The sequence below is a fragment of the Neopelma chrysocephalum genome, unplaced genomic scaffold, assembly GCF_003984885.1.
Source record: "Neopelma chrysocephalum unplaced genomic scaffold, ASM398488v2 Primary Assembly neopelma1_24, whole genome shotgun sequence".
Taxonomy (NCBI): domain Eukaryota; kingdom Metazoa; phylum Chordata; class Aves; order Passeriformes; family Pipridae; genus Neopelma; species Neopelma chrysocephalum.
This window is the reverse complement of record NW_020897693.1, coordinates 11,647,417-11,708,231: the sequence shown is the minus strand read 5'-3', so window position 1 is coordinate 11,708,231 and position 60,815 is coordinate 11,647,417. Positions and strand designations below refer to the sequence as shown.

General features: G+C 38.9%; 1 protein-coding gene across 11 annotated transcripts; it reads left to right on the top strand.

Annotated features, from left to right (window-relative positions):
- Positions 1-17,982: 17,982 nt before the first annotated feature.
- On the top strand, positions 17,983-56,425 carry CPT1A (carnitine palmitoyltransferase 1A). 11 transcript variants are annotated; one of them, XM_027703735.1, is made up of 21 exons: positions 18,012-18,067; positions 18,312-18,700; positions 29,930-30,017; positions 30,151-30,305; positions 31,267-31,406; positions 31,812-31,983; positions 35,118-35,219; positions 35,898-36,035; positions 36,500-36,577; positions 37,225-37,332; positions 38,372-38,459; positions 41,678-41,873; positions 42,881-43,069; positions 44,107-44,212; positions 45,373-45,489; positions 46,283-46,447; positions 47,112-47,246; positions 47,915-48,067; positions 49,624-49,728; positions 51,769-51,861; positions 53,338-53,589. In XM_027703735.1, the coding sequence occupies exons 4-21, from the start codon at positions 30,165-30,167 to the stop codon at positions 53,422-53,424; spliced, it is 2,313 nt and encodes a 770-aa protein (XP_027559536.1). In that variant the 5' UTR covers positions 18,012-18,067; positions 18,312-18,700; positions 29,930-30,017; positions 30,151-30,164; the 3' UTR covers positions 53,425-53,589. The 11 variants fall into 11 exon arrangements, with proteins under 11 accessions (XP_027559575.1, XP_027559565.1, XP_027559536.1 ...); XM_027703782.1 differs by lacking the exon at positions 18,012-18,067 and adding an exon at positions 29,392-29,483 and having other exon boundaries at positions 18,215-18,700; positions 29,930-30,008; XM_027703788.1 differs by lacking the exon at positions 18,012-18,067 and adding an exon at positions 29,392-29,483 and having other exon boundaries at positions 18,215-18,700.
- Positions 56,426-60,815: the final 4,390 nt, after the last annotated feature.

Here is a 60,815-nt window from a genome sequence, read left to right as displayed (position 1 = left end):
CCACTGGTTAAGATACCTATGCAAAGAAGACAAAACCGATGAGAAAGATAACAGATAATTTCTCAGCATATCATCACCTTTCACATGCATTTGATCACCTTTAGTCACCACAGTATTAATGCGATACCGTCTGCCATAGAGAATTTCAAAGGGGTTTATTCCCCCTCCAGCATGTGGGGTAATCTGGATTCTTATTAAAGCAATAGATAAATTTTTGCAATTTGTCTTTTGATAGTCTGATTCAACTTTTTCACTAGATTGTGGTTTCCAAAACGTGTGCAAATCCCATTAAACTGAAGGAATTTAGACACTCCCTGAACCACCTCTTTGATGAAATGTGGCCTACTGTCTGAAGATAAGCCCTCTGGAATTCCAAATCTTGTAATTATTTTTTTTAGTAACATTTTTAACAACCTCACTGGCTCAACTGCTGTGTCAAGGGAAAGCCTCTGGTCATCCTGAAAAAGTATCAGCTAGAACTAGCAGATCCTTACTACATCCACATTAAGATAACTAAGGTAAATCTATTTGCCATTATTCCCCTGGAGTTATTCCCCTTTTCAGCACTCCTACAGGGGTTTTCTTAGGGTTTTAGGATTATTTACACAGCAGATTGGCATTTTAGTGGTTGTGAGAATTTGTTGATCCAAAGTGTGTGATTCAAAGCTCACAGGCAGGCAGACATAATAACCATAAACCCACGCTCAAAACACAAAGAGTAAATCTATTTCCATTATCTTGCCAACTGGGTTATCCCCAGAGCAGTGCCTGGCCAGAGGCACACAGGCAGAGACTCAAGCACTGTTAAACTTGGTCCATGCTAGAGAATCACTGGCCTGCTGTTCACTCTAGTTTATCAAGGGTTATTCCCAGCTGCAAGGTCACTTGAGCTATTGACAATCTGCCTCACCAGTCTTCCACTTTTAACCCATTCCTCCAAACAATGTTATCCACCAACCCTCAGAACTTGTTTTCCTTTTTGAACATCTCAGTATTTCTGCCAATCAATCTTCTTTCATTCATGTATTGACACAGACTCATGTTGTTATTGTTATCTAACCACTGTTCCAGTTCTGTTGCAAATACATCACCAAACAGAGTCAAGCTGATTCATGATCCCTATGGTTGTAACACCCAGCATAGCTGCATCTTTCTTCCCATTGTTGGACCTCTGCTCATCCACCAGATTGCAAAAGAAAGCATCTTTTAGATCCAAAAGAGTCAAATAAGTGTTTGCCCATTATTTGTTTGGGGTTTATTTGGTTTATTGCTGTACCACCCTCTTTTCTTGAGAACGAGGCTTATTACTGGTAATATAGAAGTATTAAATTCAGGTTGATGCTCTCTAAACAGCATTCAATACCATATCCAGGATGTCATTCTCAAGTTCCTCGATGGTCTGGTTAATTCATTAACAGATTGGAGCCTTCCATGCCTTTTTTTTGTGAGATTTGTAACTGTACAGAGTTTTCTGAAAAAGTTATTTGAGCATTTAACTTGGATAATAAATCACATCCTCACAATGGAGTGTGTTGTTCTGGCAGATATAGAAACTCATGAGTCAGTTTAGTATCTCCAATTTTATACTCCATGTGTTGCAAGAATGACCACAAAGCTCTTTTTCCCATTGCCCCAACAATCAGTATTGTAACTTAGTGGGCCATTACAGCTCTTACTTACTGAATGTGTGGCTCTACTGTTATCAAAAATCTGTTATTTCATTCCCTAGTTTTACTGGAACTACGGAATCTGCTGAGGATGCCCTGATGTTTTCTCACAGTTCCGTTCACTCATTGTCAAAAATCCTCCAGCACCGTAACATTTACATTGTCTAATTTACTCTTCCTGCCTACACACACGCATTGATTCAGGCCGAAAAAGTGTATGTGGGGGATGTGCCTTTCAGAGCCCAACTCCCTGCCCATTCCTCTGTTTGTCTTAAAGGTTCCTGTATCATTGCCAAGTATGTCCTTGTCACTTCCCATATGCTCTTCATTTATATCTGTATCCTCTCTATCTATCCCTGCCCCGATGTTATATAGGGTGGAAAGGAGGGAACTAACATTTGCCTTCCCTTGCCTTCCCTTCTGGCTCATCCCTTCTGCAATGTACAGTCCTTTGCCTTTTTTCATTCCTTCTCCTCAGTATGTGGCATCAGCATAACTCCTCCCAGTTTGCACCCAGTGGCCTGCTTCCCCCCTGTCATCTACTCAGCCACCAATGACATCATCAAAAGCTGCAGAACCCTCTTTCTGCTCCCACATAATCACAACAGAGAAACCAGTGACACTGCAAACACCTGCCAAATCCAGGACTTGCATTTATACACAAGCAATTGTTATGTCAGCTAGGACATCACAGGATAGAAAAGCACATAGCTCCAGCGTCTGAAGTGCAGTTTATAGGCTGTTTGGAGAAAGAAAAGGCAAGTAACAGCTTTCTGTCCTGGTACTTTTTTTGGTAGCAGATGCTGGATGTTTTCAGGTTTTGTACTGGAATCTGCCAAAAGTAGATAATGTCATGGTATGCTGAGATGGAAAAGAAAGCACAAAGTGTTGGATGTGTAGTTTATAGCCTGCAATGGGAAATTGAAGGCCTGCAACTGCTTTCTTTCCAGGCACCTTTTGTGCGTGAACAGTCACCAGACGTTTTCAATTTTGGAGCTGCAATTAGGTTAGAGAGATCCATGGTACACCGCATTAGGCAGTTCCTTATCCCCACTGATTTGTGTGGATGGGTGACAGGGGCAAGGTGGAACTCAGCAGCAGCTTTCTGTCCTGGCACCTTTTTTGTGGGAGCAGTCCTTGGATGTTTGCACTTTTTAGCTGGGCTCCTCTGAGTATGAAAGCATATGATGGTTCTTGTAAGTGGAATGCAATTGCATAGCCCCAGTGTTGGTGGTGTAGTATAAAAGCTGTAAGGGGAAGGTGACAAGGAAACCTTTCTGTCCTAGTACCTTTCCTATGAGAGCAGTGCTGGAGATTCCCAATTTTTAGCTTTGAGTACTCAGTACAAAACATACCATAACATTTTTTCACACTCAGCAGATTACTGCTCAAAAATCGAAAGTATCCAGCTACAGCTCCCAGAGAAAAACTACCAGTACAGAAAGCTGTTGCTCACCTTCTCTTTCCCTATGCAGCCTATGTACTGGACCTCAACACTGGTTCTAGGTGCTTTTCTTCCCAACCTAAATGTACAATCACTTTTTCACTTTTTCACTCTCGCCAACAAATTTCAAAACATTCAGTCACTGCTCCCACACAAAAGGTGGTAGGACAGAAAGCTGTTGCTGACCTTCACCTTCTGCTGGCAGCCTTTCAACATCACCTCCAATACTGGGGCCATGTACTTGCCTTGACAACTAAAGGTATGATCACATTCTTTCAATCTCACCTGAGCCCAGCTCCAAAACCAAAAATGTACAAGACCTCTCCCACACAAATGATGCTCTCAGAGGTGCCTGTTGCAAAACACAAAAATTCACTCAGCAAGAAGAAAGAAGGGCAACCAGAGACCCTGAGAACAGACTGAAAAGGTCTACCCACATAAGCAATGAGAGCCAAGGATCTGCACAGAAAGACACCTGGAGGCCCTTAGGCAGCACAGAAGTGCACACAGAAGCACATGTGCTATACAGAAAGGCATCCCAAGGCTCCCTGGGTTGAACAAAATGCACTCAGGGACTTCTGCATTGCCTTCTTGTGTTGACCTGGAGCATTTGAGTTTCTTCTGAACAACTCTGGGCCCTCCAAGAGCCTTCTTGTTCATGCCAGGGATCTCTGAGTACCTTTCTGTGTGTTCAAGGGGAGACAGCCTGCAGCCCAGGTGCCTCCAAGTACCTTTCTATCCAGCTGCTGGCCACCAGGCTGCCTTCTTGTGTGACCCTGGGTTCTCTAGGTGCCTTTCAGGATGAACCAAGCGCTTCTGTGTGCCTTTCTTTGCTCCGCAGTGGCAATGATATGTTGTGTGCACTCCAAGAGTCTTCAAATGCCTTTATGCATATCTGAGGCCTCAGAGGCCCACAGTTCTTCAAGAGCCTTTCTGGCCACCTCTGCTCCTCAGTAGCACCTTCTGTGCAGGCCTAGGGACCTCCTGATGACGAGGGCCCATGTAGGCTTTTTTGTGCACCCCAGGAACCTTTGAGTGTGTTTTAATGCATCTCTGAGGCTTCCAAGTAGTTTTCTTTGTGGCCCCAGGAGCTCCAAAAGCCTTTCAGATAGACCCATGGCCTTTCTGTGTGTTCCAAGGGTCACTGTGCACATCTCAGAGAGACTTTTGGGCCTCTGAGTGCCTTCTGGTGAGATTCCCAGTCCGATTCATTGCTTCCTAGCAGCTCCCAAGTGATTTTCTGTGCATCCCAGGGCCTCTGAGTGCCTTTCTGTGTGGTCCAGGATCCTCACTGAGCAGTTCCTAGGACAACGTTGTTGAATAGAAAGGACCAAGAGATAGGAATGCCTGGGAAGACGCACTAGGCATGCAGCAAGTAAAGTACAACAGCCTGAGACTGCCACAGAGCTGGCTCCAGCAGTTTGCGGCACATGCCAGTCTTGCCCTTCCCATTTTTAAAGTTTGATAGGTTTTGTCTTTAACATGTGATATTTTCTGTGCTATAGTCAGCTTTGTTCAGTTAAAGTGAATCAAATGTTCCTGTGAACACTTAAGTACTTCCAGGGAAGTAGATAACTAACCAATTCCCATAGTCCGTAAACACACCTCAGTTTAATAAGTCATCAGTTAAAGGAAATTCTTGCACAATTTTTTGCCTTTGGTGCTGAGTCTGCATGTCTCACAGCAACTTTTTCAGTACCTCACACTGTTTTGATTCTTATCCCTGTAACTTAAATATATATATTTTTTGGAGAAAATTATTTCTGAAAATTAACTGGTGGTAGCATCTGGCAGAGAAGAGTATTTCAAATACCAGACATACACTCTCTAACCATAGAGAGTGGGACCTGTGCTTCGACTTACAAGACCACCAACCCAACTAACCAGAGTGACAAATGAGACAAAAAGTGAAAGAATGTGTATTTTTGGTGCATGTCTGGTATTTGAAGTACTCTTCTGTCCTTAATAAGAATCCATCATTAAAAATGGCAAGGGCCTGTCCCAAAAGTCACACAGGACTATGCTTATTTAAATGTAACCAGGATGCAGGTACAGTAAACACAACTAAGAATTTTACTGAAATGCTGTGGATACTTTAGGCTGTGTGTCCATTATGGGCTGTAGCCTAGAAGAGCATGGATGGGTTTAAATCTTCTACTTGGCATAGTCAAGGCAATCAGCTGTCAGAGCCAGGATGTCAGTAGGCTAAATTAGCAGTCTTGTAGTGAGAGTGTAAATCTTTCTATAGTTTCTTCACCCAGCAAACCCACACATTTCATAGAGTGTCATATGAAAAGTTCACCTTGGGCTCCCAGGCCTTGCCACACTGTGTCTGTAGCTAAGAGAAATAAGTGAACTGAGTTGGATTTCGAAGGAAACTCCATCAAATTGCAGATATTTCCTGTCATTTTAATGAAGATAAAATGAGTCACTGCAACTTTAATTAGGTTAAATATTTTGTTTAAAGATTCATATCACTTCTTTTCCTAATTGACTGTTTCATTGTTTCATTTGCTGTGTAGATAGAGTGCAGATTAAAGTCAGAGGACCAGCTCTAACTCCCACAGCCTAACATTTCACTCACATTGGAAGAAATGGACCTAACTGTCCTGCAGTCATCAGTGGGAACAGTGGGAACAGGCAGGCAGTATTTAGACATAATTAAACATCACTGGAGCAACTTATTTGTGGAGGAATCCATCTCATTTAATTTTAGGTGTCTAAGAATTACTTAAGAAAGTGTAAGACAGGTGTTGGCTCCTTTCTTAGATCTGCAGAGTCATTGTAATGCCTCTGGGCCATGTTCCAGCTGACTTGAAGAGGATATGCTGCCACTACCCACAGGGGGACCTGGGATCAGATTTCCTGAATTAAGTATCAGAGAGGCACCATGAGGTAAGACAAACTGTCATGACAGCAGATTGTGGCAACTGCCTGGATGATGGAAGATTTTCATTAAACTGAGCTGCTTGGCCTGAAAAACAACACCTTGGCTTTACATATCCTACCTTTCTAAAGTGGGACATTTCCCACTTTAGCCTTCTGAATAATCTGTGCTTTCTCTTTCTGTGGCAGAAATCATAAACTCCCCATGTACAAGAAAGCACCAGAACCCTGTTGAACCAGTGCAGGCTAGGGTCTAGGGCCTGGAAAAACCTAGAGAAAAATCCCTGCCACCCGGGACAGGCCCCAAGAGCTGTGGCACCAGCAATGATGCTTTCTCTAGTAATTTTACCAACCAAGCATGTTACTTCATTTCCCTTTTCCTTTAATTTGTGTGAACAACTTGAGCAGTTGTTAAACCGCTCCCACCACGACTGGTTGGTATTTGGTGGGATTTTGCTGAACAAGATGTGATTGAGCCACACTTGTCCACCTTGTCTGTCAGCAGGCTGAAATGTAAACATCAGCGTAGGTGATAGTGTCCTAGTATCAGTATTTACAGAGAGAGAAATAAATAAGTTGCTAAACCTCCAACCATGTATCTTGTCCAGTTCAAGAGTCCATTTTGGGCAAGGATGCCAAATGTTTTTTGTGTCTGTGGCCTTCTTTTGAAATGATAGTCTGCTTGAGAAAGACTCCCTCTATTTGTCCTCAACATTTGTTTTTAAAGACTAACTCAAAGGTCTCCGCTGTGTCTTGACCGCTGCAAGAATGTGTGTGAACGAGGGGCAGGAGTGGATAACATGTCTACATTTTCCCAGTAAAGTCAGGTCTCCTTTCTGATATGTACCCTACAGGTACACTGCCATATGCATAGCGCAGGCACACTCACACGTGCCATAATATCCATGCCTGGTTCAGGTAAGGAGCGTGGCCAACTGACAGCATCCCACACATGAAACTCCAGGAAAGGACATCTTTGGTAGGTAATGGCCCTTTATGCAAAGCTGGAATCCCATTACATTAGAGGGTGACATTTTCACCAGAAGGCTTCAGGTACAATGTGAGAGGTCAATCACAAGCTCACAGGGCTAGTGATGTTATCAATAGAATCACTACATATTAGAGGAGCATTATGAAGGCATGCACCCTGTGGAAAAAACAGATTTTGCAAGCTCTTCTCTGTTGCATTATTATTATAGCTTCTGAAAAGTAGAGATGGATACAGTTAGAAGCCCCTCTACAGAAAGCTATAGATGAAAGGGGGTGAGGGACGTTAGCTAATTTCCAAACAGTCCAATCATATTTGCATCAATATTCATGCCATTTGCACACTATCACAAGAAGTCCAGCAAAACTGCACACTTTTATCTCTGGAAGTCATGTCCAGCACAAATCCCATGGTAGGGGTGAGAACTGCAGATATCTGTGAGAAGCCTGCATTACATGGGACTTTTTACAAAGATAAACATGAACAAACAAGCAAACCCCTTCAGCTTTCAAAGGGGCTTTATAGAAGTACCTTCTGAAAAAGTATGAGAGCAGAGTGACTCTGCATTTAGCTAATTTCTCAAATGCAGAAATCAAAAATTTTTAAACACGTCTCATACTGGGTTTTTAAGAGGAATGTTTACCTCCATGCAGGTATTCCTATGCTTTTATGACAATGATGACATAATAAAGGATCAGTTACAAAAATTATAGAATGAAAAAATTAATCCATAATTTCCTTCCTGTTTCCAAACAGATGAGCTAAAATACCTCCTCAAATGTAGGAAAGCCCAGAAAAAGGAAAAGGTCAGGCAACATAAGATGCACTGTTCACCTAGTCAAGTCCTGCTTGAAAGCAATAGCTTCAAAGGTAAGAAGAAAAAATTTTACAATGACAAAAATGTGCAATCTATGTTTTGTGAATGTCTGTTCTGGGTAGTTTCCTTTGATTAAACCCTGAAGTGTACATTTTCCAAGGTATTTATTTATTTATTTATCTTAGCAACAGTCACATGATGGCAGTAAGACCTATTTTCTACTGAACATTTTGCACAAAGTGCTTGTTCAATAACAAATGCAGTTGATATTTGCACACTAAGGACTGACACAGTTCAGTACCTTGCCAAGTTTTCAAAGTGAGGATCACGTTGAAATCCTGAATCAAATTCAGGACTCATGAATATAAGTACATTTAGGGACCTAGTATTATGGCCTTTTTAAAATTGCTTCATTCAAGGGTATGTAATTTCCCCCATGTATTATTTCTTCAAAGTCATTTTCACGTAACTGTTTCTAAAACCAAAATTTGCCTGTATCAAATTCCTTATTCAAATCATATTAGCTTCCTAGAAGCCATGCAAAATTAGTCACTGGCAGAATCATTCTCATTTTGCTACAAATATTAGGCCTGCATAAGATATGCTGAGAAGTACCACACCACTTTTTTTATAAGCTGTGCTAGAAAGCACTCTTTCCTTGCATTCTGTAATTGATTTTTTTCACTATTCTTCATTTTAAATCATTCAGAAAAGTATAGTCTTTAAAGGAGAGGTGCAATTGCAGTCCCTTCTCTGACCAATACAATTTCTTCTATATTATCATACAGAATATGACAAACTTCTCAGCCCTATATGCTTTTAATAATTCCACTACTCATGGCTTTCTTATCTTAGCCATTTCCCCCTTGATCCTGAACTGCAGGTGATATTCTAGTCATCCAGCAGGCCATCTGTATGATTTTTAAATTCATTAGTTTCCCAGGCACAAATGCAAACTAGACTTGTTCGTACAGATAATGAGACTGTGAAGCTCCAGCAGGGAGAACATGGGGCTTTTCAGTAGTCATTCTCTGGCTGACAGTATTTTGACCAGTACCCTGGCAGATATGGCTTATCTAGGAAGCTGACCTGCCCACATGTTAGTAAATTGCCCACAGAGTCGCGTATATTATAATTCTTTAGGTCACAGAAATCTTGTTTATGAAACATGCTGATGATCTGTGCTTCCAGTTACTTTTCCTTATCTGTTCTCAGCTCTTTATGTGGCTATAATACCTGTTTTAGATACACATGGGAAGCATTTGTGCTTTGTGTATGACCACAAAACTGGGCAGAAGTACACTGACTAGAGCTACGCAGTCACAATTATGAACAAAGTCCACTGGATGCTTACGTCGCTTCAAAGACACCGGCCAAACAGCAGTAAAGGACTTGTGCACTTGGCTTGCTGTCTGCTGTCCATCCTGATATGAGCTGAACTTAATGTTGGTAAATGGGTTAGTCAAACATTTTGCTTTCTGTAACAATTTTTATTACTCATTAGGATGGTTTGATAAACACAAGGTCATTAAACGAGACTAAATATTTCCTTTTCTCCAGAAACTGAAAAATAATGCAGTGCTTTTCTTAGCTGTTTACCACCAGAGCCAGTCTTTCACTTGCTTATATTTAGGTGAAGAGTACCACAAAATTCACTGCCTTCTGCATGAAGCATAAACCACTTCTTCCAGACTTCCTTTGCTTTTATGCATGTAGATACATCAATGTGATCAGGAAATATTAAATTATATAAACATAAAGACAACACATTTTGCCAATTAAGTAGGGAAGAAAAACAAACATGACAAATCGTTTGCTCTTGGAAAGGCTTGCTCATGCAGGAAGAATAAATACAAACAGCAGAACAGAAGACCATAGAACAAAACAACTCCCAAAGTAACTTTTGAACCTGGCATTTCTTCAGCCTTTAAACAATTTTCCTCTTTAATAAGGCCTTAGTGATAAAACTAGCCATTGACTTTGCTGATGTTGGTGTCAGTTTCTGATGGAGGGGGGGGAAAGGCAAAAACCCCATATCTTACTTGATGTTAGAGATTCCATGGCAGATGTATGGAATATTTAGGTTTCCAATTTAAGCATTTATGAGCATTAACTAAGATACTGTTTCGGCAGCTACCTATGTTTCCTCTCTTCCCAATAAGGATCAAGAAGATTCAAAATGTCATCAGGGACATCAAAGGCATCAGGGCATGAAAGAAGCCAAAGGGGAGGAAAGTGAATGTCAGAATCCTCCAACAGCATTCATATAGGCAGAGCAAGGAACTAAAATATCTTCATGCATTAGCACCATGAATCCACAACACAGCTGTGATATTTGCTGCTGCAACAAGCACACAGGCACACTAGAGTGTCTCATGGTGAAGAAAACCAGGTACTGAGGGTGTGGAGGGTGATGAGGCCCAACAGCCATGGTAAGAACAACACACAGAGCATCATGCCACCAGCATGCCCCCAGCAGCAGCCTGCACACCACTGCTGCAGGTGAGGGGTGGCACTAGTAACCTGGATGTGAAGTATAACTACGCAGGGAGATTTTAAACTGCTTTCCTGCCCATACCCAAGCTGCCCCACACTTGCTTTCTGATGTCTTGATCCAATTTCTGATGAACTTTTCCCCCTTCTTACCCACTCAGCACTCTGCTCTGCTTGAGTTGTTGGTACTGTAGAAGTTAAAGGAAAAACATCACAAAAAAATTATGCTTTATTGTGGCTGCAAATATAAAAAGATTAGGAAATTCAATAGAAAAGGTACAAAGGTGGATTTTAATCATATGTGTACACGCAGCTTTGACTGAAGATGAGACTTGCATGCACTGCAAATCTATGGGGCTTTAGAAACTCTTGGTTATGCATTATACATCTGAAACAAAGTCTAAGGATTTGAGCTCATACTGCAGCCTGTTTATGGAAATCTACTGGTGTGATTTGAGAGAAACTACAGCACAGAGACTTTTTACTTTAGAATAAACATTATAATGAAAATGAGCCCTCTTTCAGGACTTTGAAGGTTAGAATATCTTTATCTTTCCTGAAACAGTGGTCGGGGAACAGTCTTTATAAAGAATAGCACTGTGGATCTTAGTTTGATTGCTGTGACTATGGTGTTCAACGTTGAAGACTTTATCTGGCTTAGTTTGGAAATAGCTCTGGCACTGAAATCAGATAATAAGAGAAGCTTGATGGGGGCAGGGTTGGTCTGATCCAAATTTCCTGTATTTTCTGGGAAGTATTCTGAAATGTAGAGCAAAAAAATCACAATGTGCTAGGCAGAATGGAAGAATATGTCCTCACACAGCTGTACTCCTTACTAAAGAAGGCATATCTGAGTGAGCATGACAAGTAATAAGGAAAATGCCATAGTGATGTGTGGATGTGCTTCAGTCACCTAGGGATGAACTGCTGACGATTGAAGGAAAAAGGCTACACTGACACAGCAATGCCATGTAACCAACAGTAATCCTAGTGAGTGTTGCAAGGCTTTGAGGTTTTGTTTTATTTTATTTGTTCAAAACCTATGAAAAAAGTGGAAGGATCTTTTAATCCACTGCAAATATTTTAATCCACTTAGCTGGAAGCACATGGTCTTATCCTGTGCATTCTTCATTCTGTCTAAAATGGCAAAATCAGGTGAAAAAAAGGGAAGTTTTTCCTCCTTACTCCTCACTTGCACAGATCAAGTTTTGCACGGCCTTCCCATGTGCTCTGCTTATTTTGAACTACGAATACCAATGAGGAACTCAGCTGATATGCTTTGACTGGAAATTAGAGTAGCAAGAAATTGAACTCACTTCCTTCATTTTAGACTTAATCCCTAAACAGCAGTTGAATTTCCTTCAATATCTGGGACCAGTTTGAGAATTACTGTAAGGCACATAATCGATATAACAGAAATCAAACAAATAGATACAAATACTAAATACCAGAGTCCTTGCAGACTTCGGTGGGTAGCAAACAGTTCTGCTTCTTTCCAGCAGATTGCAGTAGGAAGTAGCACTTACAGCATCCGTGGCCCAAAATTCTGCAGTACGAACCGCTTCAGTTATGGCTGACATTTGAAACTGTTAAGGAAAACTATGCTATCAGTTTGAGATCAACTGTTATTCTGTGTAATAGATTTTCTATGGACAGTAGATTATTTTAAATATTTTGCAAATGGACATAACAGTATCTTTTCAAAAGTATCTGCCAGATCCTCCAATCTGAACAAATAAACACCTAAATAACTTTCCAAATAATCTTTAAATAGACCTCTAGTCTTTGCCAGAAATGATGGTGCATATTTTCAGGCCAGAGTGCTTTCTTTCTCAAAGTTTTGCAGCGTTAAGGGAGTGCCATAAACACAACCACTATTAGGTTGCAACATTCACTATGGCTTTTTCTAACATACAGTGATCTATAGTATTGTATTTTTTACTTATCCCCTTACCTTAAAAAACTTCCAAATACATACTTTCCTTTCAAAACTTGGCCAGGCTCCATGTTGCTACTGTTAACATAACCTTAGGCACATGTTGTGAGGCTTGTACGTAATGTCCTTTATACCTAGGATGTCATCCGTCCTCTCACCTTCAGGATGGTATCAAGAGATCCATATTCCTCACTCAATGTGACTGTGAAGGACAAAGTCAAGAGCCATAAATATGCAAAGTAAGAGATAAGAAGTGAAACATCAGAAGGAGAGAAATAAAAACCATGAGATCTAAAAACCTGCATATGGTGCAATCTGTCACTTGCTGTGGATGTTCCCACCAAATAGCCTCTTGGCCCATTTTTCTGGGCGGACGATCCCCTACAAACTTGCCCAGAAGGGCTATCTCTTCTGCATGTCACGGTAGTACTTTCCTTTTGGTCTTGCTGGTCAAGATGTATTAAAAATAACTTGGAGAGATAGTGAATCGCCTGGAACACAGAGTATGCAGTTGTCACTTAATTTCTTTTGCACTCTTCTGCTAAAGATGCTCAGGCATTTTAGGAAATCTCAGTGGGGTGTATTCATGGTTACTGAATTAAAAATTTAACCTTTCCAAAAAAACTCAGGTACCTGCTAAGTTGATGGATATTTTGGTCTGTAGCATATTAGACCTATACTTAGCAGCTTCAAAAAGATATTCATTAGTGCTTGTGTTCTCTTGGTCCCCTGGTCATCTCTTTGGAGGCAATGTTACAGTAGATAAGACTATCTCAGTTGTTCAAAATAGTAACAGCAGACATTGGGAACATAACTGTGGCCATGGAGAATTATTAGAGCTGATTTCATTTCTAAAGCAGTAATGTATTACTTACTGGTTAAATGGCACCTGCAAGTGTTCACTTTCCAGGCAGACTGCAAAGCCTAGTTAGTTTGGCAGAGCACTGGAAAGGTACACTTGTTTTATTTGGATTTATAAACTCCAATCAAAACTTGTGACATGTTCTGAGTTATCATTTTGCCATACCTTAAAAACAAAATGCTTGTCTCACTTAGGAAAAATGAAAAAACTATAAGTGTTCTAAAAAGGATATTGTTTAGGAGAAGAAGGGCATATTTACTTTCCCAAAACATCTTTCTGCTGTTGCAATGACAGACACACACCATATGTTCTGTGCTAGGTCTGACTGCCACAGGGTAGGCTGACAGCCCTGTTGACAACTCAGTCAGGTTAGTAGAATACATTTTATCTGGTTACAAAAAGCAGTGCAAGGAATAGCAAGACACTGTTCTGCTTAAATATCTGTTGAATTGCTCCTGTATCTTCATGAGAAAGTATTTAAGAATGCCAGCTAAAGCATTCTTAAAAAAGCCTGCTCAAAGTATGAGATATTACTATGCTGACAGAGCTTGGTGTTACTCAAAATAATAACACTGGATGAGATGGTTGACTCATATCAATAAGGATGTGGGAGACAGGAGTGGTCTGCAACATGTAAGAAAAGGAGGATGCGGCAAGGCACAGGCAATATGGTACATGGAATCACTCAGTGACTTTCACTGGTCAGTTATGTGCACTACACAATTTTGCAACACTGCTGACTCATATTCAACTTGCCATTGACCAGGACCCCCAAGTCCCTTTCTGCAAGGCTGCTCTCCAGCCTCTCTTTCCCTAGTCTATAAACACAACCATGATTGCCCTGTCCCAGGTACAGAATACAGTACTTACCCTTGTTAACCTTCATATGGTTGATGATTGCCCAGTCCTCTAATTTTTCAAGGTCTCTCTGCAGGGCCTCTCGGCTCTTGAGGGAGTTGATCACTGCCCCCAATTTGCACAGTTTTTTGGAGAACAAATAAAATAACACTTTTCCTGCCTCATCTCTCTAAAGGTAAATGTGGCCATTTTGTGAGTCTGCACAAATGTGTGTACACTGTCAGCACCCTGAGGATAGTCTCCCTCCACCCTTCCTGGGCTTTTGGCTGCCAGACCTCTGGGCCTCCTTAGACACAGGGTGCAGGTGTCTGGTCTTGAAATGAGCTGTTAGGAGAAGCTGCTCTGCAAGGTCCCAGTGGGACTCCCTGCTTAGCTTGGGAGTAGCTTTTAAGCAAAGGGCCTCATTCTTGGTGCACTCCTGCAGTTGACTTGCATCTGGTTGCTTTCCACCTTCACAACTTTGGACTTGCCTCATCGCTGAAGACTTGTCTAATGATGTGGTTGACTCCGTTTGCTGTCACAGGACCTGTCCTGCTCATCTTGCTCAGATGCCATGGGAAGGTGCCCTTGTCAGGGAGGGTCCTACCTGGCCTGCTTTGCTGTGACCCGTGGGTTCCTGGCATACAAACATCCATACACTTACCTATCTAAACAAAGTTATACTTTTGAGCTGTTCTTCATTTTACTTTCTACCAGTTTGTTTTGCCACTCAGGCTATCAGTGGCTGTGGGACATTGACTTACCTGGCCTTACATCCTAATTATGGAAACCTTTTTTAGATACCATAGGAGAAAACATGAAGGGGAAAAAAAACCCAACAAGTGGTTTTGGTCCTGTATAAAATGAAACTGCAGTGATGTTTTCACTAGCAAGCAAATTGGGAAAATATCTCATCAAGCAAATAAGACTGCACCCATTAAATTTGTGCTCTGAAGGTCTTGAATAATTTAATTCCAGTAAGTAGAATAATTCTGTTTCAAAATAGTGAAGAGAATTGCTTATCTATATTAAAACTGCTTGATATAAGCAACTTGAAAAACCGAAGTAATGAAAAAAAAACAATACGCCAAAACAGAGAAACACAAAATTGCACTGGAGATAACCAGGTTTCCAGACCAGATCCAGATTTAGGGTATAGTACTTTGCCATGTCTTAAAAAATAGACAAAAGTAAAAACAATGAAAGATATATACACTGAATAAGAAAAGCTGCTACAAAGATGTCATGCTGCATGTACAGAAACCAGGAAGTCTTGAAGGGATGGGATAAGATAACCAAATATATTTAGTTCAAGAATTACATATCCATTGTAGTAAACTGATATTATTTGTCTTACAAGCCACAGATAAATGTGACCTGTCATTGATTATTTTGATTTCTTTGGATTTCAAGGATCAGAATTAATTACTAGAAGTCTTACAGCACCAAGCACATGTGGTCTGCGCTGATGATACTCGTAATTTTTTTAGAACTTATAAATAGGTCAATTTTAGGGGTGAGCAGTGCAAGATTACTACAGAAGCACAGGCTTCTGATGCAGGCATGCAAATGACTGCACTTACAGCCATGAGAGGCAGTATCATTTTATGCCCTTAGCTGAAGAAACATAGTTAGCAGAGGAGACAGAGCATTTCAGCAGTGCATGCTCTCATAATAAAAGGTGTGTTCTGATTTGGTTGTTCTTACAGAAGCACCAGACTTTCTTTTTGTGGGTTAATGGGTGAATAGAGCCTGACCTAGATGTCAGTGTCAGGATCACTGGGAACTACTCAATAGGATTATCTGTGAGGTTTACACTTGCCAGCTAAATAGAGCCAAGTCAGGTTTAGCTAAGTTGCAATCATCACAGCCTTATGTAATACAATACCTTTCATGTCTTTACTAAGGTTATCTGCAGGGTACTTAATCATGTTAAAGTAAGCGCTCTGTCTTGATGCTTCATAAACCATGACAGCTTGCACAATTATATGGAGAACAAAATAACTAACACCGACAAATGTTCTTAGCTGACTGGTCCAGTCCTGATTTCATATGCAGTTGAAAATGTTGACTGGAGACCAAGATATATAAAAAACTACTCGTAAAATGAGCAAAAGCAGACTTTTTGTTATTTATATATACATATATTTCAATAGTAAAAGGCATCTGCAAGATTAAATAAATATATAAATGCCTAACAAGACATTTTAGACTGCCTTCGTGTATAACGAAAAACACAGAGATGATTTTTCCTAAGTAATTAATTATCTTCTTGAAACTGTCTAAATTACATTCCTATCCACTATAGCTAAAAATATGTAGATATGAATGCTTTTATTGGGTGTAGATGGTGTCTTATTCTTTGGGTTTTTTCTCCCCCTGCTAATATTAATAGATCTAAATCCCTCTTCTTTTCTGATTTTCCTCTTGATTTTTTCTAGGCTTCATATTTTCTTCTAAAAAAATAAAACCTTAAAATTGCATCATTAGGCATACAACATTAGAAGGGAAAATTCTAACCAGAAGCGGGTTTTACTTTTCATTGACACTACATCTTCTTAAGGGTAATGGAAAGATTTAGCCTGTAGTGTCGGCGCTTCTGGATTCGGTCATGTTTGTTTGTTTAGAAGCCTTCTGCCACATCCTGGAAATTGCAACAGGCAGGAGTGCATGGCTGGGTGGGTTTGCACACAAGCGAAAAATGTAGGAATCCCGGCTCTTACTAGTTCAAAGGAGAGACTTCATACTGACACCACTACAGCCTGACAGGCCAGGACCTCCTTTTGGGACACAGTGGTCTTCTAGCTGTTACAATACTGAAATCAAACAGATCATCTGATATTCCAGCTCTGTGCTCTTGAAAGGGATTAATCCATTACAAATTCAAAAAGCAGTAATTTTCAAATTGAGTGCTATTTTCCTTGGCAGTCCCTTCACAGCACTGCAAATACTGGCGCTTTGCAGCTGCTCTTCTATCTCCCTAATCTGAGCATTGGTTCAAAAGAGAGAACGTCCAGCTAGGGCTTCTGAACGGAAGGAACCAGGAGCAAGAGCTGTTGTGTCCCATGCCTTCCCTTGGAAACTCCACACCTCTACCTGCACTTGCCCTAAGACCTAACCCTCAGCCTTTCCAGTGCCCAGGAACCCACGGGAAAGCCATTGCCTTAGGCTCACAGAAGGGGCTTAGGTTTTCCAAATCTGTTTTCCTTGGCAGCCCATTCATAGAATCATAAAATCATAGAATCATAAAATCATTAAAAACCTCCAGGGCCGGAGAATCCACCACTTCCCTGGGCAGCCCATTCCAATGCCTGATTACCCTTTCTGTAAAGAATTACTTCCTAATATCCAACCTAAACCTCCCCCGGCAGAGCTTAAGACCATGCCCTCTTGTCTTACTGATAGTTGCCTGGGAGAAGAGACCGATGCCCATGTAGCTACAACCTCCTTTCAGGTAGTTGTAGAGAATGATGTCTCCCCTGAGCCTCCTCTTCTCCAGGCTAAACAACCTCAGCTCCCTCAGCCTCTCCTCACAGGACTTGTGCTCGAGTCTTTTCACCAGCCTCGTTGCTCTTCTCTGGACCTGCTCCAGGACCTCGACATCCTTCTTGAACTGAGGGGCCCAGAACTGGACACAATACTCGAGGTGTGGCCTCACTAGCGCTGAGTACAGGGGAAGAATCACTTCCCTAGACCTGTTGGCCACAATCATCACCAAACAGGTCCCCCAAGCGCAATCCTCCCCCAAGGTGCACATTTCGCTCCCGCTTATACGCCCCCGGATCCTCTCATCGCAATCCCTGGAGCTTCCTTTCCGCGGACGGTTGAGAAACCACAGAGACCGTGGGACCCTGTCCCCGCTGTAACCCCAAAACCACCTCCCGCGCCCGGACTTTCCCCCAGGTCTGGGAGTGCTTCCCAGTATCCCTGCCCCCGGCTTCCCGCCGACCGCTCAGCACAGCCCAGGCAAGCCCGGCGCTCCCCTCCCGCGGCACCTCCCCGCCCGCCCTCGCTCCGCCTCCGCGGGGCGTGCAGGGGCGCGGCCGCCGTCCCATCGCTGCCTCCCGAGCGGTCGCTCGCCGCTCCTGGCCCGCCCGCCCAACGCCGCTCAGCGCCCGTCCCCGCCGGGCTCTGCAGGTGAGCGGGACGGGGCCCGGCCGCCGCGCCGGGGCTGCGGGCACCGGGCTCGGGCGGTGTCAGGGAGCGGGGAGGGGGCGCGGCGGGCCCCGTCCCTCCCGTGTCGGGCTGATTCACCGCGGGCGGCCGCTCCCCTCCCCCTTCAGCCGGGGCGCGCCTTCCTTGGGGCTGAGGAAGGGCCACATTGGGGCCAGGCGGACGGGCTCGGTTGGTCCGGTTTCAGCCTAATTATTGTTTCTATTAGGTCGAGCACGAAGTTGTGTGGTGCATGCGCCAGTGTGCCGGGCGCTGCTGTTAAGCGGGGCTTGTCCTTGCTGGAGAAAAAGGTGGAAACGCAGAGAGGGTGGTGGGCGCGGTGCCGGGGCGGGCGCTGGAGAGCCGTGGAAAGGCGCGGTGTCCTTGGCATCCTGCTCGCGATTTGCCCGTGGTTTGAGGGCTAGTGCCTTAGTGCCGCAGATGAGGGAGGGGATTGGGACAGGGGAGCGGCATGACACAGGTACACGGGGAGAGTCGCTAAATCTGCGCCGCCGTGTCAACAAAGGTGACACGGGTGACCCGCAGCTTCGTGGTTGTGGCCCGTAACCGGGAGGAGTTTCACGTCTGTAGAAGTGTGCACGCGGCGCAGCATCACTGGTGGGTTTTCAAGTGTGCGGAAGCGAAGTAATTGTGTGTGTGTGTGTGTCTGTATGAGAGACTAGTCCATATTGCCCGTGTGATTCCAGCCTGTGAAACCTGTAAAAACCGCAGTCAGTGCAAACTGCGTTTGAGATTCACATCGAAAATGTAATACTTTGTTCAAGGCATGACAGGTTTACTGTAGGAAAACGCTAATTAGACTTCTTGTAAAAGGTAGGTCAAGATTTTTGCATCATTTCGGAATTCCCTTTTCTTGCTTCATCTTTGCACAGCTTCGGTCTTTTGGTTTAAAATAGAAAACTGTTCTCTGGTTTAAAATAGAAAACTCAACCTAAAATACTACTTCAGCTATAATCCACTTGTAACAGAGCTGTAGTAGTGTTAATGAAAGTGTAACAGGAAGCACCTTTTTTGGAAAGAGAAAAGTGCAAAGTAGGATCAAGACAAACATCTCATTCTTCCTCTTAACCTGGCAGATTGTCAGCACTTAGAGGGCAGTCTGCAGTCTAGAGGATGTTACAGTACAAAACGCTACTCGTTTCCTTTTCACGTGTGTAGGAGTGTAGCACTGAAAATGGTGATCTAATGCCTTCGTTCTTCTTTCATTATGTTTTCCTGAGTGTCTGACGTGTTCAAACCTCCTTTATGCGTTTTCTGACCATTGCGAATTGATTTTAAACAATTCTTGTGGGCGTTAGAGGTAATTAGCAGGTTCTTTTTGTTGTTAGCATATCGATATAAACTAATAATTACCATTTTAAAATAGCACAGGTAGTATTGTAGGCAAGTATTGTGTGGATCTCTGTTAGTCTAGGAAATGTATATTTACATGATTACACAGGTATTGTCATAGCTGTGACTTAGCTTGAAAGTTGATCTGAGGGCTCTTTGAAATTCAGAGGTATTACAGCCCTGAATAAAGAGCTTTTCCCAGGAAGGAATCATTATTCCTGGCTAAACAAAACTGTAACATCGAACAACTGAGGCTTTATAGTGCTGAGAACCGGAATGGAAATTGTTCCGTTGCACAAGCTGAGTAACACCCTTTTTTGTTTCCCCTCCTAGCTGTGAGATGTACTCTGCTTCTTTCATGGCTTGCGGTGCTTTTCCCTGGGAACTTTTGTTTGGCGCTGGCAGCGCCTTCCCGGCGCGCGTGGAAAGGCCTGGAGCGGCCGGGGGCGCGCGGGCAGCCCGGGGCGGGGCTGCGGCGGCGCGACCTTTCACCCACTTCTCGGCAGCGGTCACGTGGGCGCGCCCGGGGCGGGGCGGCGGGGGCGCGCCAGGGGCGGGAGCGCGCCCTGCGGAGCTGGGGAAGGACCCCGGATCCCTGCGTTGGGAATCCAGGGGGCCGGAGACGGAGCAGCGCACGATCCCGAGCAGCTAAACCCAAACGCCGACTCTGGAGCGATCGGCGGCTCGGTGCGCACTGGACAGGGAGGGTGTTTCTGCGATAGGCAGGATGTTGAATCCCGAGCCTCCTGTTGAAAATCTTGGGTAAAAATCGACTTGGGTAAATGCTGGTATTAAAAAGACAAGCAAGCAACCCTTCCTCCCCCCAAAACCCCAACCAAACAACCAAATTCCAAAACTGTGTATTTTTAATATTCCAAACCCATTGTCTTTGTCGTGCAGCATGCTGTATCGTAGTCCCAAACTCCACATTTTCAGAAAAACAAGATCCAGATGACTGAAGAGCATCCCTCTTTCTTCAAGTCTGGGTTAAGTTTAATATGAATTTAATTAATTTAAATATTTTTGCGAAAGGTTTGGAACTGGTTCTTCAGTCTTTCAAACTTATACAGGGTGAAAGACCTTATTCAAGTCTTTCAGCCTGGTACAGTAAAATGTCATTGAACTGCTGTGAGAGCAATTAATTCAGTTTGCTTTTGGTCACCACACATTGTTGTCCATCTTCCAGGATCTCCTAAGTCCTAAAACGTGCCATCTTGTATGTCTCGTAAAAGTCTTGCCATTCCAGAAATATTTGTTGTCATAGAGAATAATTCTCGTTTACTGCATAGAAGCTCATTAAGTTCAAAGAGAGAGAGAAGGGATAAAACTTGTATAATCTAAATGCCTAGGTATGTCTTTTATAGCAGTTAAAAAGAAATACCCAGATCTAGAGCCTAGTGTTTGTGGGGTGGGAGAGGTTTCTACATGGTATGATAACTGTGCAGTGTTTTAGCAGAGTATGCTTCTCTGTTACTCAGTAAGATTATTCTGGATTTCTAGAAGGTCAGAGGATGTAGCTTGCTGGGGTGTGTACAATATAACATGTATTGCAGTAGATACTAGAATGATGTAAGGCGCCTAGGAACAGTATGGTATGTCCTACCCAGTACAGGGGAAGATCCCTAGAAATAATACAACAGTTATAAGTTTCTGTTTTGATGTGAAGAATGTTGGTGTTTTGTGTTTGTTGGGGGTTTTTGGGGAGGTTGTTTGTTTATTTGTTGAAGTGTACATTTTGGAACCATCTTTTACAGGAGCATGCTTTTGGGAAGAGAAAAGAGGTCATAAAATCCAGAAACTGTAGGGATTAATATTCCTTTGGGATAACCTAGTAATTAACACATTGTTTGCTATAGGCAGTCTCCTCTACTTTGCCTGTCTTCAGTTTGATCAGGTGAGAAGACAATTTACTAACTTTCTCCTAGAGGTGCCAGTGAAAAGTCTGTTCTGTGAACATCTCTGCAAGAAACCTTGATGGCATCTGTGTTGAGTCTAATGGGAGTTTAAAGCCAGCAGGCAAACACTTGTTTGGATGTCTTAAAATAAAAGCTAAAACTAACATTGAAGTCTGGCCCCTGAGATACACTCGTTTGTCACGATAGCTAGTAGTCATAAGCTTGAGCCCTGAGAAATGACTGAGTGGGTAGCAGATGAACTTTCTGTCACTCCACAGTTCCTCACCATCTCAGACATGTTCACTGTAAATGGTTTCATACAGTGTAATGGAAAATAGTGTTTGAGAACTGCTGTCTGTGACTATTTTCTCCATTGGCATCAATTTTTCTGAAATTATTCCAATCTGATTAGTCCCTCTGAGTAGTTGAAAGCTGTGTGTGAATTAAAAGCTCAAACTGCTTTTCTGGACTTTCTACTTGAGAGCTACAGCTGACTGTTTGATGTTGCTGTGTAATATCTGTTAGGAGCTAGGAGCATTGGCATGAATCTGCCTCTCAGTGTGTCCTAACTTTAAGATCCCAGCTGCAGTGAGCTTCTGGAACAGAAGATTTGTGTGACAAATAGACCTCAAACAGGCTTTTAAGGAAGAGATCTGTTCATGTATGTTTACATTTCATTCTTTGGTCTGTTTGTTATTCCCCTCCATCCACATATACCTGTTGCACCAGTTTACCACTTGGGAAGGGGATAAAGAAATGGGCCCAAGATTCCAAGGGAGATACCTGCAGAAGGTAATGAATATTCACCTGCAGGTGGAGAACTGCTGAGGTCAGGACACAAACTGTCAGTGGACCAGCAAGTTGCTGCAGACTTCTTAGCTGTTCTGATTTCAAACTGTCTGCTGTGGGTGACTTTTGCTGTACCTGGGAAAATACATGTATTCAGTTCTCCACTTTGTCTTGAACCACAGCATTTGTTCATTTTTTCAGATGTGGGAAATCCTTAGAGACACTTGCAATTCCAAGAGACCACAGCTATCAGGTGTAGGTGAGGGTGGGAAGGATTGGAGCCAATGATGAGCAATAAGCAAATAAGAGAACTTGTCAAAACTAAAGTGGCATGAGAACACTTGTCAGTTTAACTTTGTTTTCATAAGATCAATTGATTGAATGCTATGCTAATTCAACTTTTAAAGGAGGTGGTTCTTTGGTTTCTGTTTTATTTCTATGCCGTAGTCATTAGGTTCACCTGAGAAGCCCTGTTGAGTGAATTTAATCCACATGACTAATTTTTGCGTGGAAATTATTTGGCTTCACTCCTTAGATTTCTCATAATGATTTTGTGTCTGTGAAATATGATTAGACATTGTAAGATAGCTGAGTTGTCGGTAAGAATTGAGAGCAGCAAGTATCCGTGTTGTTTTATATGCCAAAGCCTGATTAGATATTATTGAAGGTTATTAGGTAAGGAAGCTATTTAGAAATAGAAGTTCTCAAGTGAATAACTGTGTCTTGTTCATCTTTCTAGTAAGATCAAAAGTCAGCACCTCATGGAATGTCACATGAGCTATGAATAAACTCTGCTCTTTCTGAGGCTTTGGCGTCTCGATACCTTTTTACAGGAGCGCAGTATACGTAAAGGTGGCATTAGCTAATAGAATATCCAAGAAACAGATATGAGAGAGACTAGACAGTCTTTTTGATCATATGTTTAAATGTTTGAGCTGCATATTTTATACTGTTTACTGAAAATTTTGTAGATCCAAACCTAAATTTCCTTTGGAAGTCATAAAACTCCAGACAAATTTGATGTTTGTTTAGTTTTCCATTAAACTGAATGCTTTTTCATTAGCTTTAGTTGTTATTTTGTTCAGCTATGCATCAAAGGAGCACCAGGAGCACCAAAAGCTTTTTTGGCATCCTTTTGGCATTCTCTGGTTAGCTGCCTTACTTAATCAAGCCTCTTGCATTAGAGCAGAATTGTGGCATTTATGTGAGTGACTGCCTCCCCTCCACTGTCTGACATATGAGTGGCTGGCACCTTGAGTTACTGAGTCAGCGCTGGATGCTGCTGTATAGCACATACTTTAGTGCCTGAAATTATTGCATTTGTAGCAAACTCCGTGAAAACAGTTTACTGAAGTCATGTCAGTTTTATTATTGATAATGCAGACATTTTTAATTTGATCGCAACAGTCAATGTTTTGTCTAGATAGGGATATACATGTAACATTAAATTTCAACCTTATTTTTCATTAGAAGTTTGTAGAGTTTCCCACCATGTCACTGCAATATACGTGGCACTTAAGGTCAGCTCCAGAAATCTACCTCCTGCCTTCAGACTAGCTATTGAATATTTGAATATTTTACTGCTACTACCAATGTGAATTTCAAAGTATGATGTTCATTTAAAGTAACTGAAGCACAGGATTTCTTGTTCAGGCCTTAGTGCTCTGAGTTTATTTTTTAAAGCAAGTCTCTTACAAAAACTCCTATGTTAAATTTCATAAAGCATCTCTGCTATGTTAGAACTGTATAAAAAAGCAGGTTTGATGGTTCAAGCCCTTAATCCTCTTAGTGGCTCTTCACTGAACTCTCTCCAGTAGTTTCATTTCTCTCATTGGGAAGCCCAGAATTGGACATAGTTCTCAAGATGGGGCATCACCAGCACTGACTAGAAGGGTAGAGTCACCTGGTGACAACAGTGTTTCTAATGCCCTCTGGGATTCTGTTACCTGCTTTTGCTTCAAGGGCACATTTCTGGCTTATGTGCAGCTTGCTGAAGCTTTGTTTTCCAACCAGTCAGCCTCCAGTGTGTACTAATGTGTGGGTTACTCCTCCCCAGGTGCAGGACTTTGCACTTCTTGTTGAACTTAACAAGGTTTCAGCCTGCCTGTTTCTCCAGCCTGTCACGGTCCATCTGGGTGGCAGTGAAAACCTTTGTTTTATCAGCCACTGCTCCCCGTTTCAGTACAGGGACTGGTAAATCCATTTGCAGTTTCTTCTTTTTTTTTTTGCCATCTTCAAACTTTTCAATATATTTGACAGCTGCTGCTTTTGCATCAAACATCTGAAAGACTGTTAGACTGAGAGACTTCAGAACCTCTGCAGAATTCAGACAAGTGAAGACACACTTGATGGAGGTTAAAAAGACAACTACATTCACAAAATATTTTGGAAGACTCTAACCCTTTACGTTTGTGTAATAAGAGACACTGCTGCGTGATGTAAGTATTTGATACACTTTTGGTTTGGAGAACCTTGTTTGCATTAGTGTTTTTCAACAAAAGCAAAAATAAGCGACCTTGATTATCCATAGATTTGCATCCACTTCTGGGATGGCTGTGTAGGTCAGTGTTGCCATTTAACTGTAGCTGGTGGCAAAGTGTGGAAGTAAACTAACATGCTAGCAAGTTACTTGAGGATGTTGGCACCGTCGTTGTTGTGCTTCCCTACATATCATTTCATTGCTAGCACATTACATAGGCAAACTCAGCTACCACAGGGTAGTCTGAATTATTTTGTATTGGTGGTACTGAAGGCTTGGACTGATATGACCATCAATAATTGAAATCTGAAAAGAAATTGAGAGTAATGCATGAGGAGATTGGATAGACATCTCAGTGTTTGGAATTCTCTTTTTATTTAGTATCTGGTATGAAATCAACAGATTTGAGCATAAGCAGTTATGTACTGATTTGTATAAAACAAAATGCGTTCATATTTTTGGTTTTTTTAGGAGAGTAGAAAAGGCAGATTTCCGTAATGATAGCTTACACAGCTGAGAGAAAATATTTGGTCACTGTCTCAGCACAAACACAGCGCAGATGTCTTAATGTTTTAGTACTGGCTCTGATTTCATTAAGTCTGTCCTCAGGCTCTTGGAATTCAGTGATCTATCCTAAAGTGTCAAATTATTTTGTCAAATAAACATACAAAATAAACTTTTTGAGTGTCTGTTTTCTTCCAAAAGCTGTAGCAAGCTCACTTTCTGAAGGGAGATCTTATCTGTGGGCAGTAAAATACTGGATAAAACTTCTTCAACGATTTCAATTTTTAAACAGGTTTCAGAGTTGAAGTGTTTTACGAGAACTTGTGAGAACTCCAGAATTATTTTCCAGTTCTCTGTGGCTGCTTTTAACATTCAAACAGTAACTCTTACTGCTTTGCATGTTAATAGAAATAGGTTCCCTCCCTGCCCCGCTTTTCTTTTTGAAATCAACTGCTTTTGGAGTTTGGGGTACTTGCTTGGTTTTCCAAGACCTTCTTAGTTTAAGGGTTTCTAGCTTTAAACGGAAATTTTAATACAGTTTTTAAGTACGTATGCTAATTAAAATTGGGTTTAATGTACTTTCATCTGATATTTCTCTCCACTTCCCATCTTGAAAGCTTCCTTAAGCAATGTAACTTTAAATGATTTAGTATCATACTTCTCAGCAGTCTCTATTTCTTTTTGAAACCTGAGTGCTAAGCTAAAATTTGAAGATTTGAAGTTGTAAGTTTACTTTTATGAATGAACGAAAAATTCTTCAGGGGCAGGCTTCTGTTGTAGTTTGTTGTTTGTTTGTTTGTTTTTTTATTTTACTTGTAAGCTTGCCTCATAGGAACTTGGCAGGAGTCAGAAGGCAGAGTCTATGTGATATTTCTCATTGCTTTATTGGTGGTACCTTGCACCTGCATGAAGTTATGAGGACTTCCAGGTAATTGTGAATTCAGAACTGCCGTTATATAGGTAATTCTGAATTCAAAGCTGCCGTCGACATGTACTGCTGCAAGTCTACCCACCATCTATGAACACAGTGGTTTGGGTGCCAAAGACATCTGTTTGAGAGCTCTGACAGTATGAAACCTGTGTGTGGTGGTATGTAGCTACTCAGAGAAACTGTATGCAGCAGCGATTGTTTTTTGAAGTAAACTGTCAGTCCTTGATTGTCAGAGTAGAATAATTGGAGACAGTTGTTTTGTGAACTTGGTTTGGTCACTGACAGTTGTATGCCCTGCATATAAAAGCTAATCTATAAATAGATATTAAAAATCTATGAGGACAGAAACTAAATTGTCGAGGTAACTTGCAAGTGAGAGGCATAGAATTAAGTCTCTCATCAAGGTTTTAGCTATTCTGGATCACGTGAGTAAGACTTCTCTCCAGATTTCCTCCCTGTTAACTTACTTCCTTTTCAGGAAAGGGAGCTATAGATGTGAAAACTACATTTAAATAATATGTGTCTTTCCATTGGATGTTTGAACTTCTGACATGGGGAAACGGCAGGGTTCTCTCTGTTCCAGAGGAAGAGGAAATGGGGGGGAAAAGTGGATTGCATGGGGCAAGCAATGTATGGGAAGCAAGTGTTTAGGATGAATTCTGTGATAAGAGGTGACATCCTCTTAAAGCAGAATTGCTTTTTATGAAGTATAGGTGGTGACTTAACTCTTTTTAGCCCTATCATTTTATCCATATAAACCTTATGAAATCTACAGAAACACAAGAAGATTCATACTCAATAGCATTTCCAGAAGTAACCACTTCAGGAATTAATACCTTGTTTTGTGCAGTGTAGCATAATACATTTAACTGTTGTATCGTGGCTTGGTGTGTTTTAAAATGCACATGGTAATTCTTTCACTGTCTTTTAGACATTGTGTTCTGTATTATGTGATTCAGAGAGACGTTACCAACCAAGAGTAACTTCTTGCATGCCTGACTTAAATGGAAGCATCCTGCACATGGGGCCTCTCTTAGCTCAGATTTTCTAGAGTTGAGGCTCTTATCTCCTTCTGTGACTGTAGGAACATGTAAGCGCTAACACAGACAGTTCAGTGTCATAATGTCCTGAAGTCATAAGATCTGTCAGTTAAACATCAGGCTTTGCAGTATAAATGTCCTGCAACTGCAAAAATAGCAGTCTGAGGATGCTTTATGCATAGAAGGTGTAGCAGCATAGTTTTTCAGACCATCACAACTTGGGCTTTCTAGTGTGCTCTGTGTTTTTTTGACTTAGAAGTGACATCCAACATAGCAGTACTTGCTTACAACAATGGAAAAAAAATTGTGCTAAGTTTTGTTTGGCTCAAGCAGAGGTATGGAAAAGGAAGAGGAGAAACATCTGCAGCTGTTACAGCATGTTTGAATTGAAGTAAAACCAGATAAGAGCAAGGAACAGGCAGCTTTCTTCTTTAAATAAACAGGAAAAAAAAACCCAAACAATCAATAAACCTGATTTTAAGGGGCAAGTATGTGGTTTTTGAAGATATATTAATATTACTGGAGGACACTGAAAGTAATGAAAATATCCATTTCAGATTACTCTTAGAAATAATTGTGCTGGATTTTTTTTTCCTCTTTGAGTAAGACTTGACCAAACTGCTAAGGAAGTCAAAAGCTGTTGTTTATGGCTCTCTGCTGGGAACGAGGTTAATTAGTATATGCCATAGAGAAATATGTTGCAGATTAAAATGCCTGAAGTTAGAAGAAGCTATTGTTTCAGTGTGTGTTAGCTGATTGATGTGGGTGCTGCCTTAGGAACAGTGGCAAGTCAAGTTTAAAAGTCTAAGGCATGCGCCTCTGGCCCGTGCCCTTTTACCTACTTTGCTTGCAAGCACGTGGCAGTGGAGGAATGCAGCAGAGGGGAAGTGTACAGCGGCTTATGATTAAATTCGCCTTGAAGGAGGAAAACAAGTGTTCAGAGAAAGAGACTTCAGGAAGCCTTTGGTGTTCAGCCATCATAATTCAGGGCGCTCTTAAAGGCTTATGGTTTTCTTAAGTAAAGAAAAAGAATATGAAAAGAAACAGGCCATTTTATTGTTTCACATCCTAAGGTCAAGCAGTACAGTCCTAGAACTGGACTGTATTTGTTTACTTGATTCTTGCTGGATTAATATTTTTTCATTTGGAAATGAGGAATATTTTCCTTACTGAAGCATGTTTAATTTTATGAGCACGCTAAATTTTAATTCATTAAAATGTCAGGTTAACTGTTCACAATAATACTGTTTATAGGATTTTTATGTCTTTGACAGTAAAAAAGCATGTGCCTAAAAATGAGAGTTCCTGAAATTCTTTCCTTTCAGAAACAGAGAGGAGATTAATTACAACTTCCAAGATGAAAAGTCACAGGGGAGGTGAAGGGTAACAAAACTAGTAGATCTGGTACTTAAGACACTGGCATTCCAAAATACAAAATTCCATGAGTGAACCGCAGAACTTGTTGACCCTTCTTGAGGCAGATCCAGGTGCCTGATTCTCTGTATGCGGATATGGTTGGGGTCTTTTGTTTGTGTTTGTTGGGGTTTTTTTGATCCTAGTCTTAATATGTGGTAAATTCTTAACTTTGAATACTTTCCCCTTTCACAGCCCTTGTTGAGCCCAGGTTAAACCATGTATTACTGCTGCCTGTCTCTGTTTTATTGCTCTGTTGCAGTTTTGGTCTCAACGTCAGCTGGCGCTGAACAACTTAAATGAATGAATGGACAGCTGACTTTGACTTCCTCATACAGCAAGGCCCATATAAGTAGTTGTTAGTGACTGAGTCATTAAGTACTACAAATTGCAGTTGTTACTAGGGCATGCAGGGCTTGTTTTAAAGCTTTCTAAACTGGTCTTCAAAGCTGATTTGGGTTCTTTGTTGTCTTAATCAGATGCTGTATGTGCATAGATCAAATTACATACTATCTGTAGGATACTATGAGCTTTAGCTACTCCTCTGGAAACAGAGAAGCCTGATTCACTTAGAACACTGCTTCTAAAACTTGAGCAGTGGCTGATGGATTTGGGAGATCTGTGAATTACCATCAGCCACTGTAGCAGTAGTTGTATTGCAGAGGTGGATCATTGCAGACTGGTCTAGGGATAGGCACTTTAAATATTGCAGTCCCTGCCTGTTGGTCAGCAACCTTACTAGATGATGTGTAGCAGCACTTACTTTGTTCATATTTGCCTAGTACTCCTTCTCTTTTATTTATTATGCATTTATTTCCTAAGCCTACTGTTACTGCTGCATTCCCAGTATTTATGTTCTCTAGTTGTCTACTCATACACCTTTGCACCTGTTCTTTGTGTTTCAGATGACTTTGACATAGTAGAAAATTTACAGACTAGAGGAGCAGCACTGCAGTCATAATAAACTGCTTTTGAAGTGCCCAGCTAAACTGCACTGGTTAGTCCTCACATAGCATTCAATAGAGGATGACATTCTATCAGAATTTACTCTGCATAATTTTGATTTTTGCAGTTATGTGCCAATCAGAGCTCGGAGCCATAGGGACTATATAGTGTCTTATTGGTGTGAGTAATCAACTTGAAATTAAGATATCAAAAAAATTTCGGTAAAAGATATGGCCAGAAGCAGCTTAGATTTGCTAGCTGAGGCGAAAACTTTAGATATCTTTTGTTTCAAAAGCACGAAAAAAACCCATTTGCTGAATTGCCTTTATCATTAAGAGGGAGATGCTCTGTAGCCATGATACGCTTTTTCCAAATATTATGGCTTTTTCTGCTCTGCTCTGATATTTTTTTTTTTTATTGTGTGTATGCTCAATATTCAGCTTACTGTGGTGCTGCCAAAATGCTGGAGTTACAGGAGTGTTTTGCTTCCATTTTCAGCTGTGGTGGATAGAAGAGGTACCTTAATTAACAAACCGGACAGTCAGACCGAAGTGCAAGCACAGTCTGTAAGGAAGAGGCAAGTACTGTATGTAAATTTTTCCTGCTTGGAAATCTTCCCCAAAATTACGGTGTAGAATATATCTTTCTAGAAATGGGCTAGCTTCTAGTTTTGTTGAAAGAGAAGGAAGTATTTATTTTTTAACTTTGTTTTTTGACAGAACTCTCTGTGAAAATGGCGGAAGCTCATCAGGCAGTAGCTTTTCAATTTACAGTAACTCCAGATGGGATTGACCTGCGAATGAGCCATGAGGCACTCAAACAAATTTACCTATCTGGTGTCTATTCATGGAAGAAAAAGTTCATCAGATTCAAGGTATGCCAAATTAGTCAAATCCACCAAACCTGAGGGTTATTTAGTGCTTTATAGATTTACTGGAGTTTTGTTAGCCAAAACTTTTTTTTTCCTTTATGGCAAATGAAGTTCCTCATTGTGAAAGACTTGTGTAGGTTTTAGTTAATACAAGGGATACTGAGGGAAATAGCACTGGGTAATGCTGTAAAGACTGAAAGAGTACGTGTTTTTGATGTATTCTGTGGAAGCAAGATGAAACATGTAGGAATTAATAATAGCTTTGACTTCATTCTCTTCATAATGCATCATGTAATTATATATTCTTTTAGCTTAAGTCAAAAATACAACTGATTGTATTTGATTTTTAATGTCATATCTCTTAGAGGTACAAGACTACACTCTTTATTTTGGCAAAGAGTATATAAAATCAAATTTGCAAATTAAGGAGAAGGTTTGCTGTTTTCAAAAAGTTACCTGAGCATCTGCCTTGTGCAGCTTATGCTACGTAGTATTGTTTCCAATGAGGTATTTGATACAAATCCTTGTGAACTTACTGTTTTGTTCATGAGATTATAAATGATAAGTATCTGTTTTCTTAGTAGCAATCTACATAAGCTACATGCTGTCTTCAACATCTCTTTCAAAAATATAAGCATATTAACAAGTCTTATTACAATTTTCTTATAAAGCTAGCTATGAGAAGGACCATTTAAATTATTTAAAAAAAAAATCTTGATTCTGATTCTCAGTGTCTTGTTCGGTAAGAGAACTTAAAAGTTCCTTTAATTCTTGATATTAATGTGACAATTTTCTGTAGTAGCCAAACTAAATCCATTCCCAACTCCTGAGATAAGCATATGTAAGAAAACATTGGATAAGCTTAACTACTTGTTTAAAACTAAATGACTTAAATGTCTTTTCATGGTAATATGAAGTCAACCACTTTGGTATGAAAAATTTATGTGAAGGCTTTTCTTTCCAGAATGGAATTATCACCGGCGTTTATCCTGCTAGCCCATCTAGCTGGCTTATTGTAGTTGTGGGTGTGATGTCAACAATGTATGCCAAAATTGATCCTTCCTTAGGAATTATAGCTAAAATCAACAGAACACTTGATACAACGTAAGTAGACAGAAAAGTTACTTTTCCTCTAAAGGGAAATCGGTTTTATTTGCAGATACTGTTAAAGCTATTCCTGTTTAAAATGTATCAGTTTTGGGATCTATGGTTGTGACAGGGTAAGCCAAATAAACAGATGTATGAAGGTATGAAATTGGTAGGTTGTTATACCAGTATTACTGCATTGTTTTCTGAGTATTTGGGAAGCACATTTGGCAACTTTTGTGGCCTTTGATCTTGATGCATGAAAAGGTGTTTGGAAAAGAAGCTTATGAAAAAGGGGTAAGCAGGCATAAAGCTTGTGCAATGCCTGCCTGTAGTACCATTAAACTTAGGTTTGCCATATCAAGTTCTCTTTGGAACTTAAGCAGACGTTAACTGGCATGTGCTGACTTTTGTTTTAAATAGTGGCTACATGTCAAACCAAACACAGAACATTGTGAGTGGAGTACTTTTTGGCACTGGGCTTTGGGTTGCCCTTATTGTCACAATGCGCTACTCTCTGAAAATGCTGCTTTCCTATCATGGTTGGATGTTCTCTGAACATGGCAAGCTTACTACAGGCACCAAGTGTTGGATGGTAAGGATATATTGTCTTCCTGCTTCATCTTAACTTCTGTCTTATTGGTATTCAAAGCCCTAAAAGAAAATCTTATATTTTTTTCTCTACTTCTGTTTTCTTTGTCATGGGACAGGAGGCTGTTTGGTAGCTATTTCTACTAGTTACTGTCACATTTCTAGTGCTGTAATTAAACTATTTTTTGTGACCTTATAGAAGGAAGAGTAAACACTTCAAGAATACTTCTAAATTTGCCAATGCCTTGGGACTGTGTGACTGAAATACCTACTTTTTCTCTGTATGCAAGAATTTGGCCTGCAGCACCAAAAAATCTTGTCTTCACAGAAAGTGCTATCCCAATTCTTTTTTTAAATGTTAGGATTTCTGGTCATCCATTATAAAATTATTCTGATGATTGAAGAAAATAATATTGATTGTCCTTTCAGTTTACTGGTATGCCTCCAAAACAAATTAGAGAAGAAGCATAAGGTGGAGGTGGCTTGTTATGCAGTTTTCATATAGGGGTAAGATGAGAGTGCTGTGTCTCCTGTGGATTATTGTGGTGCTTTGGAAAAGGATTCTTAAAGGATATGATAGGAAATGTAGGTATAGGTGCTGCAAGAGGTGAAGTGGGGTTTTGCTACTTGGTCTAACTTGTTTCAACTCACTTTTGCCAATATCGTTGTAGAAATAACTGAAGTACCATACGATGATAAAATTAGTCTCTGCAGCCTCAAAAATTAACTGATGTGTGTTAACCTAAGAACACATCATGATTTACTATGAAATATGTTCAAGGACAGGTATCCAGAATGGTACACTAAAATAGAATTTAATGTTTGTCTGTTACAAATGAAATGTCTAATTGATGGTTTCTCCTGGAAGCGGTATCAGCCTCGTGACTTGAATTTGTACAGTCCAGAGGCTCTGAATGGTAAGATTTTCTGTCAGTTGCTTGAAGCTCTAGCTGCCTTGGTTTTCAGCATGTCCTACCAGATATTTTAAAGCTCTTAATATTGCCTTATTGAACTTAAAAGAGTATGAACTGTAATGCTACTTACCATGCTTTGTTGCATATCATATTTATAAATTTCTCCTGTCATATATGTTGCATATGTATTTTGTTGTGTATTATATATGTTTTAAGAATACAGAATGCTAAAGGTATATGCTCAGCAGTCTCATCTATACTTACTATGAAGATTTGTCTTAAGATCTTATTCTCTCTTTAACTAGACCAAACAAAAGAGAAGACTGATCTTGCAAGTAAAACAGCTCCAACTACCTTAGCTTTCCATATTTTTATAATAATTTTTATAATACGGTTTTCTGTTCAAATAGTTATGCCAGTCAAAAACCTGAGCTCTGATTTCAGTCACAGTACAACGTGATTTTTCAGACTGGTTGGAAGTCTGGTGACACTTCTAATGAACATATTTCATCTTCTAAAGTCAAATTTCCTGTACCAGCGGTAAGGGAAAAATGCAATTATTAGTTGCGGTTTTAAAAAATTAAATAAATTATTTTAATTCATTAAAAAATAGTAATCATCTGTGAACAGATGCAACATATGCTAGAATGACATTATTTGCTGTGTCTGTGTATGAAATCAGATGTAATGAAGTGTGTGTGTCTGTCAGATCACTTTAATGGTCTCAAACTTTATAAATTTTCTACTACAAGTTTTCTTAAGAGGTAAATACCATGAGATCTGTTTGCTGAATTTTGTCAGTTGAGCAGGTATTCTCTGTCTGAAGGTAACTTTAGCCTTTTCTGGCTTAAGAGTTCTGGAATAAAATTGTTGGAATAATTCCAGGTATGGAATTAGATTTTTATATGGAAAGCTGAGCTTTTTCTTTCCCACCTGGTTTCAAATTTATCTTGTCATGAAACACAAATAGATTTTATTGGGCAGATCACTGTGGTTCATCTGTGTACATCTGATGGCTCTGATACAGATCCATTTGCAGGGAGGTCTTTCTTGCTGGTAATACTCTGCAATTCTTAAGAGTTTTGTGCTGCTTCAAATAACCTCCTTTAGAAGTGCTGATCAAGGAAATTGAGAGGGAGGAAACACTCTACATTTTAACTAATAGTTTTGTCAGTTGAACAGGGGACAGAAGGGAGAAGTTTTCGGAATTTAGTAGTGAAATTACATCCTCTGTTTTCTTCTGTCTTTAGTCTGTTGGCTCATATACAATATATGACGTAGTATATTGGACCAAGATTTAAAGGTTCCACTGGATTGTTGAAATAATGCTTAACCTCACTTTCATGCTGAAATAGGGTGACACTGTCAAAATCCTTTCATGTGTAACCTAGAATTTGCATGGTTTAGACTTTCAGCCTACTGTGTGCTGCAGCTGAAAAGTAGTTGTAGACAGAAATGCTGCTTCTGTTTTCAGTCTCCTGTGGAACACAGGAGATGCTGTAATATCTGAAGCTAAGTCATCTCTGGCTTTTTTGTTTTGGGTTGTAACACAAGCACTGAGTATAACACTGGCATGCTTGCACAATTTTATATGTTCAAATCATGTAGTAGACTAGCAAAGATACACTTATGCTTGAATTAATTCCCTGTGATATCAGTCCTATTGTTGATGTTGAGCTATAACTTTGGAAAACATTAAACCATGATACCAAAGCATAATTAGTATTTTTGAAGGTGGCTTTAGTTACCTAGAAACCTTGGCTGAGTAAGTCTTGATTCCTGTTTTGAAGTGCAGTACAGGTATTTTTGTAGTATCTACTACATAGTATAGTAAAAGATCAGCTGGTAGACTTGTTTTTTTTAATCTTTACAGAGGGGAATATATGAAGAAAAGAAGTGCTAAGTAACTGTCTTTATTTTCTACTGAGATCAAGATATGCCATACATAAACAGCAGTATTGTCTAATGACAAGAAAATTGACTGGAAAGTCAGAAATTACTATAACCATCTTTGTCTTCCACTGACATATTGTTTAACCTTTAGGAAGTTAGTTTCTGTCAATGCCTTTTTTATTTGTGAAACAGTGATAAATATGCTAGTCTCCTAAATTTAGTACAATATAATTTACCACTGAAAAGATCTGAGTTACATTACACTTTTACTCTGTAATTTTTCTTTTGCTGCACCTAATAATTTGTGGTGTTTATTTTTGCTTTTCTTCAGGCCCTTGTAAAACTGTTCTCAGGACGTAAACCCATGTTATACAGTTTCCAGACATCTTTACCACGATTGCCAGTTCCAGCTGTTAAAGACACAGTCAATAGGGTGTGTACATTCACTGATTTATTTTATTCAGTAACATTGAATCCATATTTAGATGGGGGGGTTTGCCATGTCTTACAAAAGTATTGCATGGCAGTATTAATATTGTGTAATGGATTCAAACTTCTGCATAGGAATTAAAATAAAGGCTGTGACAAACCGCTGAAACTGGTGACAGTTTGAAGCCAGTGTAATTCATATTGGATGGCATGAAGTCAGCTGTTGTAAGACTGTGCCACAAAGTGTGATTTCCAGGGTTTTGGAGCATACCACTTTTATTGTCTCTCACAGGTTGAACAGGTAAATGTGTGTGTTATGACACACAGCCTTACAGCAAAGTGTGTAAGTATGACAGTATGTCACAGAAACTGAAGGTTTCACTTTTAGAGACGAAAAAAATCTATCTGTATATCTTCCCCTCTTGAGTGGAAAATGTATTTTTAGAAAAGTAACCTCTTCCACTTGTGGTTTGCTGACAAATGTCTGGAAAAGTATCTTATTTTTTGAAGTTTGCAGCAGACGTTTAGAAGAGCATATACTCTTATTTTAGAAATGTAGTATTTGCAGCCTCATGGGTTGAGACTGGATAATGTTTATTTACTGTTAAAATACTTTAGTAGGAATGGTGAGAAGCTACTTATTTGTTACTGTACTGATGCTGAGTTTTTTCCTGTATTCTAGTATCTGGAATCAGTTCGGCCACTAATGGATGATGAAAAGTTCAGAAGAATGGAGGGTCTGGCCAAAGATTTTGCATTTAATCTGGGACCAAGGCTTCAGTGGTATTTGAAGCTAAAATCCTGGTGGGCCACCAATTATGTGAGTGTATAAATAGAAGGCTCAATTGTTCAAATGACATTATTTGTTACCTGTTGCCCTTTTTGGCTTAAGCTTCATTATTTCTTAAATGCACAAGAAGGAAATTGAAACTGCCCAATATTTTTGTAAAGTATGTGTGAGACCACCTAATTTTGCACATAAATAATTTGTGTGATTTGATAAACAGTGTGGTGAATGGAACTTGAAAAAACGAATCTTGAGATCATGACTTCTTTGGAACCTTATCAGAAAGCTACAGCTGAATTTAACTTAATTTTCTCACTGCTTTTTTTGCTGTTTTCCCTGAAGTTTGACAGAAATTAGGGTTTTTTTTTAAGTAGGGAGGCAAATTAGAAATTTCCTTCCTGCTTCTGTGCGGAATGTTGTCTTGTGGAACCATTAACCTAAAAACAAACTGTGGAAATGGTGAGATTTTACTGCTTTTGTTTTCCTTCCTCCTTCAGGTTAGTGATTGGTGGGAAGAATATATCTACCTTAGAGGACGTGGACCAATCATGGTTAATAGTAACTATTTTGCAATGGTAGGTAAATACTTATAAACACCTTATGTGTCAGGCACTAACATTTCTGCCAGGTGTCTTACTTTGTGATATCCTTCGCTTAGAAATCCATTGCCATTTGGTATGTAACATTCATTTTCCTTTCTTTAATATAGTCTGCAGCCAATGCCTTCAGGTACATTCAAGTACCTTGAGTACTTGAAGTACTTTAAGTACATCTGTCTTAATAACAACCTAGCACATCTGCCACTTTGGCAAACTCATACCGTAATTACTTACACGGTTTTGTGCTTATTGCAGCAAGCACTCTTTCGAAAGCTCCATGTAAAACTGCGTGGGTAACACAATTCAAAGGAGATGTGTGCTCATACATGCAAATGTCTGTAAAGGAAGTGAAAAAATATGATGTAGCATTGTCTTTTCTGCTGGAATGATTAACAGCTGTCATGTATGTTTTAATACTGATGCTGTTTAAGAAGATAATGACTGCTGAACAAATTCAAGTTTCAAGTCATCAACTCGCTGCATTAGTGCATTCCGTATCTTTTGAAGCCTTATATATATTTTCCAGAATAAACTTTTAAGAATGTGGATGAAAAGTACTGTCACTGGTGTTTTTCAAATAAAGTCTGCTAATCATTAACTTATGATTCTTATCTACTTCACAGGACTTCCTTTCTTTACGTCCCACAACCCTGCAGGCAGCTAGAGCTGGTAATGTTATCCATGCCATCCTGCTCTATCGGAAAAAACTGGATAGACAAGAACTCAAACCAGTATGTGTATCAGTTTAAATGGCTTTTGATCTCTTTCCAGTGTCTTTCCAATGAGAAGTTGATCAGTGTTCAGAACAGGAGAGGAGAGGAATTCTTATTGTTAGAACTATATGTAAGATGTAACTAATTTTTGTGGTCCCATGTCATCTTCATTATCTCTTGAATTACATGCAGGCACAAAATACCAACTATCAAAAATACAGGATTATGTCATGCCAAGTAATTGCAGTATTTGAAGTTAGCATTGTCATTACCCAAAAGACAAATAGAGACTTGTATTTGCCTATGTCAAATATTCTGTATAACTGATATTATTGGTATGTGTTAAGCCTGTAATGGTACTTTTGAGCCACTGAAGGATGAAAAGTCTGTGGTATCATGTGGTGTGAGCACATGAGGTTTTGGGACAAAGGACTGGAGGCCTCTTGATGCCAAGAGTGGGCCAGTGGGAGCTTAAGCATAGATGGTGATAAAATCCTGTGTTGCACTAATTTCTAGGTGGCAAAGATAGGCAAGGTGTAAATCCCATCCTGAGTTTCTGTTGTGTCCAATGGCTGTGTATTGTAGTGAACAAATGTTGTGGAAACAACTAAGTAGTTTTGTTCAAGGTCATGGCAAGGATGTTGTTGTAACTACAAATCTGAGAAATGTGAACTTTTGTTCCTACACAGCTATAAATAGTTTTAAAATAAGAAACTAAGGGGTAATGAATCCTGCATGTGTAAGTTTTGCATCCAGACCAGCCATTGAGAGGTTTTTCAGATTTCAGATGCTAGCTAGCTTCAGTCATCCCTCCTGAAGAGTGAGCTTTTGGTAGGAAGGAAAAAAAATATTGCTACGGGAATGTCCTTGGAATCTTCCACGTGTAGTTCAAGGAAAGAGGATGAACAGGGAGGAAAAAAAACAAAACTGAGTTGATGTATTATAAATCTTATTTTTCTGCAGCCTGTCTTTAGTCAGATCCTTGTTATTTTCTTTGCTTTTTTAATTTTCTAATTGTATGTGCAAAATTACATTTTAATGTACATTTGTGTCACAGATTCTTCTGATGGGATCTACTGTTCCACTTTGTTCAGCTCAGTGGGAAAGGATGTTTAATACTTCCCGTATCCCAGGAGAGGAATCAGGTAAGCAAGGCCAGCCAAGGAAAATAAACACTGTAATGGAATTCAGGGTTTGGGGTCTTTTCTGCCAAAATCCCGTTTTTCCACATAAGGATCTGACTGACACAGGTAACATCAAATACTGTATTCCAAGAATCAGGAAGTAATGAATTGCTATAGAGTGCATAGATGTTTTTCGTATGTTACTTGCTCTTAAGTTTCAAACTGCCTTTGAGCATGTTACTTCCACTCAACTACAGAATTCAAAACAGAGTTTCTAAACAGACACAGGGATGTGCCCATTCTTTGTCCCACATTTGCTGTACTGTATGAAGGTGGATAAAGGGGAAAAGTAGCATTGGGTAGTGGATAAAGCAGTAGGTGCATGTGTTGGATAGTACTTTGTTCTCAATTCTGCTGCTGCCCTTTGCTAGTTTATTGAGGAATTTTTTTCCAGCTGTGCCTCAGCTTTCTTTATCTGCAAAGCGAAGACAAACACATCCCTGATGTGATTACTCCCTGTCACAAATTAGAAGCTTAAATGGACGAGCAAGGTTTTAAATCTCTATTGGACATCTGTAGTGTATGAGCTATTGTTATTTAGAGTACTTCAAGTACTGAGAGTGCACCCCTTGCCCTTTCCCTATCCTCAATAAAATGAAAGGTATAAATGGTTTGCATTTAGCTTTGGATTTGGTGTTCTTTTAGTTTAAAATGAGTTTTGCATAAAAGTGTAGAAGTGGCTCATTCTAACTAACACCTGATTAAAATACATTCTGTATGTCTTAATGATTCTCCTCAGTTTCTCCTGATTAAAGTCTTTCAAATTAACCTACAGTCAGTATCATAAAAATTAGCTTATTTTTCTCCTAAGCGCTTCACATTTTCTATTTCACTTTTTCCATTTTCTTTGTTTCTATTTTTCTAAAGGACAAACAACTTTGTCATTCTGTATGAATATGTGAGTTACAAGGACATTTTTCCCACATTCTCATGAGTATCTTGATTTCTTGCCCCCAATTTCAGTTTTTCTATGTATATTACAGTTCCTAAAGAAAAAAAGGAAAAAATCCATAGCATGTCTTCATATTAATTGATGGTAAAATCTTATTCTGTCACTTGAGCAGTTTTTCATCTTCATGGTTTTTAGCAAAACATACTATGGGATGAACTACTTCTTCTCAGAAGGAAAGAGCCTTTATGTCTTTCCATTCCTATTTTTTAATAGGAGTTCCGTGCAGCATGTTACGTACATCTTCAAATTACCTAAGTGGTTTCTTGGACTAGCAAAACAAAAGGATTTTTTTGTTTTGCAACAAATGTGTATTCCAGGTGCATGAATCTGTATTTAGGCCTATATAAGTAAAGGTGTCTAAAGGTAATTGCCAGGGCTTAACAACTGTTGTGAAGTCAGTTGTTGATGTAGATGACTGGTGATCTCAGTTGATGCCAAGATTTTGCCTCCAAAAAGGCACTAACAAAGAGAAACTGCTTAGAGACAAAGTTTGTAGCCTTTAAGCAGGAGGTACTTTATTTCACGGGCCTCCGGAGCGCCCGGGGAACAGTCAGGTCATCCTGGAAAAACTGCTCCACCTTTTTAGTAAAAGGACAGGATTATATACAATTTCTACAAGCGATTACAACGTTTTTACATACATATTCATAGAATTGCAACATACATTTTCAATATTCAGGTGGAGTTTAGGCGGAGTTAGAGGTGTGGTCTTCAATTTGGGGAGAATCTGGGGAGGTCATTCCGGTCTTCAGTCTCGGACAGCCCCCTGCCCGCCTCCCATAGTCATCATGAACTTTGTGAACTTTCTTACTTTGGCTGACATCTTGGTGCATCTGGCAGAAGTTTCTGATGATTTTGCAAGGATACCCAGATTTTGGCTCATCTTCCTTCTTTATCAGGTTGTTGTTCTGAGTACATGGGTTCTTGTTCTCCTGTGTCAGTATGTTCTGCGTACCTTAATGAATTATTGCCTCTACTGTTTCTAAGACTAAGCTTTTCTGCTCTTGCTTATACCTATATTCTGAATTTAACTCTCTATTTTTCATAGAGTAATATTTGTTTTCTGGGCCTTGTCCGGCTCCACAGTTTTGCTTTTTACACTCAAGAGGCTGTCTTTTTTAGTATGGACACATCAGGTACAAATACTTGCAGTGTCCTGACTCAGGCTGGGATTACAGAAAAACTTACCTTATTAGCTGTTTGCTTTGCTGCTTTCCCAGCCCCCCATCAGGGGGATCTTTTCAATTCACAGCCCATTGTATTAATGCAGTTGACACTTGGAGTGATGCTTCTACCAGGCCTGTAGTTCCCACAAATGCAACATGGATAGCCAGAGGCACGATTAGCACAGTGCTGCTTCTGATAAGTAGATTGAGCATACCTACCAAAACCTGATGGTTAACTGAGAACAGCCAAAGTAGTGAACTCTTGTTTCTCAAGAACAAGATTTCTCAGATCTCTCAGAATCATGACTTTTAGGCTCAGCCTTTATTTTTGACATCTTTCTTCACCATCTCAATAATGGGTCTTTTCAGATTCATGATTCATAGGAATATAACAGTTCTTTGGGGTAGTGAAGGAATTCAGTTAACAGTTTTCATCAGTTACAGGCTTTTTCTATCTGCTTTGGAAACCTTCACCTGTGATTTGATACAATGCCTTCATGACTAAATTTTGGCTTATCCCAATTAAGCCATATAAATAATAAAATGAGGAAAAAATTGTGGTTCAGTTTTCTGCTTCACTGACATCCATAACATTAAACATTTTGATCATATATGGAGTGTTCACTCTGCCTCTACCAGGATAAATGTCAACAAAAGCTTATGGTACTAAATTTTGGGTCTCTTAGGACTCTCCACAGATTGTACCATGAGTTGTCTAGCACTTCAATGGAGATGATTTAAAAGTACCTGTACTCAGATTCATCCAGCATGTTCTTTTGCTGACTGCGTTATCAGACTACACTACTAGTGCTCAATTTTCAGATAGAAAAATGCAGGTTTTGTTGCTTAATACTGGCCTCCAGCATGGAAACTGGTGGTGCTATGTGTGCAAATGGTTGTCACATCTGGGTATTTGACTGTTTTGTGCAGGAATATTTGTGATGAAATATCATGGGATGCTGAAATAACTAGTACTGCATGCAACAGGCATATGATGTTATTTAGTGCATTAGTGTTTTGAGATCTCAGCTTTGTTTTCACATAAGTGATTGCAATTCTAGATACTCTCCAGCATGTGAAAGACAGCAAACACATTGTTGTGTATCACAAGGGCCGTTACTTCAAAGTGTGGCTGTACCATGATGGCAGACTCTTGAAACCCCGAGAAATTGAACAGCAGATGCAGAGAATTCTTGATGATGATTCAGAGCCTCAGGCTGGTGAAGCGAAACTTGCAGCTCTTACTGCAGGAGATAGGTATGGTGGTTATTTTTTAGACAAATTTAGTGTTTAGAAATAGTTGCATAACATGCTAACTGAGTACTGGCTTTGGAATTTTAAAATAGTCTGCAGTCAGTTGCTTGTACATTGGTCACTTATTTTGTATATTGCTGATGTGTAACAGTGCTTCAGTCGTTTGTAACTATGTGGAGTTAAAGGAATTTTGCAGTGACAATAAGTAATGTGGATTACTTATCTGGAGAAGTTGGTTTAATTGTGGTAGTCAAGAGTGGTAATTGAAAGCTTTACAGTGCTACACATATTGAACTATTTGAGCTTTATATCTATGCTGAGATTCATTGACATTTTAAAGAATATCTTAAAAATTATGATTGAGAATGAGAATTCAGTAAGTGTTACTCCATGTTCGTGACTTGCACCTACACAATAAAGCAGTATGTACTCGGTTCTAGGTACAAGATCACTGAATGGAATTAAATTGTGGCAAACTCTGTCAAGTTGTTTCTGGACAAGCGAGAAAGAGCTGTGGATTTTAATATACTTATGTACTAGGAGTACTTCCTTTTGTTCACTTTCTGCTTTAAAACAAACAGATTTTTTTTTTCATTGGGAAAATCACATAAATTTAGAAGTAAACATGGTGCAGCCATATAGAAATTACATTGATCAGGACTTCTTTTGCTTCAGATTTGTTGGACTTATTTATTGACTTTTATAAGAGTCCAGACTTTTTAGGTGTTGTAACAATGGACATTAATATCTGTTAATTGCTTTCATTATGTGTAGAAATGTTGAATTTCTGAGGATTAAGCTTTGCACATGTGTGATAAATTGAATTGGTTCCTAAGATTACACTGTATGAGTATTTTCAGAACTTTTCACTGCTCATATAGCTTAAATGCATTGAAAGTAATTGTGTCAAATTCCGTAAAACTAGGAGGAATCTCACAGCAATCTTCAGGGTGATGAAACATTCACATGTTTATGTAATCTGGCTATAAACCAATATTTTTTTTTTACAGAGTACCATGGGCTAAAGCTCGTCAGGCTTATTTTAGCCGTGGAAAGAACAAACAGTCCTTAGATGCTGTTGAGAAAGCAGCATTCTTTGTGACATTGGATGACCTCGAGCATGGGTACAAGAAAGAAGATCCAGAGAGGTCACTGGATGCATATGCAAAATCATTAATACATGGCAGATGTTACGACAGGTGCAGTATTGCTTCTGTGGAAAATGCCTTCTCTTTTTTAGAATTTGCCTAATACATACGAATCAGTGACGTACAAGTTGATAAATTTCAAAGAATTCACAGAATTGTTTGGGTTGGAATGGATTTTCAAAAATAACTGGTTCCAACCCCTCTTGGAACAGGAAGGGACATCTTTCGCTGCATCAGATTGCTCAAAGTCCAGTCCAACCTGATGCTGAACACTTCTAATCACAAGAAATCCACAACTTCTGTGGACAACTCATTCCAGTGTCTCACCACCCCATTGTAAAAAATGTTTCTCTGTTAGGATGCATTGAAATTTACCCTCTTTCAGTTTATATCTGTTGCCGTGTGTCCTGCTGCTGTGAGCCCTGGTAAAAAGTCTTTCTTAGCTTTTCTTATAAGCCCTAAATAAAATATACTGAAAGGCTGCAAGAAGGAGTTCCCAGAGCCTTCTCTTCTCCAGACTGAACAACCCCAACTCTCAACCTTTCTTCATGGGGAAAGTATTCCACTGCCCTTACCATTCTTATGACATTCTTCTGACCCACTCTAACAGGTCTATGTCTGTATTTGCTGGGGACCCCAGAACTGGAGGCAGTGCTCCAGGTGGGGTCTCACCAGAGTGGAGTAGAGGAGGAGAATCACCTCCATGGACCTGCTGGCCATGCTGCTTCTTAAGCACACCAAGACATGATTGTCTTTCTGGGCTGCAAGTGCACATTGCCAGCTCATGTAGACTTTTTCATCCACTGATATCCCCAAGACCTGCTTGTCAGGGCTGCTCAATCCATTCATCCCTCAGCCTCTTGATACTGGGCATTGCCCTGACCCAAGTGCAGGGCCTCATATTTGACCTTGTTGAACTTCATGAGATTCAAATTTAGGTCTATTTGTTTAAATAAAATGTTATTAATAAAAAAAAAAGGTTGAGAACTAATGCATTTGAATGTGAATTTTGGAGAGAGATGAAGTTACAATATAAAAATGCTTTTGAAATGTACAAAACCATAAGGAAATACTGATTTCTTTTGTAGGTGGTTTGACAAAACATTCACTCTAATAATATTCAAAAATGGCAAAATGGGTCTGAATGCAGAGCACTCCTGGGCAGATGCTCCTATTGTTGGACACCTGTGGGAGGTAGGTGTTTAGTACCAAAATCTAATATGGAAGATAATGTGATATGGTCTGTGCAAAAGTGCTGAAGATCAGCAGTTACTTTTAATCCCTTGCATTCATGTTGCTGATGAGTGATCAGGGGCCTATGTCTGTAGCAACTGTAGAATTTTAAAAATATTTTTAAGCCTTACTTAAAAGGCTGCTGTCCTTTGAAGGACAGCATTTTAGTGAGCATAAATGTCTTCATAGAAAAGTGATACTGCTTCCAATCTAACATGTTTATAATATTTTAAATCCATAGATTGTTGTCTCTTTGATATGGCATTGTAATTTGTGTATATACATGCTCCTAAAGCCCTTAAGCTTCCTTGTGCTATAGAAATCTCACACTTACTTTCAAAATTTAAAGAAATTGTACAGAATTTAACTTTTCCTCTAACCTGTTGTTTGATGAGCTGGAGATTGATATGCTGTTTACATTACCTCTTGTATTGATTTGCAATGAATGGAATAAATGCATTTGGCATGTCTGTTCATCATGAGCTTAGTTTATTACTTGAAATCGTATTTGATTTTTTTTTATTCTATTTTTGAAGCTTAAACCCATAAACACTTGCATGACTCAATCAAAACTATTTCATAAACATTAGTGCGTTCTGATTTCATATGTATTTGTGCAAATAGGTCCCAGGTCTAACTAGTCCCTCCAGTAATTTCCTAGTTTTATTATGGAAGCACTTCCATGTCTGTTAGAACAAAAAAAAAATTTTCCTTGCATTCTCTAAGGAGGGAAAAAAGAAGGTCAAACTGATTTGGGGGTGACTTGACAATGCAGTTTAGACTGTCTCAATAAAAGAGAGTTTTATTTTTTTGCTTCTACTGGATTTTTAATTGAAACATTTTGATTAACTCAGTAGCAATTAACAAAATGCATCAGTGTAATTGAATAAGTGTTTGGTGCATATCTGGTATTCTTCCCACTCAGAACACAGATAAAAATGCCTTAAAATAAGAGGTAAAATTGAGGACTTCATTTGCAGTTGTTTTCTATATTTGGAAATGGCTTGTATATTGTATTTCACTGTGTACTGAAAATAGGTTATATTGATTTCACAATGAAATCCTAGTTCCACAGCAATACATATTGTGTTGCAATTCTGAAGAAGTATCATTCTTTGCAGAATGTGATGGCAACTGAGTATCTGGAACTGGGCTATTCAGAAGATGGGCATTGCAAAGGAGATACCAATCCAAATATTCCTATTCCCACCAAACTACAGTGGGAAATTCCAGAAGAAGTAAGTACAGAAGAAGTGGTTTGAGGAAGAAGCTTCTCTTTTCCTAAGCAGTCATATCATTTATGTAATTACTGGTAACCCTATAAAAATCAGCTATAAATTCCTATGAGTCCTGTAGGATGTGTAGGCATTACTCAGTTTACTTATAAAGTCAGAGGTTTTTTAACATCAAGCTTTCTTGGTTGGCAATATGTCAAAAAGAAGTGGCTACCTATTTTAAATAGTAACTGTATTAAAATTAAGTGTAAGTTGCTGAGATTTCTTTACTGTTGTCACAACAAATACTCATCTGATAGTTCCCTGAAACTACCTCTCTTTTTTTGTGTTCAAAATTCTGTATACGTGCCTAATAAGCTTTGTTTGGGGTTTTTTTTCCCCTCAGTTCAGGACAAACTGCCACTGCCTATTTTGATTTTAATTTTGAATAAAAAAATAATGGTTGATGATGTATTTAATTAGGCATGTATGGCAGCTTGGAAGTCATACAGCTATTGCCATTCTATATCTGTGGGTCATTCTTTTATGTTCTGGTGATCTGAACAGTTTTAATGCAGGTGTTTTTTAGTGTTATTTTTGGATGCATAGTGGCTTAAAACATTTTCATTAGCTTTTTGAATTTTAACTTCCTGGCAAAAATAGCTTCTCTTCTTTCTCTAAAGGGAAATTATTTAGGTAGTGATGTTCCTGACATGCATAAAGGCAGCATTTCTTATTTATCAATTAAAAATACTTGCCATTGAATGCATGAGTGTATGCATAGAGGTGTGTGTAATTATTTGTTTCTTTATTTAAGTGTCAAGAAGTGATTGAAAGGTCTCTGAGCACTGCCGTAGCTCTGGCAGACGATGTGGACTTCTGTTCATTTTTCTTTGAAACTTTTGGGAAAGGACTAATAAAGAAAGCAAAAACCAGCCCTGATGCCTTTGTGCAACTTGCCCTGCAGCTTGCTCACTATCGGGTAAGAACAGACTGTTTCTGCCTTACAGAATCTCATTAAATTGGGTAAAAAATATTTGTGATTAAAACATGTGACTGGGTAGAGTAATCTCATGCTGCTTGTGCAAGGTTATTAAAGACGTTCAGTGGAAATTGATAAAAACCCTAAATGGATTACTAGCTGGAAATGAATGCTCCAAGGACACGTGGAGATTTTTCTCTTCTTCTTAGCTAGTCTATCATTGGGCATTTGGGACTTGAAAGAAGATATGAAACTTCTAGTAGCTGTGTTTATAATCTAAACAATGTTATAGGACAATCCTTAACAGGATTAACAAAAATGCCTACATGTGTTTTCTTCTGCTAGTTCACCCTTTCTGTAACATGCTTTCAGGAAAGGCCAGTATAGCAACATTCAGCTTCTGTTATAACTGAAAAAGATTGAATATAAAATGCAAAGAGTAGTCCTTGCTGGTTTGATTGTTCTATTAGTTTTATCAGATCATGCTGGTAATCTTATTTTTGCCTTTATTATATTCAGATCGGAGGGCTAATGGTAGGCTACTAAAAACTTGAGTTTAATTTGTGGAATGATTCATATCCTGTGTGGTTAGCTTGGACTATTGATTAAGAAAGGGGGGCTTTTATTCTTAAACTTTTAAGTTCTTATTTTTCCCTTTTTCAAGGACATGGGAAAATTTTCTTTAACATATGAAGCCTCTATGACACGCTTATTCAGAGAAGGCAGGACTGAAACTGTTCGTTCGTGTACTGTTGAGTCATGTAAATTTGTTCAAGCCATGGAAGACCCAACTGAAAGTGTAAGTCCATGGTGTTATTGCCTTATACAATTGGGAGAGTAGGTTTAGATTGGATATTAGGAATAAATTATTTACTGTGAGGGTGGTGAGACAATGGAACAGGCTGCCCAGAGAGGGTTGTGGGTGCCCCATCCCTGGAAGTGTTCAAGCCCAGACTGGATGGTGTTCTGAGCAACCTGGTCTAGTGAAGTGTGTCCTTGCCCACAGCATTGGGGTTGGAATGAGATGATCTTTAAGGTCCCTTTGAACAACCCAGTCATTCCATGATTCTGTGGTAATTCATAAGCGCATGAGTTACCACTAGACAACTGTATAAGTCCTCAAATAGTTTTTATACGCTTGTAGTGATGCTTTTGTTTTTTTAGGAAGGAAGTGCAGCATAAGGTAATTGTCCACATTTTCTGTCAATACAGCAGAAATTCTAGCCCATACCAAAAGAGAATGGCAGAACTTAACCATTAGTTACAGTTCCTGAACTTCAGGAAACTGTGATTACTTGTGAAAATTTTGTGACTTGTAAAACTCTAACATAGATTTGTAGAACAAGTAATTTCATACCAGTTAAACTTTCCTTTCTGAGAGGGAAGCAAGAATCATTCACAGGAAGTAAGTAGTTGCTCAACCCAGTTCGCTTAACTGATTTTTCTTAACCTTTTTTTCATTGTTAGAATGAAAATAAGCTGAAATTCTTTCGGCTTGCTGCTGCCAAACATCAGCTCCTATATCGTCTTGCCATGACTGGTGCTGGCATTGACCGCCATCTGTTTTGCCTTTATGTCGTGTCCAAGTACCTTGCGGTGGATTCTCCTTTCCTTAAGGAAGTAAGTGACTTTTATTGATAAATATTCATTACAGTAAAAAATCCTTTGTTTAATTAGTGTTTTGCTTTATCTGCTTTACATACTTTTAGAACTCCGTTTTTTCTAAGAAAAAAGGTAACATTGTAGGTAGCATTTTTTCACATCTGCTGAGAGATTGTAAGTTTCCTTTTGCTTTATGTATACATTTATTAATAGACCTATAGTAATGCTTTCAGTGAGCTTTGTAGTATAATCACCTTGAATATTGTGTGCAGTTTTGGGCACCACAATATAAAAAAGCTATTAAGAGAGCATCCAAAGGAGGGCACCAAAGATGGTGAAGGGCCTTGAGGGGAAGCTGTATGAGTGGCTTGGTTTGTTCATCCTGGAGAAGGGGAGAGTCAGGGGACACCTCACTGCAGTCTACAACTTCCTCGTGAGGGGAAAAGGAGGGACAGGCACTGATCTCTTCTCTGTGGTGATCAGTGACAGGACTCGAGGAAATGGCCTGAAGTTGTGTCAGGGGAGGTTTAGGTTGGTTATTAGGAATAGGTTCTTCATCCAGAGGGTGGTTGGGCACTGGAACAGGCTCCCCAGGGAAGTGGTCACAGCACCAAACCTGACAGAGTTCAAGAAGCATTTGAACACTTTTAGGCACATGGTGTTACTCTTGGGGATGTCCTGTACAGGGCCAGGAGTTGGACTTGATGATCTTTGTGGGTCCATTCCACCTCAGCATATTCTGTGATTCTCTGATAATACGTGTTATTAAGAATTGCTAGAAAGATATAGTTAGTATTTAAAAAAATACTGTTTGCATGTGGTTTTTACATATTTTCAAGGCAACACAACAGAGGCTGTGTGTTTTGTCTCAACAATGTTCTTTTGGAACTGTGACGAATTCACTTTAAGTTATTATAAGCTAAAGGAGCCGGATATGGCATTAATGTCACAGTTTATTTCCGTGACAAATTTATTACTTAAACTAGATTTTAAGATTGGGTTTTATAAAAATAATTACATTGCACTTGTTCATTTTTTCTCATTAATAAAAAATTACTTCCAGCTTGCCTCAAAATTAATCTACTCACATTTGCCTGTTTGCTCTCCTAAATGTGACTGGTGGCTAAGTCAAGAATAAAACAACTTTCTACATATTCCACAGACTTTCAAGATACACATGTATTGTTAGAGATTTTACAAGCTTCTAACTGGATGTAGTATCTTACTGGGAGTTGAATATGGCTAGTAATGATCTTGTTAAAACAAGACCTGTTATGCATTATTTACCAGGCTATCGACCAGATAATCTTGTTTGAAGTAGCATTTCTATTCAAGTTTTATTTTATTCTCTTTAAAGAATTGACATCACTACCTCATATGTTAATAGTTCGCATATCAGGACAAGTTTATCTGTTTCTTTTAACCTTCTTAATTGTTCATTCCATTGAAATGGGAACTGGAGTTATCCTTAATATTGCTTTATTGAGTGCTTTATCTTAACTAGTTTTTGAGAAGGTTGCATATTCTTAAACAGTGTGTTATACTTGTTTGTGTCTCTTTCATATCTAATGAAGGTTTTGTCAGAACCTTGGAGGCTGTCAACGAGTCAGACACCACAGCAACACATTGATCTAAAGAAGAACCCTGAGATGTTATCCTCTGGTGGAGGGTTTGGACCGGTATGTTTGCTAAATACAAGTACCCATTGAAAAAGAGTTTTTAGTTTCAATATGCTAGTTTAAAAATTTCAGATCTGTAATACCTATATATTGCACATCAAGGTGCAACTTAGGCCTTTAAATGCATGTGTTTAATGCTCTGGATGTGCTCGGCAAAATTTGTGTCACCTTTTTCTGGTATCCCGCTACAAAAATGGATTATTCTTAAGGAAATATGTAGTTACAAAATGTGGTATGGGGCTCCATGGCAGAGAGATCTGATAAAAATGGGGCTTTTATCACATTACCTGTGCCTAGAGCTTCTGTACATCAGACTGTCCATCACTGTGAGCACATTACAGTGACAAATGCCTTATTACTTAAACTAGATTTTAAGGTTGGGATTGGTAAAAGTACTTATTCTTGACTTGTTCTTTATATTTCCTGATGGATTAATAAATGTGTTCATCCTTTCCTTTAGATTAAGCTGCTCACATTGTTCTGCTTCCCTCCTAAGTGTGAATAGCGGCCAAGTCAAGCATACAACTGTGTTCTACAACTTCTGTAGAGTTTAAAGAAACCAGTGTATTGTTAGAGATATTACCAGCTGCTTACTTGACATCACTACCTCATATGTTAATAGTTCGCATATCAGGACAAGTTTATCTGTTTCTTTTAACCTTCTTAATTGTTCAAATGGGGATTTGAACTTGGCCATTGATGATCATATTGGTGTTAACAAGATCTATTAAGCAGACTTTATGGGGCTTTAAGACTTTTTGGAAAACCATTTCTATTGAGGGAACGATGAGAGGGATCACCAGACTGCTCTTTGTCACACAGAAATTAGGGTGATAGAGTGTATTTTGGCCGATTTGTCAAGCTGGAAGATGTGGGCAGTTTTTAAATTATTATTACTTATTTAATCTTGTTTCTGATACAGCTTTCAGTAGTTTATGAAATTGGAATGAGTTTGAATTGCAGTATCAAGGAAACCTAGCTATTGCAATACTGCTTATTCTTGAGAAACTGGCTTATTCCAGCAGATTATAAAGTCAGTATTCGGAATCCCCAAATGTGATCTGGCAATAGAATGGGGGTTTGGCTGCAGGAATTTCTAGGACATTTTTCCTTTTGTTTTTGCTAAAGGTACATTACTTCTTACTATTTCTTTATTCCTTTAATTTCCTTCCTTCTGTTGTCTACATTTCCAAATAACCCTGCTTATATTTCCCTGAATCCCTTCTTGTGTTCTTACAGGAACTGTGCTTTTGTTTGCTGAAGTAGCACAGAGATTCAGTGCATCAGCTTGATGGTTTTAGGGGTTTTTTTAAGCATTCTGTAGAACTTATTCCTGTAGTAGTAATGATGAGAAGACAATCAGGCTGCTTGGCAGCAGTGGCAACAAAGAGCTGGAAGGTTGTGATCCTCTGAGTTAGGAAAGAGACAAAGAAGGGTGACAGCAGGATAATTTGTGTTTACTAGGCATACTTTGAATATAACATCAGACTGAAACTTGGGACAGTTAATGCTACTAATGTTGAAATTGGACAAGACCTCTGCTCGTGATACGGGTGTTCAGAATCGTATATTTGCTGTAGAGTCAGATGACTTTGCCTTTGGGCAAGTTTTCATAATACAAGGCTTTTATACTCCATATTTATGTATCATATTTGTTTACATTGGCAGAATGATCCCATGTTAAGGTATACAACTGAACTATTTTATTCCTTTCTGCTTAAGCACTGAAGCTGTGTAGCTGCTTAGGACCAGACCTTGATGAGAGAAACTCCTTGAACAAGTATTTTATTTCAAAATACCAAAGCTAGGAAATATTACAGGCAAATATTCAGAAAATGTTAATTTCATGCACTTCAGATAAGACTAGAACTATTCCTCAAGTGGAAACCAGATTTCAAAAATTATCCATTAAATATGGAATCTTGCAACTGATTTTAAAAACTACGCAGTAAGAACTCTTTAATTATGTATACATTGATTCAGGAATGGAAGGAAAAAGAAGAAGTTTAGAACTTGTTTTTCTCTTCGTTCTTCCCATAGGTGGCTGATGATGGTTATGGTGTTTCTTACATTATCTTGGATGAAAATTCCATTCATTTCCATGTCTCCAGCAAAATATCTTGTTCTGAGACAGTAAGAGTCAATCCTTTCCTATGGTTTACTAAATCTGTTCCGATGTCTGCTTATAAAACTGTTCTATTCATTGTCTAAAAAATTGTGGTAGAATTTGCAGCATACTGTTATGTGTTTTTCTTTCTCAACATATGCTGTTTTTCTGGGTTTTTTTGTCTCCACTTCTATAAATCATGAACCAAGAATACCATATTCTCTTTCACTTATACTTTCAAGCATGAAGATAACATGTGGCCCGGGGTCATGTTTACATATGTGTAGTTCCCTGGAACTCATGTAAAATAAAATAAAACTCATGTCCCATAAACAGTAAGATGGGCATGTCTTGGTTTTTGTTATTACAGTTTTGCTTTGGTTTGTCTCTGGCTGCAGTTGTAGAGACAGAGTAAAATGTATGCTCCCTATTTAAGTCTTCGTGGTTTAAATAATACTGAAAGAAGCTGGCCCATAAGTTGTAATCTGTGCTTGAGAAACGTAATTCATCAAAAATTTATTAGAATAACACCCGTTATTAGAATATAGTAGATGTCATCTATTCAGTATCCTGCTGTTGTGGAGGCCTGCCCTGAGTCAGATTCAATTCATTCTTCCCCTTTATATTTTTATGACTTTAACGAACATGTTGAGTTCATTCAGGGTTACATAGCTGAACTAGTTTTCCTCTTTTGACCTAAACTTGTCTGAGAGATCATGGTACCTCTGGTTAATTATTAAAGATTAGGAAATACAACTTTGTTTTTTTCATAGTTGAAATTGTTCTTCAGATACCTGTTGGCTTGTGCTTTAAATTTCTCTATATTCTTTTTACTTATTAGTCAAGTCAGAGGTCCATACAGAAAAGGAAGCATTTCATGTGTGTGACCTTGATATTAGTAGGATCTTCGTAGCAGGTCTTGTAATGTAGCTGAGAATTTATATTAGTAATCTTAATTTCTTGTATCATTCATCTAGCACTTAGAATAAACAGAACAAGTTCCTAGTTTGTTTACACTTAGAAAATGTTATTTTTATTTTCAATACTTTATGTACTTTTTTAGTAGCAGATGATTCATGATTTTGATAGAAACTCAAAAATGTTTTTCTGACTATTTTTTTTTTTTATTTCTTGGTCATTAGTCATACACTTTCTGAACACTCCTTTGTTTTCTGAAAATTAGCTTTTGCAAAATCTTGTATAAAAAGCAATATCAAAACCCAGTGATTTTAAAGTAACAGAAACCTACACATGCATCTGATTTCAAAAGGATATTATCTCAGTTCTGTCTGTAGGAAAGTAAATGCATAATGAAGAACTCATTGGTCATTAATAGAATAAGCCTGCATACATTTATATAGTATTATATGGTAAAATACATGCCCAAATTCCATGAGCTCCAAAATTACAAAATGTTAAGAGTTTTCTTCTTTTGCCTGAAAAATAACTGTTGATTGACAGTAGAAGTATTTGATTTTGGGTTTTGTTTGTTTGTTTTTAAGGATTCTCATCGTTTTGGAAAAAACATCCAGAAAGCAATGGTTGACATCATGGGTTTATTTAACCTCGGTAAAAACTGTACAAAGTAAAACACTTCCTTGGTGCCAAGCAATCTCCTCTTGTTAGGATGAGAACTCTTCTGTACAGCGAACTAGAGCAAGGTTTGTCAAACAGTAGCTGACGAAGAAACTGGTCAACACCTTCTTAAACACCTGTTAAGTCTTTAGCAGTGTATTAAATTTTTCTTTTTTTTTTTTTTTCAGTAGTTTGGAAGAGTTTATTTCCATAAAGGATGACTTTTGAAATCTTGTATGTTTATAGGGATGAAGCGTAGTATTAATGCATGAAGTCATGTATATTCTAACTTCTACAGTTTTCTCTTAATTTGTATACACTTGCTCTTTTTTGGTCTAAAATTAGTTTACTTGTTTCCAGAATCAAAGGGATAAAACACACTGACTTAAATACTAGAAAAAGTTAGATTTGCTATGTATTAATAGCAGAATGTTCTTCAGTGTATCTGCTGCTTTATGTAAATGAGTGACAAAACTTGTGGCTGTTTGCCTTGTTTGGGTTTTTTTTTTAAGAGATAAATTTTGGAAAACATACCAAAAAAAATCCCTGCTGCCACCCACCTTAACATACTAAGTTGTATAAATTTTATGGTTTTTGAAAAAAACCTATACAAACAAAACAACCCGACCATTGGGTAGTAAAATGTGTCACCTCATTAACAGGTATCACATTTTTTGATTGCTTACAGGCATGTTTGCGACACTGACCTTATTTCTGTGTAAATAAATGGACCTGTGTGCTTGTTCATGCAAGTGCCTTAGAAAAACAAAGATCCTTAACCCAGGAAAAAAGCATATGCTGGGAGTTGATTTTACACTGTTTTAGTGGTGAAGGAAATGAAGTAGTAGTAATGCAGATCTGATTTTCAAATTAGAAGTTTGGATGATGTGGCATAAGGAAACTTGAATATGTTGCCATATGGTGCAGTTTGGTTTAAAAGTCTAATTAAATGCTCCCATCTTAAATAGAAAGATTAGTCCCTATGAAGTGCAGGACTAACTTTGTTTCAGATTTACAGATATTCACATGTTTGTGTTGGTGGTCACTTGAAATAAGAGTTTCTGTGTCCTGGGAATTGTCAATTTAATTAAATGTATTGTGTTGGATAGTCTACAAAGCAAGGTTGCCTGTGTAGGTAATTGCAATTTGCCTCCTTGCAGCCTGGAAGGACCACTACTTCATTGCCGACCATCTGCATGAGAAGGGCAAACTATTAAAGCCATGGAAAAAACTCCAGAATGGGAGAATCATGGCAGTTCTTAAATCCTTCCTGGGAGATGCCCTTGATCAAGTAGTTTCTAAAGGATACAAGGGGGGGGGAAGCTATTTCACTCAAAAAGAAGCAATGATGTTTCCAAGTGCAGAAATAAAATGGCTGCTGCCAAATGGAGTAACTTTGTGCATGATGCTTCTCTTCCCCAGGCTTTATAGGTGTGGTAACTTTCTACATCCTTGCAGTGTAGTAAAATGTACTTGTTAACACCACAATTTTTTTATTTTTATTATTTTATGTAAGATACATGGTGGTTAGTAATACAGTGAATGGTGCTCCAGAGCTGTGCTGAGTTTAAAAGGCCCTTGGGGTGGATATAAAACTTCTCATTAGTCTTTGAATGTTTTCTGGCCAGTATTTCTAACTTTCTATGCCTCCTCACGTTTATTTTTACTCTGATCTAGCTAATAAAATACGTATGTTTGGGGTGGGAACCCTCAAAGATCCAAGATGCATACCTAAGCAACTGCATGCTTACAAAAATGTAGGAATCCACACAGGAATTGATCAAAGACACTCATTATTTGGTTAGAGTACAGTATGTGGGAAAGGACACTTAGAAATTAGCCTTACTGTGGATGGCAGGCCTAGCATTTATCAAACTACTGCAACAATTTTACAGTGATCTATTTTTGGAGCTGCAGAAATATTGCACTGGGAGTTTGGGGGGTTTGTGTTGTGTTTTTTCTGGTTTTTTTTAATTGACCAATCTGTGCTTAAAGTACCATTAGGGCATGATAGCTTTTAGGATTTTCTTTTAAAAAGAAAGGTTTAGATTTGACTCTCAGGTTTTAAGTGTTTCTAGTCTAATTGTAGTTAGTGCAGTTATCAATGCAATTTTACATTCTTGGAGAGTAACTATAATTGGCACAGAAAGCTGTTTATTGTAACTGTTTAAAACGTTTTGTGTTGTTAAATGTATCTTTTTAAATTTTGGAATAGATCATAATTCCTAAACAGATAATATTTCATTTCTTTTTCTTTGAAATGTCAGCAGCGTGTAAATAAAATATGCTTTTTGGATGTAAATCTTAGAAATCCACAGTGAATGTAGGTTATTAATAAATAATTTAAATCATGATGTTCAATATTGTGTAAATACAGTAAAACTGCTTGGGGTTTTTTTTGCTCAAAGCCATAGGAATGTAACTGAAAGTGCTTAGATTTGAATGAATCTTCTAGTACAGTGTACTTTATTGTAAAGGAAAATGTTCATATTCCAGTAAAACTACTAATTTGTTACTAAAACCTTGAATCACTGATTCTCAATTAGTGATTTAAGAGCTCAAAGTTGGGGTTGAGTTGGTGGTAAAAGTGAGGTTGGATGATAATAAATTTTTCTGTTTATTAAATTGCATAAGGAATTTGTGAAATACCTCAAATGTGTATTTTTCAAATTTATCTCAGCTATTTCATAGCAGAAATTAGGAAAGCATTAAGTCCATTTAGAGGGTATCATTCTTCAGGATTAATTCTGTTCCCAACTGAATATTCTTTAAAGGCTTGAGTCTTTTGAAGAACTAGGGAAGTGTGTGCGTGACCTGGAAAAACGTGGTTCTAATTCAGCCTTTCTACCAATTGTTTTCTCATGTAAAATATATTAATTTAAGCTGGAGGGTTTTTTTAATCTTGTTTAGTTACTCTACATCTATTGTTGGTTATTTACATCCAACACTTTGTCTCTATTTTCTACTTTCTTCTGTGACTTCAAGAAATGAAATAAAATTTCACAATTACCACTACTTTGTGTTTACTGCAATGTTTAACATCTTTTGTATCTTTTTCCCAGCTCCCTTGCTGCAGATTCTGGACTGACAAAATCATTGCTGTTAAATCCAGTTAGGAACAGTAGTAGCAGACTATTGAGTTGGTTTGAGCAATGATTTTAAACATGTCTTGCTAGTTAATAGGGAGTGTGTTAATGAAGAATTCTCTTTTTTGGGTTCAGTAGAAAGAAGAAACAATGTAGGTCTTACTTTAGATGAGCTTCTTTTCATGAGATCGGGATAACTGTTGGAATGTTTCTGTGAAAGTCTATCTGCAAGCCAGTGGATAGCTCCAGTTTGATTTTTACAGTGACTAATCCATAGAATAGGAATGGTAAGGCAGTGGACAAGTAGTTGAGGCACAGAAAGTTATCATTGTTAAAACGTTATTTGTCTAATCTATAGATTCCCAGTAACTGAAAACTCCCTTGGAATTTCATTATTACTGGGAGCTACTTTGAGACAGTTGATAGGGATTTTTTTGATTACCCTTTGAAGGTTCACGTGCTGATATTTAAAATGCTCTTTAATTTAAAAAATTTACAAACAAACAAGCCAACACACACGCAAACCCCACCAAATTGTTTTGTGTGATGGCCCATTTTCACAGCCATTTAACTTGCTGCTTTGCTGGACATTGCATCCTTTGCAATATGAAAGAACGCGTTGATTTCAATTTCACACTTCATCTCTTCAATACTTTTAGTTCCTGACTGTATTTGAAACATCTCTCACCAAGACTGGATACTGAAGTTGTAAATGAGTATGTTCAATCTGAACAGAAACACCATGGAAACTTTCTAGGCACGGAAGATACTGATTTTTATTTTTTTCCCTGTCTTCCCTTTGCCTGTTTTTCAGGGTGGCAAGTGTAAGATTAAAGTATTAGAATAAAAAAACCCTCAACTGTTAGGTGAAACCTTTGAGAGGGGAGAAGGAAGAGTAGGGATATTTTTTCTTTTGTTTTGTTTTTCCCTGACTTCATTTGCTGCAGACCTGGGGCCTGTGGGCTTGAAGATTGTAACAAAAAAATTGATTCTGGTTTCTTCTTGAATTAATTGTGCAACACCTTATGGATGAGAGCTTGAAATTGTTTTGGTTGTCTTTAGCTGCTATGTTGGTTTTTTTTAACACACAATATTTCCTAAAAGTGAAAACATTTAATGCATAAAATGTAAAGTCCAGGTTCAATTTCTGCTTTCAAGAAAAGCATCTCTTAAGTGGCCATAGGTAGTGGCCTGGTGGGTTTAATGTGTTTTCTAACACTGAAATCTTCATAGCATTGGGGTAACAATTCCAAGATTTACACAGTGATTTGTAGAAAGGACTCTTAAGGGTAGCAACTTGAATCCAACTTTTTCACAGGATGGTTGAGGTTGGAAGGCACCTCTGGAGGTTATCTGGTGCAGCTGATTGCCCAGGGCCACATTCAGATGACTTTCTGAGGAACTCCAAGGATGGAGACTCCACAGGCCAGTGAAGCCAGTGTTTATTCATGCTGACAGTGAGAAAGTGTTGCCAGATGTTCAGAGGGAAACTCCTGAGTTTCAATGTTTTGTCCTGTCACTGAGCACTGTGGAAAAGACCCTGGCTCCATATTCTTTGCACCGACTTCTTATCTCAAGGCTGCACAGTCCCACCTCTCTCACGTCTCCCTCTAGGAGAAATGCTCCTGTTCCTTATTCATTTTCCTGGCCTTGTGTTGGACCCTGAGCAGCCTGTCCATGCCTCTCATTCTGAGAAGTGCAGAGCTGGACACAGTGCTCCAAGTGTGGCCTCACCAGTGTTGTGTAGCACTTCTACGTGGATTAGGACTATTAACCTCTGACTCAGTACCAGGGTCCTGGTTAATCTTTGACTCCTTGCAATGTGGGGTAATTTCCAAGGGAATTAAAATAAACACAGAAGGAACAGCAACAAAAAAAATTCCCCCAAACACACTCTGGTTCTTAGGCCATGCCTGCACTCTGCCACTGCCCCTACCTGGACACGGCATTCCAGCATGGACCCCGCTCCGTTAACATTCTGGTGCACAGTTCTTACTGCCCACCTGGGGGAAGGTGAATTGCCTGGGGTAGAACCAAAGATGTGCCCTCTGTTGAAGCACCTGGGATGCTCCAGGTAGGGCCTGTCACCTCACCATCTGCTCTGGACACAGGGGTGGGGAGCGGGAGGGCATCCAAACCCTCCCTATCCCTCACTGCACAGGTCCTAGGCCAGCAATGGTTGATGCATATGGGCAGAGAGATCTGAATCTTCGGAGAGCTGTCATATCCTGGCCTAGTTCAGGGCCCATGGGGACCTTGACCCTCACAGTGTTGCCTTAGCCTAAATCCAAAAATAGTAATGATGAATGTGCAGGTGGATATTGACCTGTCTTTTTAGTGGTGACCTTGTGTTACTCTGGGTAGAGGTGCTTTGGCATGTGTTGTTGGCAACTGGCAATAGTGACATTGAGAGTACAGATAAGGTTTGGCCTTAATGCCCTACGTCTCCAGGGAAGTGGTCACAGCACCAAGCCTGACAGAGTTCAAGAAGCTTGGACAACACTCTCAGGCAACATGGTGTGATTCTTGGGGCTGTCCTGTGCAGGGCCAGGAATTGGACTTGGTGATCCTTGTGGATCCCTTCCAGCTCAGGATATTCTATGATACTGACACAAATTTAAAACAGTGTTATTACAGCTAAGTGTACTGCATGATAGTGGGTTTTTTTGACTACTAAAGCCAAATAGCGAAATTCTGATTTAACTCTGAATGCTGTTAATGTGTTTAAAAGTTACAAAGAATGCATTCTTACGGTAAAAGCAGCTTTTTTTTTATTGGTATGGTGGCCCGTATGTTCTGAAAGTTAGATTCAAAACCCAAAATAATTCTCCCAGCATTCTGTTTTAAAGTTTCTCAGTTACATGTTAATTAGGGTAATCTTCAGTATTATATATATATGTGTGTTGTTTAGTTAAGAATATTTCATTCACTTGCAGACAGAAAAACTATTCAAAATACTGAAATAGGAGATTTGTCTTCGGTAGAAAGAACAAATATGAACCACTTGATAGTCTGCCAAAGACTTTAGAGAATCAGATATTGCTTCATATAAGATCAGTAATAAATAGTGGACTCATAACTGAAATATTTATTTCAAATAGTCCTGTTCTGAAAATTTTAATCTGGAAATTGCAGTAATGAATAATTTTGTTGGAGTAGGATTGGCATCTAGTCAAGACAATAATTTATGCACTGTAAATCTAGGAGAGACTTTGTTAGATGGCTTTAAGTATCCATTTATCATTGAAAATCAAATTACAGTGGTAAAAGTTGAAGTACATCCATGTAGAAACAACAGCTGTGATGAAGGTCTTGAAAAGTACAAGGAATTAAATCTTTCAGAAGAATCTGAACATATGGATTCAGCCTTGTCTGCCTTCAAATTGTGTCCACTTTCTTTCTTCTGTATCAATGCTGCATTAAAATTTCAGTCTTCCAACTTCAAACATTTTCTCTCCTGAAGGAACAGTCAGTGAAAATGTTGAAATTATGCCAGTAATATTAAGTGAAATAGGAATTTTATGTATTCATGATTATTTGTGACTTAAACGTGGGAAATTGCCACATTAAAACTTGTGTATGGGATCCACATAATGTTTGAAGTCCTATCCTAAATTTTCTACTAGAACAAACTTACTAGAAAATACAGAAATAAATTTCTGGTTTATATTGTCAGAAATAGCATACACTGTGAACATAAGATTTCAACTGCTGGGGGTTTTGTCCACGTTATGAACCATATTTTAACATGGTTGGGTAGTTACTTTGCTCATTAAAAACATTACCATGTCACAAATACACCCACTTTAATTCTACATATTACTGTCTGTATTAGCAACTATTAGACAATTGTACAATGTGCAAATGGGATACTAACTTCTGTTCTTTAGTTCCACAGCTGACACACTTTTCAGCTTCAAATTTATAGTCCTGATGAGTTAAAAAGTAATTTATTTGCAGCAGTAAACTGTAGCTTCTATTGTTAAATCTCCATGGGGAAAGCACTTTTGTAAAAGAGAGGAATTTCCCATTGCTTACCACGTCTAGCAGTTTTTCTGTGTAGTTGGAAATTACGTTTTCTAAGCTGGATCAATTACTATCTTGAAAAGTCCACAGCATAAAACTTCTTGTGGGGCTCACAGGACCAAACCCACTTGCTTAATGCAGGCTGTCCATGTGTGGAATACCTGTGTGTCCTTGCATCTTTGTTGATGGCCAAAGAATATCTGAAGAAATCTCCAAATTCTCAGTTTCCACTGTGGCTGCTTCTAGAGGTTTCCTTTGAGAAATAATTGAGCATACCAGTTGACTTCTTTTCC

Coding starts and splice junctions, on each gene's coding strand:
- CPT1A (XM_027703724.1), top strand. CDS start 30,165: ATGGCGGAAGCTCATCAGGCAGTAGCTTTTCAATTTACAGTAACTCCA. Junction 35,220..35,897: donor TTAAAGACACAGTCAATAGG/GTGTGTACATTC, acceptor CCTGTATTCTAG/TATCTGGAATCAGTTCGGCC. Junction 36,578..37,224: donor ATAGTAACTATTTTGCAATG/GTAGGTAAATAC, acceptor TCTACTTCACAG/GACTTCCTTTCTTTACGTCC.